Source organism: Coenobita brevimanus, chromosome 52 (genome assembly GCF_032717465.1).
Source record: "Coenobita brevimanus isolate Jiangsu-jjx chromosome 52, ASM3271746v2, whole genome shotgun sequence".
Classification (NCBI taxonomy): Eukaryota; Metazoa; Arthropoda; class Malacostraca; order Decapoda; family Coenobitidae; genus Coenobita; species Coenobita brevimanus.
In genome coordinates, this window is record NC_137005.1 from 9123560 (window position 1) to 9184123 (window position 60564).

Consider the following 60564-nt stretch of genomic DNA (forward strand, 5'->3'; position numbering starts at 1 on the left):
TATATATATACATATATATATATATATATATACAGTATATATATATATATATATATATATATAAAGAAAACATAATCCGTGAGGAACACTATATTACTTCTGATAGAAAGATCTTTCATTTCTACCGATATGATTGACCATTTCTTATTGCAAGAGATTCTAAATTAGCATATCCTATTGGAAAACTTAATTTCACGGACATTCATAACGTTGAATATAAACGATTAAGCAGGTTCAGTGTTAAAACAACCTTGTCTGATTAATTACCCAACTTTCTCAGATAGTGATTGCTGGGATACATGAATACTAAACTGAACTTTGAAAGGGAAAGGAATGAAACAAACTTATTCTGCAGTTTGCAGGCAGAGTTCAGTGAGAGGAGGCGGTGGTGCAAGCGTGAATGAAAGATAACTTCAATGCTTTAGTATTGCCACACCTCACCAGTAAGTCCACTAGAAATTGAAGTGACCTTTACAGCTCTGTAAAGTATTTCCTTGGTGGGTTTGGATAACAGAAAACCACTTATTAACCGTGGCATAGTCAACTGACTACGATGCTTGACATCCCTAGTAATGGGCTGTCAAGGTCAAAATTTAGTAAGGTTACTCTGGGTACTTTTCACGTTAATTCCCTTGTATGCCTTTATATACATTTTAAAGTAAAATGTATATACATTTTAAAGTAAACATAATCTATATAGTTAATCTCAAAAGAATACTTATGTGCCATAAACAAGAAAAAGATTGGAGGCCTCCGAAGTCCACGAGAACCGGCCCTTTAACCTTAGCATTATCCTCCCTGACACAGGGGAATAACAATCTAGTTCGGGAGGATGTGTAGCAGGTTTGGCTCGGTTGTGCAGGGATTGTATTTATTTTATTGTGCCTTTGACAGGCTTTTGCATTGTTAAGCATCAGAAACAACGTGTGTACTCCATATATTGGTAAGAGATGCTTAGTTTTGCAAACTTTTCCCACTTGTTAAAAACCAGACCAGCCGAAGTTTAAATGCCCGTGCTCACCTGTGGAGCTTCTAGATATGCTTCCCTAGCAAGGCTGGGAGTTAATGTCATAGTCAACATATGTTAAAATCAGTGGTAAAATGAGTAAAAGTTTCATAACGCAGTAAAATTTAATGAGCTGTACATTCCTGCTTCACAGATTTTTATTATCCAAAGGTGGTACGTGAGAAAAATGGTCGTGCACCGCTGTAGCTTATTCGTGCCATTCATTTTAATGCTTAATGTATCCTCAGGCGGCCTTGTGTGCAGTCTTGGTCAACTGTAAATGGCAGAAGGAAAGTGAGACTGTTAGGTCATCTTAATCAGTAGCCTAATGGTGAAGGTGTGCAGCATCCAGTTTCTAACAGTCACTTGTGGAATCTAAGATGAGATTAGAGCATCCATTCGTGGATGTACCTAATGAAGTGAGCGGCATGCTGTGAATCACTTGTATTGCTTTTCAGCAGTTTCTTAAACACCTTTTCCTGTCAGATATTGGGAGCATGCACATGGTTGCACAGTTTCCCTATTAATAATATGGTTACTTTGAACACAGGTGGGATGCATACATATACCCCAATGCTTGGAGAGGATTCTGTTTCTTACTGTACATTATATGGATTGTTCCATTCATGATGGTTTGATACTGGACAGTAGATACCAGACCGTGACAAAAAATGAAGCGTGCAAAAGTAATTCTGATTGTTTTTGTGACATCAGGCTCATCTGAAAGTGAACTTGTTGGATGGCAGGTTGAAGCTGCCCTTTGCCATCCTCCTTCCATGAGATAGAAAGTTGAGAGACATTTATATAACTGGGCAGCATTGCAGGTTTATTGGTGCCTCCAGCACCAGTAAATTAATCATACATTTAATTAAGATGTGTGAAGTGGGGTTGGTGGAGGATTAGTGCCCCTCCCTGTAAAACAATTAACTCTAAGCCCTTGGCCACCCCGTCTAGGATACATGGCGTCTGGCAATGAATGAAAAATTAAGATGTATTTTGACAGACTCTTTTACTATTCTTTCTATTAGATTCTTTGTTTTTTACATTACACTATTCATTTTAACTATTCAACCAGGCTGTGTTAAGTTACTGTACTCTGTGGGTAGGTCTGGCCCTTAATGATATGGTTGTGTTGACCCAAAACAAAATGTTAAGTACTGTAATTTTTCATTAAACAAGTATATTATAACATGGGTTCAGTGGGAATACATTGCTGTGGGTTTAAAGGTCGGTCCTGTGAGGGATACTTTTACCCATCGTGAAGCTGGGGTATTGCATCTACAGATATCATATATCGAGGTACACCTGTATTGTAAGAGTATCCTAGTAAAATATGATATAGATAAAATTTAATAAACAAGAGACATACCAGGCTAAGTGGCACTCACATTTTCTCGTAGGAACAACATTATTTTCACACGTACATTGCCTGCGAAAAGTATAGAGTGCTTGCCATAGAAATCAATGGGAAAAAGCGCTCGAAGTTTTTACGGTTTTTAGCTTAGTCTGAACTGGGTTCAGTTCCAGCTGGGGTGGACCTTTAAGAGGGCGCCATAGTATGGCCTTTAACTTATTTTCGCATTTTTGTCTCTGATCAGGCTACCACAGTGGCACATAGAAACTCATTAACACATACACCCCTCACCCTAAACACCAATAGCCTTCCTCACCCATACCCACCTGTGAAGCACTGGATGATGGTGGGTTGCTTCTCTAGTGACAGCGGAGTTCCTTGTCCCTATGACTTAGCTATGGTACCTTTTGGGACTTTATAAAACACAACTTCAGTGTGTATAATAGAGCTGTCCACTTATGTCAGGTGTGTGCAAGCCACCTGTTACAATATATACATACTGTTAGCCCATAAATATCAGTATCATCATAACCTTTAAACTCACCAAAGTAAATTGTACCCCAAATGAGGCTTACAGTATGTCCCATGCGGACCTTCATTGTGTCTCAATGAGGCCTCAAGCTCAGTGAGTGTTAAAGTAGACCAACATCATTTCATTCATCACCAAGACTTCAGAGTTCATGAATCCACATCACAGCTCTTGCTTTGGCCTCAACCCCACCCGTATATACAATGAACCAGCACAGGGGCACCACACTTTCAAGCAGTGATTCATCACTGATATTGAACCGCACACTCAGAAATGCAGCTATGTAATACTTGTGCTTCATTTCTGTCTTAGTAAGTTTGTGCTGCATGTAGTTTGATCATAATACAGTACTAGATGAAACTTTGTTCCCAGTGATTGCTCTTCAGATGATTACCAACCTGCCCCACCAGTATAATATGAACACCTATAAAAAAAAAAAATGTTGTACTATTCCACTAAAGGAAACAAAAAACAATTACAATTTTATAGTACAATCCCACTAAAGGAAGAAATACCCCTCAAATTTATGGGAAAGCCAACAGATCTAGCAACCCCAGGGTGGAGGAGAGGAGCACTTACACAGCTTACAAGAGTGGCCCAAGGATCACTACATGACATATGGTCCTGGGGTATGACACCAACACAAGGATCTTCTGATAATTTCAATTGGGACTCGTGCTGTCATCTAAATGGAGTTTTCTTTTTCTTACTTTTTGCTTTCAGAATTGAAGTTCCTAATACATGAAAAAAGACATGGCACAAAATGATGAGGATGACAAAACCTCCATGGCTGAGGTTGCAGCAGCTGCCACTACTGAGAACACTAACCCAGAAGGATGCTCAGATAATGCACCAGAAACATCCCCTCCACCCTCTTTGGAACCCACTGTGGGTCAGCAGCCAAAGAGTGTGGGCTTCAGCAACGATGGAGATAACAGGAGTCAAGAAAGTGATGAGAGTGTTGGAGATATTGATGAAGATATTGATGATGCTCTGGATGAGGGGTGAGTTATGAAATTGCTGTGTTTTGACTGTCCTTTCTATTGATAAGGATGCACTTCGGTAATCATTCAAGCTAACTCTGGACGATTTTGTTGTGTCAAGAGAAATCAAACAGGTCACAGGGTTAAGAACTTCATGTGTAATTTCCACTGCAATAAATTAACAGCTGATGATATCGTTCCTCTGGTATTAGTAGTAAGATTCCATTTATTTATATTTTATTGGTTATTATTTTAAAAATTCTTATAATAGAACCCAGAGAGCAGATGAACCCTTACAGCCAGAGGCCATAATTTATATTATTTTCTTGGGAAAGTGAGAGAAAAAAAAAAATGTATCCCAGAGCCATTTCTGCCATTTCCATCTTATGGTCAGGGATTCCTGGGAGGGAGCAAGACATCCAAGATGATGATGATGATGACCTGGAGACTATTCTTTCAGCATAAGAAGAATCATTTGTACTTAAGGGGCTAATTAAGGCTGCATCGAATGTTTATGGTTCAAAATGTCTCTCTGAAGCTAAATACAGTAGCTATAAGTATTTAAGGATAGCAGTAATAAAATGTAAGTTATGTCATAGGAGTGATGTGGAGAGGCAGTTGCTGAATCCAGGGGTGTCTGCAGGATTTTTTGTAAGGGGGGGCAAAATAAAAGAAATTATACATAGATGTGCATTTTATCAAAATACACACACTCCAAATAGGAATAGGCATATACTTACATGAGTTACATAACTTACGTAAAATTCATAGTGACAGAATGCATGAATCAACTCAAATCACTCAATCATCCTTGAACAAGAACTGAAGCACTTTGGAATTCCAAGGGGGGGCAACTGCCCCCCCTTGCCCCCACCTCTGGATGTCCATGGCTGAATCTGTAGAGAGTTGGCTTGCAGTCCTAATGGACCCAGGTTCGAATCCTGGCTGGGACAGGGAACAGTTTAAGGATTGAATTTCATTAGAGCAGACCTTTCTGATCTGCCAGAAGACCCTCTGACATGTCATAAAAGCACCCTCACTGATCCCAGTACACCAGTCCTGTATGACACAGCCCTAGCATGTATTCAAAATGGACTGTGGGTGTTAGTGCCAAAGTGGTGACATGTGGAGGTGTATGGTATGTAGGAGGACTACTGGGCCTTGCAAACAGAGTCGGACACTTAATAATACACGATGGGAGTGCGATTTGTGGAGACTGATATTTCATTACAGAGATGTATTCAGGTTAGTAACATTACTGTTTAGAAAGTGTATTGCATTGTGACTATACAGTAACTTGGAAATGTTTACTCTCTCTTTACAGTTACATGGGGATGGAGTGTACATTAGAAAGAGGCTTTTCACTAAATGAGTCTGCAATTGCCCGTGACATCCGCTTGGAGCAGTATGATGAGGTGGCAGTCAAGTACCAGAAAAGCTCATCAATCTCTCGTTATTACCCAACATTCCGACATTTCAAGCCTGTCAGAAAATCACCAAAGTATGTACAGACGGCCAAAAGCTTGCCATATACAGTATATCACCTTCTGTCATTTTCACTTTCCTCTGCTGGTTCATTTTCCTAGGCTGAGAAAGGCTTGGTATGCTTCTTTATCCATAGATGATTCTGTTGTTACCATGATATAAAAAGACTCCCCACATCTCATTTGAATGAAGTTCACTGAGTTTGGCAAAAGCATTTTTGATATGTCTTAATGACATATTATCTATTTTACAGAAACCAATATGAGATGCCAGTGGACAGATCAGGAATGTATAGCTTTGTCATGGTTTCCTGGATCACCAACCTTATGTGGAAGGCCTACAAGACTGGACTGAAAGATGAAGATGTACCACTGTGTTCCAAATATGATATGTGTGACTACAACACTGATAGGTAATGTTCTGCTTACATTCTGAGTTACAGCAGTAGATACCAGTTAGTTTAGTGGTAGCTAATATGGAGTATATAATTCCTTCCATTTGTGTGTGATACTGTGCAATAATTAATTTTAGGATACAATAAGAGTTTGGGCGATGATGGCAGACTTACCATTTGCTTCCATGGATTAAGATATGAAACTGGCATATGCTGTAAATGAGTGGAGAAGCAGTATAATAAGCGAATGTTTTAGGTATCTGAGTGTGATAAATCAAAGAAGAAAGTGTTCATGAATTGGAGTGGATTGTGTGACTGAATGAAGAAAAGTTTATTCTGTAGTTTGTTTTGTAAATATGTTAGAAAGATGTGTATGGCAAAAGTTAACTGATATTTATTTGTAAAGTACTGTATGGACCTGTAATGCTTCTAACATCCTTGTGTTGTTACTCAGGTTGGAGAATTTGTGGAATGAAGAGGTGAAGAAGAAGGGAAAGAATAAGGCCTCCATTCAGCACGTCGTGTTCAAGTTTTATAGAACTCGTTTCGTAGTTGGCATCTTCGTGTTTTCATTCGTAATGATTCTAGGGTTTCTTGGACCTGTAAGTTCTTATGGCTTTTACTGCATACAGTAACTGCCCATTACTGTATGTCCTGTAAGACTTTATGGTATTCATGTTATATATAGTAAGTGCCTACCATGCCCCTTTTTTGTGCCTTTTCTTTTTTTTCTGCTACCGGTGCTTTACGTAAATACCAACAGAAGAAAAACTGCCTATTTTAGTTCCAGTGTTACTTATAAAAGGTGGTTTGCTGATTTAACCCAGTTTGCAGTACCTGATGTCTGAAGAGCTAGGAGAGTTGGAACTGTAATATTATGTTATTCTGAGGTTTTCAAGACATTATTCCTGGAAACTTCCAGTCTGTTATGTTGTTGCATTCTCCAAATTCATAATATTTTTTCTGTGTCGTAGTGGGCATATTGGTTCTTAGATTGTCATTGAGCTGCTCACTTCACTAACAAAACTGAACTCATTCTGGGAAAGATTTATCATTTGTGAACCATTTGAGTTTGCCATATAAAATATTCAAATGTAGTTGAAATAGTAATGTTTGAAGCAGTTGTGTGAAATGCATTGTTATAGTAGATAAAATAATATAGTAAATTATCTTTAGTAAAATTCATTTGAAAAGATTTCCGGTGATTATGTACAGAAGTTCAAGCTAAACTGGAATAGGGGGCTGATGTTTTTCAGCAGTCTTCTTAAATAAGGTACAGTATGTATGGTAGTGATATAAAATAAGGTAGTACATTATCATGGGATCATGATCATCATCATTATCATCATCTGGACCTTCTTTCCCACCCTAGGGCAGGATAAGGAGTAGCAACGTCCAGACAGCCTAAGTTTGCCCAGTTTAATGGGCCACACTTCCATTCTCTCATCATTCAAGCCCATGGAGTCCTGGCTTCATCAGATAGCCCCCCAGATTTTCAAAACATTCTGTAGCTTCACATTTCTTCTCTGTACACCCCAAAACCAATCATGTTAACAGTCACTTTGCTCCCTCCATTCCCATTCATCAGTACATATTCACATAATAAAACCAGACTCTTCTCTTCAGATTGTATTCATGCGGCACCTCCTTATCTGGCTGTCATCAGATGAGCCCTTCACCGTTGGACTCTATTGGGCTGTTTCTTTAATTTTCTTTGAGTTTGTTCGGGTGACTCTCTTCTGTCTTGTGTGGAGCCTCAACTATCGGTGAGGAACTTTGATGTTGATTTTTTTGTGGTGACTGTAAGTATAGTGAGCCTTGTCTGACCAGATAATTGTGGGAGGTCTTTCCTTGGTTTCCTTGCTTTGATCCCCGATCAGCCACTCAGAAATACTCATACAATATTGTGCTATTTCTTTTAGATATCCCCCAATGTCAGTTGCCTTGAAAAAGAATTAGGCAGCATTAGATATGCATGTTGCCTTCAGTCTTTTTATGTACTGGTATTTCTGTTATTGCTTTCTTACTGGCAGTATACTACTATGCATTAACCAGTCATTCATAGGCTCACATGTCATTTTCTTGGCTTCATTCTCGTTCCTTGAGTGAAATATTGTCTTTATTATTAACCGTTGTAGTTAATGCATTTGGGTATTTTGTGCATTTGGGTATTTTGTTCACATAAACTTGTTTAGATTTTGTTTAACCAAGAGAAAGCCTACCTTAGAAAGGCTTCAAGCAGCTACCTTCTTAAGTAATTTCCCTGTTCATGGTACCCTTGGGAATTTTATTTAGGCTAACACCAGAGCGGATAATTGTTTTTATTTGTAAGAAATCCTGACAGTGGTGTAACTTTTTCTTTTTTCCCTATTGCTGTGTTACAGGACTGGCATTCGTCTACGAGCAGCCTGCCTGGGTCTCTTATACAGGAAGCTAATGCGAATGTCAAGCCTCGGTAATCGAAGTGTGGGTGAGGTTGGTATCTGTGGGTTTTAATAATGTGTTTGTTTGATCCCAGTGATGATCCCTAACCCAATTCAGCTCAGTTGATAGCCAAGTGTAGCCAGATTGGAGGGTTGATTTGACTAGGAATAAAGGTGACTGTTTCTCCTTTGTACAGATGCTGAGTAAATTTCATGTAACCACAATTTGGTTTTCAAGGTGTCAGATTGGCCTGGTTCCATCAAGTGAAAACAAACCAGCTGTAGTTGACCACAGTTTAGTGTTATGAGTTACACAGCTGTGCCAGTCACATTGAGACTAATAGCCACGTGAATGGAGGTACTGTAGAATGTCCGAAGGCAAAATATAACTTTTAAATGGGCCATGCTTTTGACTTTGACTGAAGATTTAAAAACACATAAAAAAGAAAGAAAAAATTAATTTCTGCATACAAGCAACTATATACTGGTAATAAATCACAAGCAACTTAATATGAAGGAACGATGTTAATTCATCAGCAATTTTTTATTGAAACAGCTGTTCATTTTAAGGTTCTAACATAAAACCATAAATGTATTGATGTTTCAGATAATCAACCTTTTTGCCAACGATGCCCAGCGTATCTTTGACTTCATTGTCATTGGTCCCATGATTATTGGAGGTCCTATCGTGGCAGTTGGTGGAGTCATATACATCTTATGGCTGCTGGGTCCGTGGGCATTGTTTGGCATGGTCACTTTCCTTCTCTTCTATCCCTTCCAGGTACTATATATGCTATACTTGTGTTTTGGTGATTTTTAGTGACTGTTACATTTTTACTATATTTAGCACAGCATGTAGTTATTTTGTATAGCACTGTATCATCTGTATTAATGGAGATGTAATACGGTTTTTATGATTTGTGTCAGTATTTATGTTGTTAATGATAGTCCAGTAGCAGTAATCAATATTTTTTCCTTAGATATCTTTTATTCTTTTCAGTACTGCTTATCACGGCTGATGGGATATGTACGGTGCCAGACGGTGCGTGTAACTGATGAGCGAGTGCGTATGATGAATGAACTTCTAGCCTGTGTCAAGTTAATCAAAATGTATGCATGGGAGAAGAGCTTTGCTGCAAGTATTTCAGGTAGGTGAATCTTATTAGTTCAGCTAAAGCTTTTCTGGAGTTGTAAGTCAAAACATTGTATAGTGGTAGTAGTATAATCATTCCCTAGGCAATCTGGCTGAACAACCCTGAGTCCCTAAGGAAGGCCATGACTGAGACTGGGCTTTTCCACAGAGCTCCCAAGGAGTGTATGTTATGTTGTTGGCGCAAGTGATTGTGTACAATGCAGTCTTCCATAATGTGCTTAATAGTATCGGGTGCTGTGTTGCATCGTGGACAGGGATCGGCGACTGAGTCATCCAGCCTCTTTTGATAACTCAGGAGGGCTGGATGATGCCCACATCTCAGTCTGGCCAGGTGGACACTGTCCTCATGAGGAAAGTAAGATTCAGAAAGGTGGATATCAGGAGGCCATGCATGCAGCTGTGTGTTGTCTTTGAGCGACTGACTGGAGCGGCGAGTGATTTGAGCATGGATATGTTCTGGAAACTGGTCTGAGGCAGGCGAGGGGGAAGAGATGACAGTATTTGTGTGATATCATGTGCTGGGTGTTGTTTTGATGTTCCTTAGTGTGTGTGGATGTGCTGCCATGTAGTGTAGTGGATGATGTGGGTTTGTGTAGGCTGCGGCAAGAATTTGGGTGCCTCTTGTGTCTAGATGATCCTTGACTTTGAGGACTTTGGTTTCTTGGTGTTGGTGGTCTGTAAGTGTAATAGCTGTACACTCTGTGATTATTTTTAGGGCTTTGTTCTGTAGTGTTGTATTGTGTTTTAGTGAGGTTAGAAGCCCAAGCAGGGCTTGCATATTTCATCACTGAATGTATATATTGTTTGTATACTGTGGTGGAGGTTTCTTTGTTGTGTCCGAATGTTGTATGGGCAAGTGACCTTAGGGCATTGAGTCCTGGTGTTAATGTATTTTTAATGTTTCTTATGTGTTGTTTAAATGACATTATTGTATGTTACACCAAGGACTTTGGGTGTGTATGTGTGGTAAGAGGATGTGGTTTATGGTGAGGTGTAGAATGTGACTGTATTCTGCTGTCCAGTTTGTGAGAAGGGTCACTTTAGATTTGGCTGGGGCACTATCGAGTCTGTTTGTGGTGAACCATTCGTGTAGTGTGTTGAGGTAAGGTTGAAGGATGTTTGCGGCTGTGTTTGCATTTTGGTGTGTACATGTGTTATGTCATCTGCATAGGAAGCTATGTGTATTTGTGGTGTATGGGATTGGGTATATTGTACATGTTTAGGTTAAAGAGTGTAGGGGACCTAGAGTGGTGGTGTTTTTGCTGTGGGTCCACCCCCCAGAGGCTGTTGAAGTGGAAGAGGAGGACAGCTTGGGGGCCAAACCACTGCAACCCCCCTTGGCCCTTCACAGGGCCCAAGAACATGGGAATGGCTTCGGTTGCCCAGGCAAGCACTACATTCTGTAGTACAGATAGTTGGTTGTTGGTTATCATTTCTGTTTGAGGGTACTGCCATGTGTGGCTGAACTTGGTACCTAGCCATGCCATCCTTTTATTTTAGGCAAAGTACTTGAGCACTGATAAACAAGAGTCCAAGTTAAGAGTTTACAAGTGTTAAATCAAGACCTGAGATATAATATTTCTCTACCTAACAAGGATTGACATCAGTTTTAGGTAAATGACTATAAAAACAAAACAAATACTTGGTGCCTGATAACAGCCCACTGCTGCTGGTGTCAGGGCCACCAAGTGATCCTTGGCAGTGACACGCCACTTGATGTGATTGGAGCCTGATTTGGGCCACAAGGGTACAGACAGTGATGTCTTTCTGTCTGCCCAATCCTTTTAAACTCTATCGGAAGTACTGCATATGTAACATCTTTCTGAGAATAATATATGTTAATCCAGTGATTTGTAATGCAACATTGTCTTTGAAAAGAAGCTTAAGAATTCTGTTATCAGTTTGTCAGTAGAAGAGTATCTCAGGTACAGTTGTTTCAATTTTGCAGATATTAGGAAGCGTGAGCGTATACTTCTGGAGAAGACAGCATACATCCAGGGCATTAGTTTGGCTATGGCACCCTCGGTCCCCATTGTGTCAGCCATCGTCACTTTCCTTGCCCACATTGGTTCTGGCTATAATCTCAGTGCAGCTCAGGTGCTGTTATGGTTTTTACTTCCAGTTGTTTAATAGCTGAGAAAGTCTGTCTTTGCCTTTAAAAGATATTAATATAAGTTACCTCAGTGGAGTACATAGTGAAATGGTATTTCTTAATTAATTGCTATACCTTTCATTTTCACTGTATTGACTAAGGAGTCTCAACTGATATATAAACATAATTCATCATCATTTATTTTAGATATTTCATGATGCAGTAGAGTCATGATTCAGAGCAAAAATTCAGATCATGTTAACAGATTCATAGTTACAAGGGTAACTTCTCTTTTTTGCTTTATTCATTGTCTGGCACATAAATTTGCATCTGGCTTTAAAGGTGCCCCAACACATCAAGGTTGTCAGTTAATATTTTTCAGCACAAACTTGAAGAAGCGATATAAACTCTTAGAATATGTTTAAAGCCCTTGTGCCCCATAACATCTCTCCATTTCCTATATACTGTATATACTTTATATATATATATATATATATATATATATATATATATATAAAGGAGTAATATCCAAAATAAATCACTTAGGAGAAGGTGTTGGGGAGCTTCCATTGAGGAAAAAAAAAAGAAAAAAAAAAGTAATATTTTTTGGCCTTTTTTTTTTTTTTTTTTTAATATGAAACTAAAAAAAATGGTAAACTGATTTTTCCCTCTATTTACCTATCTATCTATCTATCTATAGCCCGACGCCCTAATCCCGCAAAGGGTGGCCGCAGACAAAACGCCTCCAAGTCACTCTGTCACCCACCATTTGACTCCCCTCCCCCCAACTCACCCCCCCCTCCCTCATATACCTCTCAACTCCATCCCTCCACCTCATCCTCGGTCTACCCCTCCCTCTCCCTCCCTCCACCTCACCTGCATACACCCTCTTAGTCAGTCTTTCATTCTCCATTCTCTCCACATGTCCAAACCACCTCAGTGTATTTCTCCTAATCTTTTCAACCACATCCACATCTACCCCACAACGTTCCTTCACTTCTTCATTCGTAAACCTGTCCCTCCACGTCACTCCACATGCTCCTCTCAAGTAACTCATTTCCACTGCTGTCACTCTTGACTTGTTCCCCTCTTGCAAGGTCCACGCCTCGCTTCCATACGTCAGGGTAGGGATCACAATACCATCATGCAGTGACTTCTTAACTTCCATACTCACCTCCCTATTTCTCATCACTGCTTTCAGTGTACCAACAACCTTTCTTCCCTGCTGTACCCTTTCACATACTTCATCCCCCAAAGTTCCATCCTTACTCATCACACTACCCAAGTACTTGAATGCACTCACATTCTCCATATCCTCACCATCCAACCTCACTGCACACTCTGTGACTTCATTCCTCTCAAACACCATAACTTTACTTTTGTTTACATTAACTTTCAGCTTCCTCCTCGTACACACTGTCCCAAATTCATTCACCAAACCTTGCAACTCCCATTCATCTTCACTCAACAATGCTGTATCATCAGCAAACAGCAACACCGGAAGCTTCCAAAGCTCACCCTCATTCATTAGGGCCACCCCCACATCCACTGCCCTACCTTGCACCTCCTTTACAACCCCATCCATATATATATTAAACAGCCATGGATACATCACACACCCCTGTTTCAGTCCCACATTGAGATCGAAGAACTCACTCAGCTCACCATCCACTCGCACCGTAGCCCTAGCTCCCTCGTACATACTCTTCACAGCACTCAACAATTTCCCCTCCACTCCATATATTCTTAATACCTTCCACATACCTTGCCTATCTATTCTGTCATAAGCTTTCTCCAAGTCCATGAAGGCAGCGTACACTTTCCTTCCCTTCTCTAGATACTTCTCCACTAAACATCTTAGAACAAATATCTGATCTACACACCCTTTTCCCTTCCTAAATCCCCCTTGTTCTTCTCCAGCTAGCTCCTCTGTCATATGCCTAACCCTATCAATGAGTATTCTACCATATATTTTACCAGTCACACTAAGAAGGCAAATACCCCTATGGTTACCACATACTCCTCTCTCCCCTTTTCCTTTGTACAGAGGAACAATTATACCTGATTTCCAGTCCTCTGGAACCCTTCCCTCTTCCCAAGCCAATCTACACAACTTCCATATCCACTCCACAACAATCTCACCCCCATACCTAAGCATTTCACCACACACTCCATCAATTCTTGGGGCCTTTCCCAGCTTAATCTTCTTCATCGCTTCCACTACTTCCGACCTACTGATCTCTTCCTCCCTCCTCTCATCTCTTCTTCTCCCAGCCATTCCCCAACCACTTATACTCACACTGCTTTCACTCTCTACATTCAACAAATCCTCAAAGTGCTCCTTCCATCTCCTCAATTTCTCTCTCTTCTCCACCAACAATTTATTATTCCTATCTTTCACTCCCCTACTATTTCCCCTTTCACACTGCCTTACTTTCTTTACCTCCTTCCAAAACAATTTCTTACTCTCCCTCCATTTCACACTCAGATTCCTCCCAAACTCTTCATCCACTTTCTTCTTACTCTCCTTCACCAGTCTCTTAACCTCCCTTCTCCTGCTCAAATATACCTCTCTCTTCTCTCTCTCATCTTCTCCCCTATCTCTACTCGCCAACCATTCACCATATCTACTTGTCTATTTATCTACCTAATTGTCTATCAACATTTCTACCTACACTCTTGTCAATCTGACTTGGCCTAAAATTGCTCTCTCTCAGTTTAGAAGGCTAATTTGTAACGATAGATTAGCACTAGATTATGATGCTAGTCACGAAGAAGTGCTATGGAAAGATGTAACACGAAATTAGCACTGTGTGATGCTAGTCATGAAGATGTGCTATGGAAAGATGTAACACTAGCACTATAATTTGATGCAAGTCATGAAGAAGTGCTATGGAAAAATATAACACTAGCGCTGTAGTTATATATATACATATATATAAACTGTACTGCCTTTTCAAAGTACCACTGTTGTAAATAATCCTGACTCTGCTGTTCATAAAATATTGATTCAGTATTTACATATTCTTATGTACATTTACCAAGAGAACGTAATTCAAGACGTAACAGTTAGAAACCTTCGCTATCAGAAGTTTTCCTTAAGATTTCTTCATTCCTGCAACTTCAGAGCAAAGGATTGAAGATTGTGGTTATGTTTTTCAGATAACAGTAACTTTGACCAACCATTGCACAGACTTTCATATATTAACTTATTGTGATGGAAATATCAGAACTGTTTTACCATTAAGAATTAGTACTGGTCTGGTATGATAATAAGTCCTTTTTATTCCATCACTTGGGTGGCAAATAGATCATTGCTGAGTAAAACAGCAAGAATATTAGAATGTATGGCAGGCATCAATCATTTGGCACCAAGTCTTCCCTTGAGGTTGTGTTGTTTATTTGATTTACCATCCTAATACCTTTGCATCACATTAAACTTTCACATTTCATTTACTACACAGGAGCTACTGATTACTCTGCCTTTCTTTATTTTACCAGTTGCTTTCATCACACTGTTGCTCTCAGGCAAGAGGGGTGATCCCTGAACTGGTGCTGATGGATCTAAGCTATCATTTCATAGTTGAACTCTACATTCAACTTCCTATCATAGTGTTTTGTCCAAGCACTCCTGATATCCGCACTTTCAACTGTCATGTTACCGAAATATTTTACCTATATTGATTTCCATTTGTATCTCTCTTTCTGCCCAAAATTTGCCTAGCTGTATTGAACATCTCACTTCTGTGCTGTTAAGGTTGTCAACAGGATTTTTTTTTTTTTTTTTTTTTTTAAATATATTCCTGGTACTCTTTTCTAACTCTGTGATTAAAACCCAGGTACAGCTTACTGTCACTGTTTTTCCAGGCTTTGAATGGTCTTGTTTTGTAGTGATGTGTTTACTGTGTTATTCCACCTCTATCAATCATATACATTGCCTATAATTACTGTTGTGCCAGACTTACTGTCTGGTGCTGCTTGGAGGCCAGGTTGTTGTACTTCGCTGGTCCCTCACACCACCAGTACTGTTCCATGCAGTCTCAACTGTTCTGTACACTATATTCTTCCTTAACATTATTAGTTCTCACATTCCACATTCTTTTTGTCAGGACTTATTCCATTTCACTGTGCCATTATTCTTGAGACCAAAACAGTGATACTGCTGGTGTATTGAAAATCCTGGTATAAAGAGGACTTATTAATGTTTTTAATGTTTACATCATATGGCCATATTAGCTCACAGAAAGTCCTGATTTAAAGCCTTGAAAATGTGCAAAAATGCTGCCTACAGTAAAACATAGTTTGATTCATGGTTGAGAGAACTAAAGATAAGGAAAATGTATCTTTTTTTTTTTTTTTTTTACTCTAAACTAGATTTATAATAATGAACAGTTACAGTGAAAAATAGATGTTATTTCACAAGCTGTTTAGTAATGAAGTACAGGGTACATGTAATAAAACAACTTTAAAGAAGGACTATCTGTACCATTAATTATATCTTTATCTCAGTTGATTAACTTAATTTGCTTTTGAACAAGAAGCTAAGGTAGACTAAATATTTTTTTTCTGTTGTATTTGTTATATTTTTATTATTATTATTATTATTATTATTATTATTATTATTATTATTATTATTATTAGTGGTTGCAGGGGGCACTCACCATTTACTCACTCGATTTAGTGCTGCTCTTGGATGTCTACCCTTTTCTCTCTTCCTTCCTCTTCTGTCTTTCATTTCTTTATTCTTTCCTTTTCCTTCTGCCTGCGGGTGACTTTACATTCCCACTTCTGTCTTTCCTTCTTTCATTCTTTCCTCTTCCCTCTGCCTGTAGGTGCTTGTGCACTGAGTGACAAGCCAAATGGTTTCTTGTACACCAGGAAACCATTTACTATCCTGGGTGGTAACCATATAACCAAATTATGGTGCCTGGTGGTTTAGTAAGTAATTAAGGCACTCCAGTCAGATTGAACCGGTGCAGGTTTATATCCAAGGGTGGGTTGGGGTTTATTGCTCACATAATGCCAGTCAGGGATGAGTGAGGCTGGTCACTCATCTCAAATGTCAGGACCAACTTGCCTAGCCCCAGGCTCCTACGTTGTTCATGGGCAACATAGGATTGGATGATGAATGGATGGATGGAATATTATAGGTGGTAGGTGGGGGTGCTCACCATCCACTCACTTGATCTAGTGCTGCTGTCAGGTTTCTGTCCTTTCCTCTCCTCCATCTTTCTTTCCTTCCATCCTCTTCTGTCTTTCTATCCTTCATTCTTTCCTGATCCTTCTGCCTACGGGTGACTTGACACCCCCTTTTTTGTCTTCCCTTCATTCTTTCCTCTTCCTTCTGGCTGTGGGTGACTTTACACTGAGTGACAAGCCAAATGGTTTCCTGTACACCAGGAAACCATTTATTATGCTGGGTGGTAGCCATATAACCAAATTTTGGTGCCTGGTGGTTTAATGGGTAATTATTGCACTCCAGTTGGATTGAGCTGATGAAGGTTTATATCCAAGGGGTGGTTGGGGTTTATTGCTCACATAATGCCACTCAGGGATGAGTGAAGCTGGTCACTCTCATCTTAAATGTCAGGACCAACTTGCTTAGCCCCAGGCACCTACTCTCCTCATGAGGCAATGTAGGATTGGATGATGGGTGGATTATTATTATTATTATTATTATTATTATTATTACTGTTATTATTATTATTATTATTATTATTATTATTGTTATTATTATTTTTATTATTATTGTCACTATTATTTATTTTTTTATTTATATACAGTATTTTTTATTATTTTTTCACTGGTAAGTATGTATACCTCATACAAGGACAGAGATGGGGAAGATACTGATGCTGTTACTTTTACTTGTGTCTCAGGCTTGGTCATATCTCGGTCTAGCGGGCCATTTACACTTTAGTATGGACTGTATCGCTCACACCATACAGCCCATTCGAGAAGGACAGGTCTCCTTTAAAAGACTGAAGGTACAAGATGCAGTTACTTACAGATATTTTGTCATGCCCTTGATTGATATTTATTACAGATCCTCATTTAAGATTCCATGGAGACACCTAAACTTATGTTGGTTTAGTAGCCAGTGTTTCATCAGTTGTGAGTTGGGGTCTGGCTTTGAATTTGATTATTTATGGGTATGGTTATTCCTGTATGCTTATATGTGTTATAACAGTATTGCTGGATTGTACAGATCAGCAATATACAATATATGAAAGGATATGGTTTGATACTTGCTGATATTTAGTGTTCTTATGTTCATTACATGTATGTTAAAGAAGGATGATAAAACTTAGGATGCCACTGCAGGCATATGAAATGTGGAGATTAATGACTGTATGTAACATTTTTTTTGGTAATATTCTGAATAGATGTGCTTCACATACATGTTGCAGAGAAAGTCAATCTGTTGACTCTCAGGTTAAAAAAGGAGTACTAGATTATTGTCATATGCACCCCTAAACATGGCTTATTCATCCATCTCATTCTCATTCCCCTATCAGTTCCCTTGTCCCTCAACTTCTTTGCTCTCATGCAGTTTTTAAGCATGTCTATCCACCTTTTTGGCCTGCCATGCTTCCACTCACCTTTTTCATTCACATACAGTATACCTATTTTAACTCCTGTTTTCATCCTTTTGTCCAGATGAGACCATCTGTGCACACTCTCATCTAGTCTGTTATCAGCAGGCGTCCTTACTCATCATCTTTTGTGAATCACATTACAGCACAGCCACATTTATTTGGCATCCAACTTTTTAAAATTCTGCCTGATTTGGCCATGTTTAAACTGAAAATAATGTCATCATCATCATCATCATCATCATCATCATCATCATTCAGACCTCTTTTCCCACCCCAAGGTGGAGTGAGGTAGTGTTTGGAGAGCCAGAAAAAACACAGAATGAGATATTAACCAAAATTTGCTCAGTTGAACGGGCCACAGTCGCATTCACTCAACACTCAAACCCCTAGAATCCTGATTCCACCCGATACATCAAGATGCGTTCTGCACATATTTTCACACTTCCCTGTCTAACAGAGTCAGTCTAATGACTCAAGCAAAAAAGCAGTGCCAAACTCTGGTCATACATCTGCCGCTCAAAGTTATTGTTATTAGTCCCTTGCTGGTCAAACCAATCTGGAACTATAGGTTTGCACGGTTCCGTCAGTATGTCCGTCAGTACGTCCACAATTTCGTGTCCACTCTGTAACTTCCACATGCATGGACAGATTTTGATAAAACATCACACAGTTGTTCCCCATACCATGTTGATGTGTTGCACCCAACACCCAACCATCTGCTCCCAAGATCAAGGTCACACTTGGGGCTCAAACAAGGTCAGGCGCTGTCATAGTTAACAGCCATACCTACATTCGTGTCTGCTCTGCGCGTTGTCTGGGGAGATCACTGAATGGCTGTACATTCATATTGCTATCCCACCCACATTGTATACATAGTACTGTACATGTAGGGTTGTCATCGGGTTGGGGACTTTGTGTTGCATTGCAATACTTAACTTGTTGTTATTGTTATTATTTTTATTTTTTTTAATTTTTTTTTACTATATTAGTATAATTATTATTGTAGTTATTAATTTAATACATGTTACTTGCATAAGTGAGGTAGCACTAGAAAACAAGAGAAAGCAACTTCATTCTTATACACTCAGTCTTGTTGCCTGTGTGTGCATTATTAATTATGAAAATATTTCTCTTCTAGGGTATGTCTGTGATAGCCTATTTTATGGGACAAGTTCGCTCATCATTGAATTTACTGAGGTTTTCAGTTAGAGGATATGTTGAGGGTGAGGAGTCCTTTAAAAGGCTTAAGGTGAATTTTTATGTGTGTGCCACTGCATGTGGTAATTTCTGTAGCCTGACAGTTGCTTCCCTACTTTTCCAAATTCTTTTTCCGTAGTACTTTGTTGCACACTTAGTAGATGTATAGTAGATCTCGGTGCGTGATTTTAGACCGTATGCCTAACAAGCCTCATGGAACAGGTTCACTGATGGCTAACATTATTGCATACATTTGTCCCTCTGTATTCATGGCTTTGCTACGTGCAGCTTTGCTTTTTACTTTAGTTAAACCTGTTGAGTCTGCACTTACCTGCCATAGGGGCCTCCTGTGCACACATGTTTGAAATGCAGAGATGTTTGACAGCCAGAGCTGTGACTTCTACTCCTCATAAACACAGCTGAAGCTATAACTTATGCTCCTTGGATAAAGGTGTTTTTTAGGATGATTTAATAACCTATGCTGTTAAATTATCTAAAAATACACTTTTAAGCAGATACCGGTAGATTCTAATGTGTGATGATGTTTTGGGATACTGCAAAGGGTTTTTAGGCAGTCACATTGGTAAATTATGAGTGCAGGGGCTGTTTTGAGGGAGTTGCCAATTATTTGCCGACATCACCAATTGGAGGCAAGTTTGCAACACATCCCATCAATATAGAGGGACCACTGTATGCTACATTTCTTCATGCAAGTGGAGGTTCTGCTTACAATATATAATTTAAGACTCACTCACAGGTACTGTCTTGCAATTAATTACAGTGTATATATATATATATATATATATATATATATATATATATATATATATATATATATATATATAAAATCAGCCTGAGTGATATAATAACAAAATACAGTATATACAGTACAGTACCTCACATGAGCAGAGATGGTAGCAGTGTTTAAATGAAAACATTATCAGGAAAGCTACTGAAACTGATCATCAATATAAATTTAGTTGTGCCTTGTTGTACAGTAATGGAAACTTCTTTTAGTTGTTTCCTTCCTGTAGATCAATGTTGCAAATACTTTCATTGTTAATCATACTTAGAAATGGAAATTATAATATACAGGGTATCCATTAATCCTTAAATATCTGAAAATTAGAACATAGAAGTCCTCCATTAACTTGTAAAAAAGAGACAGCTAGAGCATAAATGCCCACCAGTAATCAGTAAAAATATGAAAATTAGAAAGTCAAAGTTCTCTAAAGTATTGTGATAGTCCCCTCTGCCAAATCTAACACTCTGGAGGCAGCCCAGTAGCATTCTAAAGTGTCCCACCCATCCTCTGGTTGTTATACCTTCACTGTAGAGCTCACCATAAAATTTGTATGGATATCAGTGTGTCTGTTGTTGATTTGGCTCCAAGTTCATCTGGACATGAATCTAATGCACTGCAAGCTAATGTTGTCCTTTCCCTTCGGTCCACCATCCTGCTTTTGGGATATAGGGAGGGAGGTGAGGGTATATTTGTATGACCGGTCTGTGGAGCCACCTAAGAGTATTGGTGCCATCATGTGTAGGTGTCCCTTTCCAATACACAGAATACATAGTTGGTGATACTGTGTGGCACCTCAGCTTTGCTTCTACAGCATCGTTGACAAACACTTGTGTGTGTATGTGTGTGTGTACAGTAGACCCTCATTTTACGATAAGCCTTTATGGAATTGTTCACTTATATGGTCATAACATTTTAGCACTCCCCCCCCCCTTCATTTTTTAATGATTGCTGTGATGCCCAGTGTTGTGTTCTATGATATTTCTCCTATTTCTGCTATTGCAACAGTGCTAAATTCATCATACAATTTGTTCTCAAAAACTGCATCCCAGTTGTAAATGAGGGTGTACTGTACCTGGTAACTTCCAATAATGTTGAGGACATTTCTTAAAGATTTGTTTTTTAATACAGTATGGTGCAGTTCCCCAGATCTGAATGGTTGGGATCTAGAAGGCATTGGATTTTTTTTTTTTTTTTTTTTTTTTTACTGAAACTGTTTCATTACTCTCAGTTACATATATAGACACCCACTTGCTTGGCATTCCCTTTATTATTTGCTATATCTGTGCTCAAATTTATTATCCCACAGTCATACTTTTGGTTCAGGTGTGATAAACCAGTTAACGTGGATGATTTTTGTTCATGGGGAGAGAATTGCAGACCAGAAAATTATGAAAGCAGTCTTGTGGTTCAGTCAAGTCCAGCTTAAAAACTAAATTTGGAGTGTTTTGATAGTAAAATATATACCGGTATATATAGAGAGAGAGAGAGCAAGTGCTCGCATGACGTGCGATCACAGAGCACGAATCTTGCATAATACAGGAGGTGCCATTTTGTGTCCCAAAACTGTCACAACGTGGAAAAGAAATAGATATAATGCTGTTAGAGGAAGCTGCTTCTTTTTTACAGCACCTGACTAAGTGGTGGCAATGGACAGAACATAGTGGGAGGCCCTCATTTTTGTGTTTCAAAGTCATACCATGCGGCCAGTGATAGAAGAATGCAGCATGAGGCATAAAATTACGGCTGGAATTCACACAACGCGACAAGTGATAGACAGGGCGTGGATTGCATGAGTCTGTGATGTATTGCTATCACGTGTCTGCCTGGGGTGTTGTCACAGTCCGCTGAGCGTTCCTACCCCAGTTGAGCCTACCCTCTTCCTGCGCTCTGGCTGCACACATGCTCTGTGTGATCTTTGCTCTTTTTCTTTGGCCACCCGACCCAGCCCAACCATGTCACCTCACCATGATCCTGCCAAACGTCGGAAGTCTCTGACGCAGGAGCAGAAAGTTGATGTCTTCAAGGGGACGGGGAGAGGGCAGCAGAACTATGACATCGCAAAATTTTACAAAGTTGACGAGTCCACCACCCTTATGATTCTCAGCAAGAAGGAAGCCTTTCTGAAGACATCTCGGGCATATGGAGGATCACCCATGGACAAGAAGATACAAGTGTCTCACCCTGCTTTCATAATGATAGAGAGGTTTCTGCTGATGTACTGCAACTGGAGGGAAAGGGAAGTCGTGCCAGTCGACTCGTTAAATATACAGATGAAGGACAGCCACCTTTATGCTGTCAACTGCCACAAACTCTCCAGATCCCAGGGAAGATATCAGGCGTCGAGTGGCTGCTTTGCAAAATTTAAGAAAAGGAAGGAACTGATGAGGGCGCAAGTTACCAAAGAACGAGCATCAGCAGACACCGAAGCAGCAGACATGTTCATATCTGCCCTGAGGGAAATCATCAACAGAGGGGGCTGTACCTGTTAACAGATTTATAACATCAGTGAGACTGGGCTGCACTACAAGAGGATGCCAAAGACGACGTACATCGCTAGAGGACAAAGGCAAGGAATGGGACGGAAGGTTGACAAGGTAAGCATGGTTATTCTTTTATCTTGCAGTGTAGCTGGCCACAAGATGCACCCCATAGTCGTGAGTAAGGTAAAGAAAACCAGATGTTTTAAACAGGTACAGGAAACGAACGAGTTGGGAGTGTACTGGGAAAATTGTAAGACTGGGTGGATGACATGCGTGATTATGAATGGTTAGTTTGAAAATAATTTTATTCCTCATGCAAAGAGGAGGTGTTTTGATCTTGCCACACCCTTTACGATTCTCTTGGTACTATATAATCCCCCAGGTCACCCAGCTTACTTGGAGGGGTTGCATCCTTGTATAAAAGTAGTAGTCTTGCCATCAAACACGACTTCTCTCCTGCAGCCCTTAGACCAGGAGGTAATCGCAAGTTTTAAGTATCACTATGAAGGAATGATGTTCGCATATCTAACAATGGACATCTGCAGGAAGAACATCTTCTGGAACACAAAGTCCTTGACAGTGATGATGGGGTGGTGGCTGCGTCATCAGACAAGGAGTTCCTGGACGATCCAGCTGAACCACTGCCTGGCCCGTCCTGTGTGTCACTGTCTCGCCCAGCTGAACCACTGCCTGGCCCGTCCCTAGTGTCTCTGCCTCACCCAGCTGAACCGCTGCCTGGCCCTTCTTATGTGACTCAGGCAGATCCAGCTGAACCACTGCCTCATTCGTCCCGTTTGTCTCAGCCTGACCCTACAGAACGCCTCCATGTAACTGTGACTACTTTCTGGAAACACTACAACATGTGGAATGTTGTCACCAACATTCTGAAGGCTTGGGAACACATCTCAGTTGCTACCATCAAGCTTGCCTGGTGAAGACTGACACCTGAGTTGTGTGTTGGGAGTGGTGGTGATGCGCAGTCAGTGGAGGCAGTACGGAAGGAAGCATTGAGAGCGTTCCGAGCTGTGCCTGGTTGTCAGGGGGTGCAAGAACAAGAATTGGTGAAGGTAGTTGAGGATAATGCCATACCAGAGGAAGCCTTGCAACAAATTGATGAGTTAGACTGGGAACATCGAGAGGCAGAGGACCAGGAAGATCACACAGAAGCACCAGCCACCACACCAGTTACATCAGTGGCTCGTATCAACAACATGTTGGTTGGTGCAAAAGTGCTCAAGGAAGCCATCCTGGTATATGAAAGTGATGAGGTATGCAAGACTGAAACCCTGGACACTGTTGCATGCAATGCGAGCCTATGAAGACCTCCGGCATGAGAAAATTCGCCGACACCACCAGACTCTCCTCACTCACTACACTCCTCTTCGAGAGATTCAAGAGCAACAACAACCAGAAGAAGATGCTATGTCTGATGTTTCTATTGACTTTGAGGAAGTTGTACAGGAAGCAGAAGACTGGTTACAGAGGCATCATGACTTACAGGACTCATCATCTCCCTCAGAAGAGGACTCAATGGAACCAGCACGACAGGGTGACCATGCTGGGGACCAGTCAAGTCCTGCCCTGCCTCAGAACCCCAGTCCACTTCCCCCCAGCAAGCCCACAACCTCTTCCATTCAATGTGAGGAATCCTCCAGTGTTTGTATGTAATGAAGTCTTTATTAGGTAAGTAAATGTCCTGGAAGAAAAAATAAAAAATGAAAATTTCTTGAAAGTTTGACCTTGGGGCTGGCTTAGATACTGTGAAACTCTTTAACATGTAAACATATGGCCCTGTAACACAGAATTCCCATAAAGCTGGAGCTTCAGGGTACAATATTCCCAAATTATGCGTGTGCTCGCTTATTCACATATATATATATATATATATATATAGATATATATATATATATATATATATATATATATATATGTATATATATATATGTATATATATATATATATATATATATATATATATATATATATATATGTATGTATGTATTTAGTACACTGACTCTTTCAAAATTCTATTGGAAAACTGGTACCTTATGCGGATTGCACTGTATAATTTGTCATCACAACAACAGTTAATGCGTTAGAAAGTACAGTTATCCCTTGGTTATTACATGCTTGGTTATAGTGGTTTTTGTTATCACTGCATGATGAAAATCTGCACTCTTGCCATTCTTATGCATATTTTTTGGCTCAGAAATATCATTATCATGCACCTGAGTTGGTTTCTACTGAAAATGTTGGTGCATTGTTTGTGGTTTCTAATGGTTTTGAGAAATTCAGAGCTAGGGTCCTGCTCAAGGAGTTAATCTCAGGTGATGGAGCCTACTAACTCTCCACCCCTAGCCTCAGAAACCCTTACCCCAAGCCCATCTCAGGTCTCTCAGTGGTATGTGTTTTTCATGTCCTTTTTATCACTTTCTATTATGCTAACCATGCCTATGTATGTTTCTGATACTGTACTGTACATGCCATAACAGTATGTATATATTAAATGTGTCATAAAGGGGAAAATTTGGGCATGAATCTGGGATGCCTGGTACCAGTTGAAATAAATCCCGTAGGTTCTGTCCTTTTTTATCATGCAATTCCATTATCACACACCATGTTTGGTACCAGTTATGCATGATAACCAAGGGATCACCCTACCAGTATATATAGTGTGTAATTACTGCATATGTTGCTTTATTGCAGAATTGTTGTGGCAGATACTAAGTTTATAATATATGTGATAGTTGCTCATGAATTATCACAGTGGTACTGTAAGTCTGGATTCAGCCACGTCTATTTCACACCACTACAGGTTTCCATGCAACAATGTCACAGTTGAGTGCTCACATGTTGAATGGGTTATCAAGTGTATTGCAACCACATTTTGGTATTCAGGTTGTGGGAGTGATCCAGTGCCATCAGGTGAAAACTAATCACTGTAGTTTACAGCTGTTGGTGATAAATTTTGTTTGTTATGAACAGTCATGAAGACTATGCTTAAACAGTTGTTAATGGAGCTGACTTTGCAGTTGGGTAGTTGGATACATCTGTTATTGTATTCAGCATAAATTACAGTTCTTTAGAGTATTATTTATAACCCTAAACTAAATATTGTAAATGTAAAAACCTGTGCTGTACATATATAGGTGTGTGTGTGTGTGTGTGTGTGTGTGTGTGTGTGTGTGTGTGTGTGTGTGTGTGTGTGTGTGTTTTGAATTCTGGTGTAAAAATTTAATCAGTATTAGCTTGTAGTAGCTCTTGTTCCTAGCACAGTAGTTGTTGTGTGGGATAGTTTGCATGAATCTTGGGCCATTCTAGTCCAGGCATACTGTAGTTTTGAAACAGAACAGCACTGTACACCTTACGGTAGTTTGTTAGTAGAATTTGCATGTCACTAAGGATTTGTTTTGGGAGGCATGAAGGTCTTTTCAGAAATAAAATACAGTATTGTGTAGTTTATTATATGACCTTTTTTTGTAGGCACTTCAGTATTTGGTATCAGAGACTTAATTTTTGTATGTGTTTTAATCCATGCAATGTAAAATGTGAGTTGCGTGATTTGTCATTATAAGTTGCCTTTTTAAATGTTCTTTATTGGTGTTCAGTCAATTGGAAATTTCAGATATTTGCTCATTAAAGTTACATTGCCATTTTAAAGTTGAGTTGCCAATTTCCCTTCAGTTTAATGTTTTGATGTTTAGGAACACAGCCATATCATATAATGAGGACCACAGTGCCTATACCACATACAAGAGCTGTTTAAAGAATGTTCAGATGATGTGTTTATTCTAATGTCACAGGCTTACTTGTTAGGGTGAATTGTGCTGAATATAGTTTCCCATGTTTCAAAAAGTTATTGTATGTGAGTGATATTCTTTGCATAGGGTTTTTGTTGTTATTGCTACTGTTGTTTTGGACCAGACCCATCTGTATGTGAACTTGGGGGGACTGCACATTGAGGTTGCCCTTCTACTGCAGTCTTCCAGCCAGGGAGGGCAATAACTATAGTACTGTATAAGGGATCACCAGTATTGCATAAATACTGTGCGTAAGTTTATGCTACATAGGTAAACCCATATGCTGCATATTATATTCCATGATTTTTACAATCTCAGATATTACTGAACAATACATATCAGTTTCTGCACACCTAGTTTTTGCCTCTTTGTCGCTGTTTATGTTTCCCTAATTCAGCCACACCCTAAGAGGTCAGTTTTTCAATAACAAGTATGTGATGGCTTTCAACTACTTCAGTCTGATAATGCATTTTTTTTTCATTGTTGCAAGTACAGTACCAGACAGATTTTTCAACCTAAGAAAGACTTCAAATTGTAAGAATCAGATATGACCTTTTGTTAATTTCTTACCTACTATAGGGATTTTTCATAAACTAAGTACATTTGTCTGGTGATGGCAAGAATAAACTGCAAATTACATCTTCGGACTGAATGGGCAAAAAAAAAATAATAATAATAATACGCTGTATATACTTAACAGTTGTGTCAGTGTGGATACTTTTTGAACAGGTCTTTGGTATATCATTGTTTACAGTATTTTTTTTTCCTTTTTTTTATAAAGCTATAATGTATACTTATATGCACCAATCTAATTGACTTGCATGTTTACAGATTTAAAGCAGTACTATACAGTTAATTGCTCATTGATCATTTTAATGGAATATTTATGATATTCATACCTTTGTTTAAGTTTTCATACCAGTAATTGCTTAATATATCTTTGAATTCAGTAGTCATGTGTGAAGTATATGTAAACTTGCCATAGTTCTTGAGATTTTAAACTTCTGATATCAGCTTCTATTCAAATTATACTGATAACATGTGTTTAATATACTGTATTATTATCAAGTAGCACCAGTTAAAATTAACAAGTCCAAGGTTTCTTTAATATATAATGACAGTTTGGTTAAAGTAAGTGATATGTGAGCACAGGTTAGCATTTGTATATATATTCTCATCAACGAAGGAGGACAAAATTACAACCCTTGGTGTGTGTGTGTGTTTTGCCAGAGTGTGCTGGTGATGGAGGAGGTGATGCCCTACCGAGGAACACCACAAGAACCTGGTGTGGCTGTTGCACTGAAGGATGCAGCTTTGGCTTGGAATGCTGTTACATTAAACAAGCCATCACAAAAGCAGCGGTAGGATTTTTGGAGTTGGAATGTTTCAATTCGGTGGCTGCTAAGCCTACTGTTCCACTGCATCTACTTCATATTTTGGGCATGTCTACCACTTTCCTCTCTGATTTGTCATATCAGAAGCATACCAAGCCTTTCTCAGCTTAGGAATTTAAGGTAGCAGAGGAAAGTGAGAAGCAGGAGAGGTAAAATATCAAGCAGACATTTGTCTGTGACTGTACCATTACTAACAGAGTTTATTGGTTAATGAAAGTAAAATTAGATGACTACCATCATTGAATTTTTGTTACATTCCCTCCATATAAAGGCTTCAGCATGCTTGCATGTGTCAGTATTGGTCACCTAATGGCAGCTCTCCACATTGCTTGATCTCTGACAGCCTCTCTTTTCTGTTCTTTATCTCTGAGGGACATCCCATGTCATTTTTAGTCTGCCACTTGCATCCCTTCCCTCAACAGTCACATCTCTTACCCACTGCACCCAATTGTCATCCATCATCATCTCCACATGCCCAAACCACCACAGTCTATCCCTTCTCATTACAACACTCATACATTCAAGTCCTATCCTTCCTTGTAACTCTTCATTTGCAGTTTTAACTCTTCCAGGCCTGTCATTCAAAGATTCTCAACACATCTATCTAGTCATTATCATCTCTTTTTGTTTGAGCCTACAAATATCTTCTTTATTGCCCAGGTCTCATTACTGTAAAACATTACACTCCTAACATACTCTGCATAGAAGAACCCCTTAGCATAGAGAGAGAGCCCTCCCAGTAATAGGAGAGGCAGCACCTTCCTGAACTTCTAACCACTCCTTACCTTTGCCACAAAGCTAACTCCAGCACCACCTCCACTACATGTCAGTTACAGTTTTTGTTTTGCATACTCAGCAAGTCCAAGAAGAATACTAAGAAGGATGGAGTGTCTCCAGCTGATCAGTTGCTGCTGTTAGCACCAGACCTGCAGCATGTCAATGTCCTTCATGATCTCAGCCTCACTGTTAAAACAGTAAGTAACAAATACTGTCCTGTCCTTTTTACTAAATACAGTACTGGATCTGTGCCAAGATAGTAGGTATCATGTAAGATATGGTCAGAAATGCTCAAGCATTCTCCTCTAACTAATGCCAGAATTTTTATTTAGATGAGAGTGAGTTCCGCACTCCAATTGACATTGGAGGCTTTGTAACACCTCCCCCTCAGCCAGAAAATGTTCTTGTGTTATACTGTATATGTACAGTAAAACCTTGATATAACGGACTTCAATAGACCGGAATTCGCTTTTATCGGACTCGCGGAGCTAGTGGACTAAATTCCTATATATCAGAAAAAGTCCGATAAAGCCAGAAGCAGTCCGGACTGCCTGACCACTTCGTCTATGTTCACTACAATAAGGTAAATAAAAGACATGTTTATCAGTGTACAGTACAATATGATTATATATATTATACCATTTGATTAATGTAGTGAAGTTATAACACAGTATAGTATTGCAGTGGTAGTCAGAACAGGTTAAAAACCATTCATGCGATCCGGACTAATGTCTGATATATCGGAAAAAGTCTGGGTTTAGCAGGGGGAAGTCTGGATGTCGCTTTTATCAGAATTTTGCATTGTTCGGAATGGTTTGGGCCCCAATTAGTCCATTATAGTGAGGTCTTACTGTAGTGTTGTAAATATTTACATAGTTACATATAGTTTTATAAATATTTAAATAGTTACATCAGTTGCATACTGAGGATATTGAAGTGCAATGTGTAATGTATATTGCTGAAGAAGATGCGATATGGTATGTCTAGAACCATGTAGAATACAATACAGTGCTGAGTATAGTAGCCTAAGTTTTAAATGTACCTTTCTTCTGCTCGGACCCAGGGTGAACTGATTGGAGTGTGTGGCAGTGTAGGGGCAGGGAAGTCATCATTTATAAGTGCCATCCTCGGCCACATGCGACTCCAGACAGGACAGGTGTTGGTGGCAGGTGACTGTGCGTATGTGGGCCAGCAGGCATGGGTCCTTAATGACTCACTCAGAGAAAATATAATCATGGATGAACCCTTTGATGCAAAGAGGTAAGTGTTATATTTTTTGAGAAACGTATATAGATTCTGTATCTCAGTCTCCATAGCCCTGGAAGAAACATTGGGTTGTAACAGCATGAAGGAGTAACAGCAGTTGTACAGAAATGACCCACTATTTATTCAAAATTTTGCCTGTGACAGGGAGTTGTCACATATAGAGTATCAAATAAATTCTGATCCATGTTCCCCATGAGGTGCTTCTTCTCCAGTCTCTGTCTTTATCTTGATCTCCACCTCTCAGAGTGTCTTTTTATATGATATATATTTTTATATATTCATTCACTTCAAAGTTTTTGGTTCAGTCCCACAGGTCTGTGTCTGCCACACTATTACAAACAGTTTTCTTTATCCCTGTCAGCAGTATAACATCATTTTTTGTCCTATCTTTCGTACTACTAGGCAGCTTTATTCAGTTTTGAAGAGACCTCGTATATTGAAGGGGTTAAGAAAATAGAATTTATTACATTTTAATATCTAGTATTTGCAGCAGCTATAATTGCTGTGTGGTTCAGTTCAGTATTTTCATGTGATTAGTTCTGTGATGTTGATCCTGTTACACATTATACTGATTAAGATATTAAGATATAAGATACTATACAATTATTGTTTTTCATATTGGCTGCTATACGAGAGCTAATGGTTGCACAGACCACTTTGACACTGTGTATGGTGTGAGTTACTTCATCCATCCATCCATCATCCAATCCTACATTGCCCCAGGAGGAGCGTAGGAGCCCGGGGGTAGGCAGTTGGTCCCGACATTTAAGATGAGAGTGAGGGTTATTTACACTCATATTATAGTTGGTACGGTACTGTTCTGGCTTGTTGCTGTTTTCTCTTATGTGCATCCTTGACATCCTACTGTGTGAGAGGCTAGTTTGTTCCTGTAGAAGTATGTTTTATGTTTATAGTTAATTCTTTTTTAAATGTCCTTTATCATGTTTTATGTGTCCTGTACTGTACTGTGAATATTTACTGAATGTATGTCAGCATTTTGTATGTCCATTATAGTTTATTATGTTGCACCAGCAGCTGCACATAATGCTTGTTTACAGATATTACAGAGTTATTAATGCATGCAGCCTTAGTCAAGACATTGAAGCCATGCCTGCAGGTGACTTGACGGAGATAGGTGAGCGAGGCATCAACTTGTCAGGTGGACAGAAGCAGCGGCTCTCCTTGGCTCGAGCTGTATATGCTAACAGGTAGACCTAACATCCCCTACTACTGTATACATGATGCACCAACCTTATACTAACCTCACAATAACCATCCATCTATCCTTTTTTGCCCCATCAAATGTGTAGGAGACTGTGACTAGGCTAATGATTCTTGATATTTAAGGTGAAGGTGACTGTTCTTACTCATCCTGAGCGGCATTATGTGAGCAGTAAATTCCAACCCATCCCTCAGATATGAACCATTACATTCTCACCGTGGTTAGAGTGCTTATCAGTGTAAATGCAGTAAAGCCCCAAGTTTAAAGGTATCTTCGTTTGAGGTTTCATGGTTAGTGGTGGCCTGCAAATATTCCCGAACATCAGGTTGCGCGCAAAAACCCCTCCATTTGCAGCGAGAAAACATAAACAAACCGCTTGCATGGAAAGCGATTGTCACTTGTTTGCCGCCATTGCTGCAGAAAAGATGCAGCACAGGATGGATATGTTGTGTGGAGAGGTGAAGGCAGGAGAGGCAGAGGAGAGTGGAGGTGCCAGAAGTGGCAGGGCACAGTAGCCTCACCACCTGCCTCAGAAATTACACTCCCATCCCTTCCATTAAGCACCTCACTCCAACCTTCCAAGTGAATTTCCTTGCCTATTATGTCTGTCTGCCTCTGTCTATTTCCAGGTGCCTCAATCCCGTAAGGGGTGGCCGCAAACACATCGCTTCCATGTCGTCCTGTCCAGTGCCATTTCACTGTCTTGCCCCCAGCTCACACCCCCCTCTCTCATATACCTCTCCACTCCATCCCTCCATCTCATCCTTGGTCTCCCTCTCCCTCTCCCCCCCTCCACCTCGCTCATGTGCACTCTCCTTGTTAGTCTCTCATCTCCATCCTCTTCACATGGCCAAACCACCTCAGTGTATTTCTCCTAATGCTTTCTATCACATCCACACTATACTGCTCCTTCACGTCCTCATTTGTTAGTCTGTCTCTCCATGTTACTCCACATGTTGCTCTCAAATAACTCATTTCCACTGCTCTTACTCTTGACTTGTTATCCTTCCAACAAGGCCCAAACTTCACTTCCATATGTTAGAGTTGGTATCACAATACTGTCATGCAGTGCCTTTTTTTACTTCCATGCTCACTTCCCTGTTCCTTATCACTGCTTTCAAAGAACCAACAACCCTTCTTCCCTGCTGTACCCTTTCAACACCCTCTAAACTTCCATCCTTACTCATCACACTACCCAAGCAGCCCTTAAATGCACTCACATTTTCTATTTCCTCCTCATCCAGCCTCACTGTACATTCAGTGACTTCCACCTCTCTCAAAGACCATAACTTTACTCTTCCCTACATTCACCTTTAGATTCCATTTCTTACAAACACTTCCAAACTCTATTTCACTGCAAAGCCTATTATGTACTTTGAATTAATGCTAGTTTCTTTTCAGGTGTGATCAATAAATCTTACATTGCAAAAATGGGTTTTGGGGGGAGTTGGCATGGGATTTGGAACCAGTTAGCCTATTTCCTATAGGATCAGTGCCCCAGCTTTAGCAGTTTCATGGTTTGCAGTACTTTTCATGCAACCAGTTTGAAGTGAAACTTGGGGCTTTACTGTATTTAGAGCTTAGTTGTGAGCTTACATTTTGATGTGAATATGTCAGTGCCATTGATCTGAAATAACTAAAGTGTTAACTTGAAGTAACTTTTTCAAATGTACTAGTAGTGAATGGCAACATAGGGGTCTGTTGACACTTTTGTTGCAGACATGTTTGGTAACGTAAACATTATCATCATCGTCTTCAACACCTGCGGCCACCCTTTGCGGGATTAGGGCGTCGGGCTATAGATAGATAGATAGATAGTCTTCAACATTGTCATTGTTCTTTTCCCCTCCTCAGAGTAAGTTGAGGTAGGATCCTGAAACAAGGAAAGAGAAAGCATGAAAGTGTAAGAACTTTTAGCAGTATCTTCAGTAAAAAATATTATGATTCGCTCATCATTCAAGTCCTAGGCATTATATGATGTTAAATAACATTTTGTACTGATAAACTAACTGGACAACTATTAACATATAACAGCCTTGTAACCTGAGCTTTAGTCCTGTGTAATGTATTGTACTGTTCTTATTCATCTTACTAACCTATTGTAACAATAGTTAATCTGCTGTACAGTATTGAATAAAAAGGAAAGTAATGTAGAGACAACTGCAGAATTTGAGTACCTGTACTCAGTGGTTACCCTTCACTGTGAACATCAGAACCACAGCTGTAATAGAACATTGGTCTCGGGAGGGCAAACCCAATGATATAAGGTGGAGTACGCATATTGACATAAAACATTATTGAAAAGTACATGAATCTGAAAGTGTAAATATGTTGTTATTTTTTAAAATGTAAGTGTTGTAAAATTATGACATTTTAGGAACCATCATCTTCTGCCAGTAACTCCAGTACAGTAATTCAATACCCTGAGTTCAGTTAAAGCAGGCAGATAGCCCCATTTTGCCATACATGTGTGAGTGAACAGGCAGAATGTTAAACGAATGAATACTGCAAATGAATAACAAGGAAAGTTTAATATTTTAATGCATGCTGATAAAACATCCAAAACTACACTGTTACTGTGGTTCATCCAACAGAGACCTGTATCTGCTAGATGACCCTTTGAGTGCAGTGGATGCTCATGTTGGTAATCACATCTTCCAGTGGGTAATAAAAGGGGCACTGCGGGACAAGACTGTCATATTTGTCACACACCAGCTCCAGGTAAATGGAATTTATTGGACAGTGCTTGGTATACAGTGTACCAGAAAGATTAAAGACTTTTATTTCTCTCTAGTCGGTCCAGTATCTAAAACCCAACATTTTGTAGTCTAGGTTAAGTTTTGGTAAAGTTGAGAGGGAGAAAGAATTTGGTAGAGATATAAGGTAGACATGTACCTGTACTGTACCTGGAATATTAACAAGTGCTGTAGTTTTCAAGTCATTTTATGTTCATTAAGCCAGATGGGAGAGATGTTTTTAACCTATTCAGTCCAGTCTGGTGACATACTATTAACTAGAGATTATTTTCTTTTACATAGGGAAGGCCTTTCATAATGGAGGGTTAATAAAGGCTGTATCTGACTTTTTTCCTTGAAAAAGCCTCCCTCAAAATGAATAAAATCACTTGGAGATTTAAAAAAAAAAAAGTATATACAGCAGGTCCTCATTAATTGATGAACTGATAAGTGATGAATCGCCTATAGAGTGACGAAAAAGTTAGGACCTTTTCTCAATATGCAATAGTATTTTTGTTTATATGATCATTATGATCCCATACGAAGCCTCTCTGGTTGATGTTCAGTAGCTATTTTTGCTTATATGATTGCTGACAGGCAAGCTTATAATCATTTATTTGTTTCAAGATGGCCTTTGAACTTTTCACTGTCGGGTGTATTTGTGTCAGTGATGGAACAAAAGTGTGGTGTTGGAGATTGTGCAACAAATGAAGTGCAGTGATGCGAAATAGCTACCAGCTTAGGTTAGTGGAGAACTTGTTTTGAGACTTATTTTTGGTGGTAAGCAGCAAGGGAAGTGGAGTGACATAACCAGTTTAGGTGAGGCTTGTTTTGTGGACATTGTTGGGTGGGTGACCCTTGGCCAAAAACATATTCCCATTCAACCCATATTATAATTGGCTCAGCATGATAAATTGTTATTTGATGGATTTTTTTTCAAATGCATTGTTACTGTAAAATAAGGCCATGTTGTACATTGAATGTACTGCATAGCTCACCCTTGTTTTATGACTAGGATGTGTTTTGAAAACTGATTGTATAACTAATTTAGCATTGTAGCAATTATGTAAGTTAGAAAATAAAAAGTGTATATAGTCGGCCTTGCGCCCGTAAGCGCCTGTGGTGTGGCTCGCACCTGTTTACAATGGTGCCACGTTTCCTCAACTTGCGATGTGAAACGGAAGCTATTTATGTACAAGGCATCACAAATTCGATAAATTCAGATGAATAAAACTTACACTTGTGTATTTTGATGGATGAATCAACAGTAATCTTATTATGCATAAAATATTTATACAGTAACACAGAAGCATGGCATACATATTGTACAGTGTTGCTAAAAGATATTGTAGTCACTTTTAATGGTTTTTAGCGTAGTTTTAGGGTGGGTAATAATATCACAGTTATGGATATAAGATAATGAGCCTGAAAAAAGAAGAAATAAGCCAATATCCAAAGTAAAAGAAATAATTCATGTAATTCTTGTGAGTGGCAATACTTACACACCCAGGAGAGAGAGAGAGAGAGAGAGAGAGAGAGAATCTGTCACTGCCTTCTTTGTATTCATTTGTTCCTTTGTACATACTGCACACACTGATATACATTGTTCCTATTGATGCACATATATCTATACACGTAATTTCTCTCTCTCTCTCTCTCTCTCTCTCTCTCTCTCTCTCTCTCTCTCTCTTCTAATACTGACCACGTGGTAGGTGAATCCAGCCCCCCCTTCCCCTTCCCTCCCGTCTTAATCCCACCTGGGTGTCTCATGTCAAATCCCCTTCACTTCTTCCCCTCCCCTGGACCACCACCCCAACAAACCCACATCCACACTCCCACCCACACCTACACACACACCCCACTACGTCGGGGTGTATGAATCAGTAACGTAACAAACCTCTCAGCAGACAGTAACTTTGACACTCCATCTACTACTAAATATAACAAAACCAAATTAACAAATGAAAGCACAATTATAAATAACTTATAAAAGAATCAAAAGTACTCAGGGTGGCTCATTTCCCTCCAGGAGAGAGAGAGAGAGAGAGAGAGAGAGAGAGAGAGAGAGATAACGGTATAGAAAACGTGGCAACACTGTACACAGGTGCTGGCCACACCTCACCCGCAAACGGCCGGGATTCCGACTATAGCAAGAAATTGGGCATCACAGTGATTGTATATGGGTAAAAAAAATGTTAAGAAAAAAAAAGTTAAAATGTGATGGTTGTTTTAAGTAAATGATTGTATAACAGTAAAACATAAATGGGGGTTGCCATATTATCTGGACATGAAGGTAATAGTATCCTGCCACCTCTTGCAGTACTTGCCCCAGTGTGACCGGGTGGTGTATCTTCATGAGGGAAGGATTCTTGGTGCTGCTTCCCATGCAATCCTCCTGGAACAGAGTCAGGAGTATGCAGCCCTGTACAACACTCACATGGACACAGTCAAGAATGAACAACCTCCTCAGCTGTAAGGTTTTTATGTCTAGTGCAGTGAAACATTCTATGCAGTTTTTAGGATAGGGAATGCCCTTTACGAAATTGGATATTGCGAGGGACAAACTACTGTACTGCATTAACTACTGGCAAACAATTGTGTTTTGGGGCAAGATCTGTGCAGGAGTTAACAGTAAAAGGTGGAAGGTTGTGGCAACAATGATCCAGTCACTTTTTGTAGTGCTGCCTACTTCTTCCTTCACCCTCATCATTCTGTTTCATTTTCTGCCCTACCCTTTTCATACTTCTCCCTTTCTCTCTTGTCACATTTTATTACTCTTCTTTCCACTTCAGGTGCCTCTGCACTAGATGACAAGCCTAATGGTTTCATGTAATCCAGGAAACCATTTACAGTGCTGGTAATAATCATGTAACCAAAGAATGGTTTGAAGTGGAGCCCTCTGTTAATAGGGAGAGATACAAATGTGGCATCCATCCAGGAATCAGACCATCACACTTTATCCTGTGCCTTGCTGTGATGGGTCACCATCAGCCAGAGAACATCACTTCACTGCATGGAACAGTCCTGCAGGGGTAGTTGTTAGCTTGTGGTTGATTGGTCTGCTTTGTCAGACAGACTGGGGTTGATCAGCAACAGCATCCTTAAGGCTCCATTTCCATCCAAATTTTTGTATTCATACCACACTAGCAACCATACTGTATACAGTATTAACAGGTTTATGGCAGATAATTGGTCCAGTGATGAATGTATGATACAGAGAGTGATTCATTTTTGTAAAGCAACAAGAGTGATTTCATCTTTGATAATAGAGGGTATATCAGCAGACATGATAATCTTACAGTGTGTGCACCTGATATCACAGGATCCTTGATATTATTGCTGTTAACCCTGATGCCTTTTGATGAACTTGTTGCCTGCCCAGAAAAAAAAAAAAAAAAAAAAAAAAAAAAAAAAGTCTTCCTCTCACTCTCTATCTTCCATTAAATCTTTGCCTTCATTCATAAAATGAGACAATTTTTGGTGTTCTTAGGGTTTTTAGCAGTATCAGGAAGCAGTAGGGGCTTTTGTGGGAATCCTAGTAGTAATCTAAGGACAAAAACTATCCAGATATTAACTCCCACCCGCTGGGAAGCGGCATATGCCTCATCAATTCGGATGGCTGGGGTCCGCCGGGTGGCGGGTGTAGCCGCATTTGTCATCCTGCCCCCATTTGAACCGGCCACCATTTCATCTTGGTACCCAGGGGTGGGGAGGGACCCTCGGCAGCTCACACACACGTGGTTCAGTCTGTCCCGTGACTTGCCCAGATGTGGAGTGATGTCTTCTGAAACATCCTTATCCAATTCCATCCCCCCCCCCTTCCACTCAGGCAGCCCTTTTGCATCATCCACCACTGCCAAAGTTTTGCTGGTGGCTACAAAGAAAGGACTAAGTGATAGTGCAATAGGGCATGTTCTAGATGATACTGTGCCCAGTTTATCTGACAGTGGTCAAACTTTTTCTGAAAAAGGGGGAAGTTATCACGTAGAGACTGATGTGTCACATGCTCCATCCCCTTCCTGCTCTGACACGTCTGAAAAGGCCCTCGCAGTGCTTCAGAAGGTGGGACTATCTCATGACAGGGACGCCTTCACCTCTGAGGAGGAGGTGGATGATCCTGGAGCATTGAAAATTGAAGGAGATGGTGGTGAGAGTGACGGGCATCAAGTCCATTCACGCCGCTACTGCATATCACCACCACATCCGTGACAAGTGTGGCGCAGTCTCTCCCTGCCATGACCCTCATCACCACAACCAAGCACTTCAAGGGCCATTACTCCACAACCTGGCCCTTCATATATGGGGAGAAAGCAACCTACGGTCGCACGTGGTCTACGTGGCCAGCGTGACCAGCCAGTATCTCGCCAGGGAGTCCCTGAATCAGGTGAGTCATCACCTTTGTCATCTCCCACCTCTGTTCCTCCCTCCTGCTTTTTTGGCAGCCACCATGAACAAGAGTTCTAAGCACAGGTGTATGGGAGATTGTAAATGGTGGATAAGTATGTGCAAGAGTTTTTTTTTATTTCATAAGTGATAATGAATTTGCAAAGATAATATGTAAAGTAAAGATTGTAAATATCTTGAGTCACCCTAGCAAAAATGGAAGAAAACCCAGTGCACACCTGTAGAAAATTACTTTCTTGGGTAGAACTTCTTTTTTTTCTTGCTGTTGAAATTAGTTTGGAAAATATGTGATATGTATCATAATTGTGATGTGAAGTGCAAATATGAAAAGTGCTGTAGAACATAAGTAGTAAGTTCAGTATTATCACCATGCCAGAAAAAAGTACAGAAAAGCATAAATAGAAGTACAAGTGTATACCTTATAGTCAGCCATAGTGTGTGCAACCTGCAGAAAAGTTATTATGGAAAATGCATCATCGCTGAAGTCTTCTCTCAAAGTGAATAGTAAGTGCAAAGTTTGAACTAGTGTCTTCTCTCAAAGTGAATACAAAGTGCAAAGTTTGTAGACAGTCATGGGAAAATAAGAAAATATTTATTTCTTCACTTTTTATTGCATCTTCGTCAGTTCTCCTACACACCTACGGAGCATAGTGTCACTCTGTTATGGCCAGAAAACCAGTGACGAGCCACATGTACAGGGCAAAGATTTATACCAATGGTGGTGAGTATGGAAAGTGGAGGATATGAGTGAGAAAAGTGAAAGTGTTCATAAGGAAGGATGGTCATTGTTACAATCACATCACTCTGACAGTCCGTTCGGTGCTGCCAATACTAGCCCGGTGTTAGGCTTCCACAGTCTAAGTCGGAGCCAAGTGCTGCTGCATGGACACAGCCCTCCTTCACCCCCTGAAGATGCCTCTCTTCTCAATCCTTACTTATTGACGGGACTACCTGCAGACCTGGGGATACTTTCATTCGCAAGACGAAGAGTTGGTGAGTGATATAGTTTTTAATTTGTATCCCTAATTGCTATACTTTTTCAGATATGAAGGTTTGAAAACAGGCTCTTTTTGGGAAAATGCCCGTAAGGAGAGCGCGCTGGCCTCAAAACAATGCCTGCACGTTTGTTTCGTTTTTGAAGGCTCCAGCATGGTTGCATGCATCAGCCTTGGTCAGCCAGTGGCCACCCCACCCCTAATAACGCTTCTCTCCACATGCCCAAACCACCTCTATCTACCTCTCCTCATCACAACACCAGTACACTCCAGTCCCGTCCCACCTCTCAACTCTTCCATCGTGAATCTAGCCCCCCAGGCCTTGCACTCAGGGATGCACTGCACATCCACCTAATCCTTGTCATTTCTGTATGGATGAGCCTGTGAATATCCTCCTCCTTTACTGTCCAGGTCCCACCAACATGCAGCATTACATTCCTAACACATCCTGCATACAAAGATCCTTTAGCGTAGGGGTTAAAAAATTTTGTTTTTTAAAGTGAAATGCTATGAGAAATCTTGTAGAGGGAGATTATACTCATTGCAGAAAGGTGCACATTGACATCCACCACACAGCACACAGTTTGAAATTTCTTTTTTTTGTCTTTCTTTCTTTCTTTTTTTTTTTTTAAAGGGAGGTGCATTGTTAAGAATATGACATTCATTAGGTAGGTAATCATAGAGTTTATGAATTTTTAAAAAGAAATATATGCCTTTACAGTATATTTTGTTGTTTTTGTCAGATATTCTTTTTTTAGGTATATGATGGAAGAAGGAATACAGAAACATGGGTGGGCAAATTTCCAAGTCCATATGTAGTATACTTTAACTGTAATGAGCAGCACATAAATAAAAACATGGGAAAATAAATTGTAACCACTGTCTGTTGAGGTACATTGCAGTCAGAGCAACGTCCTCAGTTGAAGTAAGTCGCAGCTTACTGGTGAACGAACAGAGTAGGGATTTCAGATTTTTTCATTGATGAAAATGATGTGTTTTGTGGATTTCTCAGTTTTTTAGGAAACTAAATACATTGAGTGCAGAGCCTGCCACAGTTAAGGTTGTTCCATAGCTAAAATATCTCAACAACCTGAGTGAGGGATAGTGATGACATTGACTGAGAGAAAATACACTTACATTTATTTCATAATACTTTACAGTACAGTACAGTGTTTATTTTCTGCATTTAAATAAATTAATGTTGATGCTTTACAGTGAAAAGGTAGCTCCACAAATCCAGCGTATCCGGCAAGACTCCATTATGTCCTCAGGCAGCGACAGAAGTAGTTTGCACCTCAATTCCTCAGACAGAAATCTGGCCAGTGATGAAGAAGACAAGTCTGATGGAGGTAAATGTAGCAGACCCATGAAATTTGAGGAAGTGAGGTCTCCCCTCCTCCAAAATGCAAATATTTAAAACTGTAAAGATAATCTTTACTGCAGACTGTCCTAAGCTAACCTTGTAGTTTGCTGATAAATATAAAGAAGCTATCTGCAGCCGTTATATTATCTAGAGCATATAACATTACGGCATAAACACTTCTTTCCCTTCTGTAAAACACCATCATCAGATGTTAGAATATATATAAAACTTTAGAGTACAGCAGGAAATTTATAGTGGGAAATAAAAAATTGGGTACTGTACACAAAAACTGTACAGGATGGTAGGTAGGATCTAACACAAAATAAATGGCGTATCCCCCAGATTCAAGAAGTTAATAATGAATAATTTGCTGCCTGTCCATCCATTATCTCCTCTACCCACTTATCCATCCATCCATTGAGGTCACTCAAATACCCACGCATTCATCTGCCCATCTGCCCACTCATCCATCCATTCATCCATCCCCCTGTCCCATGTACACACATCTGATCATATACAGTGATGTTGCTTTCACATTTACAGTGTGTGGGCAGCTAGTAACAGAGGAGAAGATGGAAAAAGGGGACATCCCATGGTCAGTGTACCAGTTTTATATACAGGCAGCTGGAGGGTACTTTGTGTGTGCCCTTGTTATCCTCACTTTCCTCCTCAATGTCGGATCCACTGCTTTCAGTTCATGGTGGCTTTCAGTCTGGCTGTCCGCTGGCAGTGGGGTGAGTTAATCATAGTTCAAATCAGATTAAATTCAGATAAGAATGACAGCATGCTTCTGCTTAAGGAATCCATATACTGGGTTGGCCATAGTAGCCTATAGTATAATTTTTGTGATATTTTGTGATCTTTCAACAGTTTTCTTCATTAAACGTACCATTTAGTACAATTTCTATACTGTGTTTTTGGAAACATACTTGGTCCGTGTTTGGTGAGAAATAGGGTAGTAATGATGTTGACACTTGCATTCATCTTTGATGGTAATGATATCAACAGCATCTTTTTCTTTTTGCAGAATGCAACAGTGATAGTTGGGAATGAAACAGTCACCAGTGATAATATTGCTGATAATCCAGATCTTCAGTACTATCAGACTGTGTATGGATGCTTCATTATTGTTATCCTCGCCACGTCACTTATCAGAGCATTTGCTTTTATGAAGGTAATTGATGTTCTCTTTCTGGTGGGTAGGTGAGGGGTGGCTGGGAATGGGAGTTGGGGTTGGAATGATGTTGGTGATGAGATATAAGTTGATGGTACTTTTTTTTTTTAATTCCAGCTAATTGGATTTATTACTTTACAGACAACTCTGATGGCATCCAGTAGAATGCATGATCAGGTGTTTTTGAAAGTGTTCCGGAGCCCCATGAGCTTCTTTGACACAACACCATCTGGCAGAATTATCAACATCTTCTCACGTGACATGGATGAAGGTACTCCACTGTATATATGGATTTGATAACAGGAATTTAACTTACTCCAGAACTACTGATCTTACCCAATACAAATACAGTACCTTTTGTCTTTATTTATGCAGTACACTAGTTTATTTTGGTATGTTCAGATAACAAATCATACTGTATATGAGGTGCTCAGAAATGGAGGCAGATAAACACCAATAATATACAAGGTCTGTTCAGAAAGTATCCAACCTTAGGCACTAAAAAAGATGAATAGCTAACCTGTTTAGCTAGAAATTTAATCCTCCTCAAAATAGGCCCCTTCAGACTTGACACACGTTGCCCAGCATTCCCTCCACTGCCGGAAACATTTTCCAAAGTCAGTTTTTGGTATCCCCTGCAGGTGCTTCATTGCATACGTCATGATCTCTTCTCTCGTCTTAAATCGGGAACCCTTCGGCGGAGCTTTAAGCTTGGGGAATAACCAAAATTGAACGGAGCCATGTCTGGTGAGTATGGAGCCTGCCGGACCTGTGGGATGTTGTGCTCCCAAATCAGTTAGGAAGAATGGGCAGGGATGTTGTCATGGTACAGGATCTAACTTGCTGCGTTTTCTAAAGGTCTGGTCTCTTCTGCTGAACTCCGTCACAAAGATGATGGATAATGTCGAGGTCGTAATGTTTGTTGATAATCTAATCTTCTGGTGCATATTTGTGATGCACAACACCACTGTTGTTGAAAAAACTGTCAATGTGCAAGTGCATTTCACCCTACTGTGGACCTGTCGGGCGTTTTTTAGCCAAGGCGACCCTGTGTGCTTCTACTGGGATAACTGTTCTTTGGATTCTGGGTTGGACCAGTATACCTCAGTCTCATCTCCATTGATAACAGTCTTCAGAAAGCCTGGATTGTGATTTGCACACTCCAGCCTGTCTTGAGCAATGTTCATCCGATAGATGAGATCATTACGAATGTGACGAACCACCTGCAGGAGATACCGAAAACCGACTTTGAAAAATGTTTCAGACAGTGGCAAGGACGCTGGGCTACATGTGTCAAGTCGGAAAGGGCCTACTCTTAGGGGGATTAGTGTCCTAGTTCAACAGGTTAACTGTTTATTTTTTTTTAGAGCCTGAGGTTGGATACTTTCTGAACAGACCTCGTATAGCAGGATACAAAGGTACATTTCCTATAGTTTTGCCCTAAAATATCATTTTATGACATATTGGTGCTTGTCTTTCTGAATTTCTTGAGTGCCTCATATGCTTCCTCTGTTTGATTTCAGTTGACGTACGTGTGCCATTCACCATGGAGACGTTTATTCAGAATGTGTTTATGATCCTTTCTGCACTTCTGTTTGTTTGTATGGTGTTCCCACACTTCCTACCCATCTTGGTGCTCCTTGTTGTTATTTTCTTCTTTGTACGCAATGTGTTCAGGTAAGTCATAGTTTCTGTATGATAAACATTATTGTAGCTTTTTTTTTTTTTCTTCTTTTTTTTTTTGATAAAGCCAGTTTAGGCGTACAGCACTGAATGGTTGGTAACAACTGTAAAACAGTACTCCTTCATTATTGACAGGATTTTAAGAACAAAGTCGACTACATTTTTCTTTTTCTTTTTCTTTGATTCCTGGAAATTATTGATTAATTATTTTCAAGGAAGGCAAAAAAATTTGTTCCACTCTTTTCACGTGGTGTCACTGGCAGCGACTTCCCGCCAACGCACTAGTCACCTGCTTTCAGTTCTACTCATTTAAGTCTGTGCATCTAAGTCCCACTTTCAAGAAATGACAAAATATTCTTTGTGCCCATTACTCTTTCTGTGGAAAATGATAAAATATTTATGTAAAAATGCATGCAGGTGGCACCAGCCTGTCTCCTTTGTGTTATGTACGTAATGAGTTGCCTGCTTTCAGCTTAGATTGATGGTCCTGTGGTGAAATGACATGTATAAAGGAAAAGCATTTTATGGCAAATGCTCAGAAGAAGTTGCATCCATTGTGCCACCCCTCCATGCCTTCCCTCATGCTACACGGGCATTTGGCAGTCCTCATGACCGGAATGTCACTCAGCCATATTGCAGAAATTCTGCTTATCAGAAGTCTTTCGTTCCCCAAACCGCATCTCTCTGGAACTCGCTTCCTCTGAGTTGTTTCCCTCCAAACTTCAACTTACAGCAGTTCAAGTCCAACTGTTACAGACATTTTGTGAATCAAGGACACCAGTAATGTGGTGTATGGATTATTTTTTGCACTCATTTGTTTTTCCTTCCTCTGTTTTGTTATTAAAAAAAATAAATAAAAAAAATAAAATCACTTTACCATAGCATACAAGTGGTTGCATAAGAATTATTGAATAAGTACAGAGTATTAGTGGTTGGTGAGGGTGCTTACCATCCACTCACTCAGTGTAGTGGTGCTCTTGGGTGCCTGCCCTTTCCTCTCTTACTTCCTTCTTTCCGTCCCTCCTTTTCTGTCTCTCATTCCTTTGTCCTTTCCTCTTCCTTCCGTCTACAGGTAACTTTACACTGAGTGACAAGCCAAATTGTTTCCTGTGCACCAGGAAACCATTTACTATGCTGGGTGGGAACCATATAACCAAATTATAATCCTGGTGGTTTAGTAGGCAAATAAGACACTCCAGTCCGATTGAGCCATGCAGGTTTTATATCGAAGGGGTGGTTGGGGTTTATTGCTCACATAATGCTACTCAGGGATGAGTGAGGCTGGTCACTGTCATCTTAACCCCATTACTGCTACGTTCCTTCTGATTGGACCTATCAACAGATTGCAACGTTCCTTTTAAAATCCACAATTCTATTTCAAAAGTTGCACCCTGTATTCTGCTCCAAGAACTTTGTATATTCATGCATTCATGCTTGTGGTTGCTAGTTCATCATTTTTGCTTCCTGCTATGTCTACATGAACACTAGCAGGCGTGAACAAGTACGAAGGAAAGTGACAACATGGTGCCCAGAGTGTCAGGTTGGCTTATGTCTGGGAGACAGCTACCATGACATTCACACACTCATCAACTTCTAGAAAAGTGACTCACAAAATGTAAATAAGTAAAAGAAACTAATTGTAAGTGTAAGTGAATAAAATATTTGGAAAATGAAAGTGTCTGGTGTAAGCAATATAAATACTGTATATTTCATTGGGTTTACGATAATTTACTATTACTGACTAGTTTTTCACAGTTCATTATAATACTGTTTTTTTTATAATGTCTGTAAAATAATGATACTGAAGTGTAGGCGACACGTAGACCATATTGCAAACCTAAGTGATGATTATATTGGTGCAAGGTGGTGAAGTGAAGGATGAGGGGTGTCTGTGGGGGTCATTGAGGACAACGGACAGCTACAGCAATGCACAAAAATGCCTAAGATGATGTCGCTTCCATTTATCTCTGTGACAACATAAGAGCATCTAGACATTCACTGAAGTGCTCAAAGATAAATAGAAGGTTTAGCTTTCTTGTGCATGTATATAGTTTTCATTTTTTGTATCGTGTATTAATGTAATAATTATTGAATAGAAAATGGGAACTTTTGGGGTGAATTGCCGCAACAGGGGCCTCACTTTTGCCACCTAGCCACAGTGAAGGGGTTAAATGTCAGGACCAACTTGCCTAGCCCTGGGCTCCTGCATTCCTCATGAGGCAATACTGGATTAGATGATGAATGAAATGAAACAGAGTATTCAGTAAAGGCAGCCATTAGAAAACTGGTAATGATTGTTTTTGTTTATTGACAGCCACCATAGGAATGTAACCCCTGTCGATAATGAGGGAGACCTATATTTTGGAACACAATGCTGTTATATAATGAGAGCTACCTGTACTGTATTGTTATATTGTTTATGATATTTTATTTTTTTTTCATCATCATCTTCCAATCCTACGTTGCCCCATAAGGAGCGTAGGAGCCCAGGGCTAGGCAAGTTACGCTGGAAAATTCAATTTTACATGTAACAAACAGTGCAATTTTTCTCTTACATATAGGATAGGTATTCGAGACTTCAAGAGGCTAGAGAATGTGTCCAGATCACCACTGTACAGCCACATCAGCACCACAGTTAATGGCTTGGCCACAATCAGTGCTTATGGAAAACAAAACCTCTTTACCAAAAAGTAAGTAATACTGATTGTTAATTATTTTATATGTCTTGATAGTCAATGCTGTACTAGTATGTTCAGGATGTTTTTTATTGAATTTAGTTAATTCATTGTACTGTAGTTCAAAGTTACTTTCAACATATTTTCTGTATTATAGGTTTACGGTGCTTTTTGATGAAAACAGCTGTGCCTTCTATTTGTTCAACTGTGCCATGCGATGGATGGCTGTAAGGCTGGATCTTCTTGCATGTAAGTCAACAGTAAAGCGACTGTAGCTTAAATCAGCAGTAATGTTTGGAGTAAGTAAGGATATTATTAACTGACTTTTTTTTTTTTTTTTTTTTTTTTTTTTTTTTTAATGATCAAGTACCTGTGTACTGCACTTTACTGGGCATTGTCCATACAGGTTTTCCATATTTAGTGATCTTTGGTATGAGTTTTTGATTTTTTTTTAGCATTTCTTTGTTTAACAATACTGTATTCAATTTTCTTTTTAGTGATGACTCAGAAAAGCAAAATTTGATAACTGATTTAAAAAAAATCTCTAGTATTTGTAGTAGTAGTAGTAGTAAAGCAACACCAGTCTGTCTGGTTGAGCAGACCCACTGGCTGCATGCAAGCAATTGCTCCTGCCAGTCTGGCCCATGCAGTGACCCAATGTTCCCTGTGGTGGACAGTACCTTACTTCAGCAAGGTGCAGGGAAGAGTATGGCTCTGTAAAGTAAAAGTAGGTACAGCATATACACAAAATAGTGGCATTGTGGTATTGCTAAGAATAAGTGGGAGTGCAGCTTGGCTATCTTCACCATCACATTACCTGTTTCGTTTTACTTGAAGTGTCTTTATTTATCACTGTTACATTTTACAGTTAATACTCATCTTCAGTGAATTAAAGTGCTAGTACAGTGTGTGACATTTTAGGTGGTTATGAACTTGTGGTTTTGGACTTGGGTAAAGTTAAAGTAACCTGCCAGCATTTCCCTCTTAAACTCATGTTATAGCAGGTTCACAACAATAATTTGCTCAATAATGCGACTTCAGGCAGTCAACCACGTCATTAAGTGAGATATGCCTTTAGTTCTCTTGTTTATAGATGCTTCCCATCACCTTTATAATTAAATGGTGTGTTTAGGTTGATAACAATAATGTTGGTGGAGGTGGAGGTAGTGTTGGTGGTGTTAGTGATCATAGTGATGCTGGTTGTGATGATGATGACAAAAGGATATTTTCAGTGTCAGTGTCATCCTGTACGGCACTGCTGGCATTGGTGCTGCGAGGGTCAGTGGAGGCCTCCTTTGCTGGGTTGGCCCTGGCATATGCAGCCCAGCTTAGCGGTATCTTTCAGTACACTGTGAGGCTCAGCGCTGAGACTGAGGCCAGGTTTACATCAGTTGAGAGAATCAGTAACTGTCTCAAGGTAGGAGCAAGTCTCATTCAAAGTTATTTTGCTTAAAGTTGTTTCATTAAAAAACTGATGATGTTTTGGCTTTTTCTTATTCACTTAAAGTTGCCTGTGAGGCCAGATTCACTTCAGGTTTTATTATGCAGATAGAAAATTAGAAGTAACACTATAATTATCTTGCAAAAACTGCATATTGATATTTATAACTTTGTATGCTGTGTTAGAAAAGAAATTATACAACTCCTTGTTACTGTATATACTAGGAATGTGTTGTAAAATACAGTCACTACTCGTTATATGATGGGGTTACATCGGGTCATACCTTAATGTATAACGAGTTTATCGTTAATCGGTAGATTGAAATACAGTACATTATAAAAGTGGGGTTACGTCAGCTCAACTTCCCAAAGTCACCTACCCAAGACTGAAACAAAAATGACAACCCACCTTAATCACTTCCTGTGTTGATCTAAGTTGTCTCAAGACCAAAACAAACACTATCACACCAACACAGGCAGCATTACTCACATACAGTAAATTGTTGCAACAACACAACAATCACACTTGCGTAATGTTGGCCTGGTGCTACACGATGTATAGGCCTACTGTAGTACGATGCTTGGCTGAGAGGTGACGATAGCAGGGGGACACACGTGAATGAGTGGAAAAGACATGGCTTTGAAGGGGTTGCGGGACCACAACTGACCCAAAACAATTCTCTGCACGCTGGGGCTGCCATCTTGCCTGAGACGAGCGACGGTCATCTTGCGTGCGCCTGGTGCTTTGTACGAAATTTTCCGATGGCACTATTGGTATAGCGGGAAATTCATTGTAAATTGGATTTTGGGGTGCAACTTTTTTGTTATCGTTGTAGTGAATTATCGTATAATGGATCAACTTGTAACGAGTTGTGACTATCACAGATTTTTCCAAACAGCTGGTGCTGTAAATTTGGAAAACCTGCAAATCATTATTATATGTGCTAGTGAAATATTAATAACGTCTATATATATAAATATATATATACATATATATGTATATACAGTGAGTCTTCGAAATACGAAAACCCGAAGTACGAATTTTCGATGGTACGAAAGCGATTAATATAGGACAAATTCCACAGTACGAAACTATCTGTCTCGATGATACAAAAATCGATACGAAAGAAAATACAGGTGCAGAGATAGCCCGATTATCCAGACTATATGGTGTGAAAAAGTCCCTGAATAGTCTGAAATCACGATTAATCTGGCAGAAACAAAACACAAGTACTGTTAGATTGATTGATTTACCGGTAGATGTACAATGAAAGACAACTATCTTCCCAGTTCAGTCTGTGGAAAATTTACACCAGGAGAAATACAATGAAAACCCTGTTTCTACTAGTGCATGTTTCAAATGGTTCAATTTTTCCATGCTATATTTGTCAGACTTTGGGAAGATACTTGTGTCTTTCATTGTACACTTGAAGCAGCAGGAAGACCTTACCAGTTCAATTCATAATCCTCCACCTTGTTTCTGTAATTTTCTGACAACTTTCAGTTTGGCAGATTACTTTTTCTTGCTGAAAAATTTCCTCCCTGTTATTATCGTCACTTTCCCCTATGATGATTTCCAGCGCAGTGAAAGAAGCTCTACGTGCTCAAAGGTGGATATCGTTTCCCAATTTCCCAACTGGAGGTTAGGTTAGGTCAAAATTATTAGGTACATATAAGCTTGGTTAGGCCAGGTTTAGTTAAACACTTAGGAAAGAACAGTCCTTTCCACCATTATGTTAATGAAATAAACAAGAGTTGTCACACCAGAACAGCTAAAAATGATTGGGAAACAGATTTAATAAGAAACATTTACTGTATTCACCAACCCAGAAATAATCTGAAAAATATAACAGACTATCAGGAAGAACTGATTTGGTAATGTGCTTTTACTGCTTAAAGCAAAATGTATGTTTAGTCCCCTCAGTGGCTGTGGGTTCAGATATTTGCGTGCTCCCGTGGTCGGCCTTGGGACCATTTTTTCAAAGTTATAAAATAAATTTCTATTTCTTACATATGTGAAAAGACTCGTCTGGCACACATGGGGAATGGCTGGGAGAAGAAGAGATGAGAGGAGGGAGGAAGAGATCAGTAGGTCGGAAGTAGTGGAAGCGATGAAGAAGATTAAGCTGGGAAAGGCCCCAGGAATTGATGGAGTGTGTGGTGAAATGCTTAGGTATGGGGGTGAGATTGTTGTGGAGTGGATATGGAAGTTGTGTAGATTGGCTTGGGAAGAGGGAAGGGTTCCAGAGGACTGGAAATCAGGTATAATTGTTCCTCTGTACAAAGGAAAAGGGGAGAGAGAAGTATGTGGTAACCATAGGGGTATTTGCCTTCTTAGTGTGACTGGTAAAATATATGGTAGAATACTCATTGATAGGGTTAGGCATATGACAGAGGAGCTAGTTGGAGAAAAACAAGGGGGATTTAGGAAGGGAAAAGGGTGTGTAGATCAGATATTTGTTCTAAGATGTTTAGTGGAGAAGTATCTAGAGAAGGGAAGGAAAGTGTACGCTGCCTTCATGGACTTGGAGAAAGCTTATGACAGAATAGATAGGCAAGGTATGTGGAAGGTATTAAGAATATATGGAGTGGAGGGGAAATTGTTGAGTGCTGTGAAGAGTATGTATGAGGGAGCTAGGGCTACGGTGTGAGTGAATGGTGAGCTGAGTGAGTTCTTTGATCTCAATGTGGGACTGAAACAGGGGTGTGTAATGTCTCCATGGCTGTTTAATATATATATGGATGGGGTCGTAAAGGAGGTACAAGGTAGGGCAGTGGATGTGGGGGTGGCCCTAATGAATGAGGGTGAGATTTGGAAGCTTCCGGTGTTGCTGTTTGCTGATGATACAGTATTGTTGAGTGAAGATGAATGGGAGTTGCAAGGTTTGGTGAATGAATTTGGGACAGTGTGTAGGAGGAGGAATCTGTAAGTTAATGTAAACAAAAGTAAAGTTATGGTGTTTGAGAGGAATGAAGTCACAGAGTGTGCAGTGAGGTTGGATGGTGAGGATATGGAGAATGTGAGTGCATTCAAGCACTTGGGTAGTGTGATGAGTAAGGATGGAACTTTGGGGGATGAAGTACGTGAAAGGGTACAGCAGGGAAGGAAGGTTGTTGGCACACTGAAAGCAGTGATGAGAAATAGGGAGGTGAGTATGGAAGTTAAGAAGTCACTGCATGATGGTATTGTGATCCCTACCCTGACGTATGGAAGCGAGGCGTGGACCTTGCAAGAGGGGAACAAGTCAAGAGTGAGAGCAGTGGAAATGAGTTACTTGAGAGGAGCATGTGGAGTGACATGGAGGGACAGGTTGACGAATGAAGAAGTGAAGGAACGTTGTGGGGTAGATGTGGATGTGGTTGAAAAGATTAGGAGAAATACACTGAGGTGGTTTGGACATGTGGAGAGGATGGAGAATGAAAGACTGACTAAGAGGGTGTATGTAGGTGAGGTGGAGGGAGGGAGAGGGAGGGGTAGACCGAGGATGAGGTGGAGGGATGGAGTTGAGAGGTATATGAGGGAGGGGGGGGTGAGTTGGGGGGAGGGGAGTCAAATGGTGGGTGACAGAGTGACTTGGAGGCGTTTTGTCTGCGGCCACCCTTTGCGGGATTAGGGCGTCGGGCTATAGATAGATAGATAGATAGATAGATTTTTCCCCTGAACCTATCCTGTGCTTTGCTGTGATTCGTGTAGGAACTAATAAAATTAGGATGCGTGTTACATCAGCATGTAAACATCGGCAAAAACATCTGGGACAATGTGAACACCAGACTGCTTGAGGTGGTAGAGTCATGTAAACACACCAGTGACCTTCGTTCCTTTCCATAATTGCTTGCAGTTTTTTATAGCTCGCACTAACTCAAAATGTCACTGACATCAGTACAGTAAGGCGTTGTTCAGGGCCAGCAGCTATGAAAGTGATTATAGAATACATTATTGTTTGTATCAGTCCTCTCTCTTTCACACATACACATAATAACAAACAAAAGAATGAGCAGTAAATCTTCACTGACTCTTAGGAGCAGAAATAACTGCTCAGTCGGTCCGAAATATATTGGGAAGAGTGGTACCAAACGAAGAATGTGGAACTGAATGCTAACCTATGAGAACATGTGGGATGAAAGAGGAATTTTTTTCTGATTTGCAAACATTTTTGTTCCATATCGTCTCTTAAAATTGTAAAACTCATAATCTTTCGTGTAAGCATACAGCCTAAAGACCATACCAATTCAGTTCATATTCCTCTAGTTTGTCTTCTATATTTTTCTGACTATTTTGAGCGTGGTAAATTATGTTCTCTTGCTGAAAGAAACTTACTCAAAATTAGGGCGCGTGTAACATAAGCATGTAAACATCAGCGAATACATCTGAAGTGATGAGAATGCCTGACTGATGGGATAGTAGAGTAGGGTCGTGTAAACACACCAGTGACCTTCGTTCCCTTCCTGTAATTGTTCACAGTTTTTTATAACGCCCTAACTCAACGTCACTGACACCGAAACAGTGAAGTGTTGTTCAAGGCCAGCAGCTATGAAGGGTTTAGTGGAATACTGTATGAAAAATTCAAAATGGGCACGGTGCATAGCGCCGCACTTGCTTGCTGAGAGAAAACAAACTAACCCCTCTCTGGTAAACAAATTTTTGCGCGCTTTTCAGTTGAGTCCACGTCCCTCCTTTCCTCAGAGCCTCGCTGTACGTGAGGATATTTTCGCAGCCCTTCACCTTTTTGTATTGTTTCGCCATGCCTCCCAAGTGCCCTGCATCATCTCCAGCATTGGGGGAGCCTGCTGCAAAGAAGCAGCAGCACCATACTCTAATTCTGGGAAGGAAATTGGAAATTATAAGACCCCATGAGGTGGGGCAGGGAGTCTCGGAGGTTGGGCGCGCGTTAGGCCTTGCTGTTTCCACCGTTGGGACTGTGACGAAGAAAAAGGAGATGTACAAGAATATGGCCACCTCCTTCTCTACAATTGTATACAGGTATTGCTTACTTCTTAATAGGGGGAGGGTAAAGTTTAGGTGGGGGTCCGAGGGGGTCCTGGGATGCATCCCCCCTTTTATATGTATATTTCGGTGGGGAAAATCGTTCCAATATACGAAATTTCGAATTACAAAAGTTTTTTTTTATCCCTATCCCTTTCGTATATCAAGGACTCAGTATATATATATATATATATATATATATATAATATTGGACTGGATGAAAAAAAAAATTATGACTTTCATTAGAGTAATGATACAAAAAATCTGTACATTGTTTTAACAGGTGCTAGTGTCTGAGGCGCCTGCAGTCATTGAATCCAAGCGTCCTGATCCAGCCTGGCCAAAATATGGACGCATCAGTTTCCGAAAAGTCCAAATGAAGTATCGGCCTGAGACTCCTCTCGTGTTAAAGGGCATCACCTTTGACATTGATTCCATGGAGAAAATTGGTAAATTTTGGCTTAATTTCTCAAGATAATACCAAATAGCGGTATTGCATGGACTTTAATACCGTGTGGTATTGGCAGTTTCAGCCACTGAGCTCATAGTTATCAGCACTTTGCTTTGGTTACTGGATTGTACATGTTACTGTTGTTTTTGAAATAATAGATTCATGGAATAGGCGAAACAAGACTTCAGTAACATCAAGCTTTTTTATGCTACTATGAAGGAGAGAAACAGCTTGCAAGTCCTTTGAAACAGAAAAATTCTCTCTTGACACACTCTGCTATTAGAGATCTGGTACAAACAATACTTTAGTGTTGCTACTGACACTTATTATTATTCTTTTTTTATTGTAAGATTATGTGTTGCACTTTAGTTTTTGTGGAACCAAGTTTTAATATTTACTGTATAACCTTGATGCTGCATGTTAATGGGTGGATCATTCTCAGCACATGCGGTGGAGTCCTGGTAAGGTTGTTGGAGTCAGAACTAGTGTTGTTTGGGGCAGCTGGCTGGATTTTGCTTGTGCAGAGTTGTAGAGAAAATAATTTCCAACATTTTCAGTATCATTTGGTATTATTTATTTAGTGTATATAGTTGTGAGAAGAAGTGCGTGATCAGGGATTTGGCACCCCTTTTTACCATGACATTTTTTGGATTGACTTTGTCGGATACTTTTATGTGAAGCTACAGACTGCTGTGAAAGTTTTTTGGCTATCTGATAGAGCCAGGATTCTAGGGACTTGAATGATGAGTGAATGGAAGCATGGCCTATTGTATTGGGCAAGCTTGGGCTGTCTGGACGTTGCCATTCCTCAACCTGCCATAGGGTGGGAAAGGAGGTCCAGATGATGATGATGATGATGATGATTATTGTTTAGTTTTTTTTCTTTTTTATAGAGTATACCAGCATGAGTATACTCTTCTCACTGTAAATTAGCCTAAAATTGTCATGTCTCCATCATGAATTCTGAGTTTAGCAATAGATTACAAGATGATGCTAGCCATAAAAAAGTACTGTGGAAAGGATGTAGGGTCATAGTATTGCAGGATATTATTGAGGCACTGACCAGGGGAAAATGGGCTGTAGAATGATGATAAAATCTTCCAAGGTACTGTGGACAAACTATAGTATGTTGTATTGTGTGGTGCAGGTGTGGTGGGTAGGACAGGATCAGGCAAGTCATCATTGGGAGTGGTGTTGTTCCGCTTGGTGGAGCTGTCATCCGGCAGCATCCGTATTGATGGCACAGATATATCAACCATAGGCCTTGATGACCTTCGCTCCCGCCTCTCCATCATTCCACAGGACCCTGTGCTCTTCATTGGCACTATCAGGTTTGTTGTTGGAAAAATTATGCCTAAATTTGGAAAGCTGTTTTCATTCAGATACATGAGTTTCTGCCTGACGTGGACCCTCTCCAGGTTTACAGACAACTTTATAAGTGTGGAGATATGACTTCCTTCTCGTCAAGAAGAGGTTTGCTTACAATACGCTGCCAGCAAAATGTTTGTGAGCTTTTTTTTTTTTTTGCTCCCCAAATATCAGAGAGTGTCCTTCCTTACACAGTACTGTCAGTTGTGTACTTTGTTTTGTTATCCTTCCCTTATGTAAGTTTTTCATACTCAACATAATCGCAGGTACAACTTGGATCCATTTGAGGTGCATTCTGATACTGAGATCTGGTCGGCACTAGAGCAGACATACATGAAGGAGCGTGTGTCTAACTTAAATGATGGACTGAGTTCCCTTGTAGTTGAGAATGGTGAGAACTTCTCTGTAGGCGAGCGCCAGTTGCTTTGTATGGCCAGAGCTCTTCTGAGGAACAGTAAGGTGGGTTTGATAAGCACTTGTCACAGTACATAACTCATATTTTGTTTTATTTCAACCCTCTTCATACATATAATAACTAAACTAGCGAAAATTAACCTCTACCATCTTGGAGGATATCATATGATGCTAAGAGGATTCCTGGGCAATGTTGCATGATGTGAAGGGTTTTCCCTGTCAGGAAGTGACAGCTGGTGGTTCATTCATGAATTACAACTCTCTCCAACACCACCCAGCACAAATTCAGTCTGTTCCAGCCAACATGAGGGCACAACACTCTTGTTTCTCATGTGGTGTGTCTGTGTTGTGCTGTAGCATCATGCTAAGTTGTTTTTTTTTCTTCTTTTTTCCCAAAAAATCACCATTTGTTTTCTCATTGCAATGGAGGTATCAGGGAAACAAAAAGTTATTTTTTTTCTCTCCTGTTTGCAAAACCTAAATAACTGCAGGTTCAGTATGAGCAATTTTTTGTAAAAATGCTTGGGTGAGAGGAAAGACTTTGTGTCCCACCCACAGAGTGGAGAGGTTAACGTGAGATAATGGTGATTCCATTTTCAGGTATAGCACTTTTGTCTTGTATGTTATAGAGTTTGTCTGTGTTATTTGCTTCAGATCCTGTTTCTTGATGAAGCAACAGCATCCATAGACACAGAGACTGACAGCAAGATTCAGAAGACACTGATGGAGGCATTTAAATACTGCACTATGATTACTATAGCACACAGGTAATGAACATACATGTAACACAGTGCGAGATTATTGTTGGTGCTACATTCCTATACTCAGATTATGTTCAGTAAATATGCTGCTGCATTTTGGAATATGAAGTAAGCAATGTATACAGTATTCCTTTGGTTTGATGTTCATTAACACTTTTAGTATGATGTACATTTTATTTTATTTTTGCTACCACCAGATTATTTTTTAAAACTTGGATATAGCCAATTTTTTAAAACTTAGATAGAGCCACTTGTAATTAAGGTCATATATAACCCCTCCAGTTCATTGTGTCTTTCCTAAGCTAAATATAATTATCTGTAGTAAGCAAGAATAAGAACTGTGTCATCAGAGTGAAGGAGATAAAGTTGCATGTTATTAACCATTAAACCTCATAGTTAACTGCATTGGATTTACCAGTTCCTGCAGATTGAACACAGTGATGGGGTTTTCATGTTGATGAAAGATGTGCATCATAAAAATTAAGTGGATGAAGTTGAAGTGATGAGTTTTCCGTGAATGTTGGTTTGCATCAGGGGTCAGTCTTGAGCCCTTTGTTGTTTATCGTGGTACTAGAAGCCCTCTCACATGACTTCAGAAATGGACTTCCATAGGAGATGTTGTATGCTGATGATTTGGTATTGATTGCAGAGAATGAAAGGGAGGTGGAGGAAAGATTTAGGAAGTGGAGAGATGGTATGGAACAAACGGGCTGAAGAGTAAATGGAGATAAAACTAAGTGATGGTATGTAGGGTTGGTGGCAATACTGTCAAAGAAGAGGGAGAGTGGCCATATGTGAGCCACAAGGGTGTGGGAAGTGATTTAATCTTGTACAGTGTTTGTGATAAGTGGATGCATAAGGGATGTAGTGGTATTGAAGGTAGACTGTGAGACAGTGCTGATTTCATGTATGTGGTATGTCCAGGGAGAGCATGTGGAGCTTGTTAGGTGTGAAAGGATTGATCTTGTTGGCGAGTCGCTTGAGTGTGTGGAAGAGCTTTGTTATTTGGAAGACGTTATGTGCTGGAGGTGGAGCTGAAGGTAGCTCTGTGCTGGAGTGAAAAGTGGTTAGAAGGAGTTCAGAGAGCTATAGCCGTTCCTAACATTGAGAGGGCTCCTGCTCTTTGCTAAAGGATCTTTGTAAGTGACATGTGTTAAGAGTGTAATGCTGTATGGTAGTGAGACCTGGGCAGTAGAGGAAGAGGATATTCGCAGGCTCAAACGTACAGAAATGGCAGTGATTAGGTGGATGTGCAGTGCGTCCTTGAGTGTGAGGCCTTGGGGGGGCCAGGTTTATGATGGAAGAGTTGAGAGGTAGGATGGGACTGGAGTGTATTGGTGTTGTGATAAGAAGAGGTAGATTGATAGAGTTTTGGTATGTGGAGAGGATGAGGGATGATAATTGGGTGCAGAAAGTGAGAAGTGTTAACGTTAGGGGTAGTGTTGCGAGAGGTAGACCAAAAATGACCTGGGATGGGGTCATTGAGTGTGACCTTAGGGTTAAGGGACTGAATAGGAAAGCTGTCAGAGATCAAAGAGCATGGAGAGCCACCATTAGGTGACCAAGGCTGAGTCATACAAGCATGTTGGAGCCTTTGAAATTGAAACAAAACAAAACGAAATTGCTCCTACTGACAATTTATATCCCTGTGTTAACCATTTCCTGCAGATTGAACACAGTGATGGGGTGTTCGCGAGTATTGGTGATGGATGATGGGAAGTTGATGGAGTTTGACACCCCCGCTGCTCTCGTAGCCAACCCTGCATCCCAGTTTTCCAAGATGGTTGCCAAGGCAGAATCATCCTTCATGCTCTAGTCACAGGCAATTCCACCACATGTTTTAATGATGTACTGTACACTCAAGGAAAGCTCCATGATGTACACTTGCTTAGTAGTTTGAACCTTAAAAGGAGAAAAGAGGTATTGAAGCAGTAGTCAGACATTGATCTGTCTGGCAGCTTTTTGTGAGAGGGGTGAGGTTATGGAAGGAGGAATGGTGAGGGAACTGATGACTTCTACCCCTCCTCCTTCCATCTCCGTCCTTTTCATGCACAGTTACCAGATAGGCAAGTGTCTAGTTACTGCTGTGTTTCCACTTCTCACATTTGCTGGTTTTAAGTGCTGGACAGATGTATAACATGGAACTTTACTCAAGTGTACATTCAAGAGCAGTTGTCAGTATACCCCCCAGAGAACAAAGTCATCATCCAGTGAACAGTCTATTCATTCTAAGGTGAAGTGAAATCCATGCAGAATGAGAGTGTGGGTGGGTTCACAAGGAAATGATAAGGAAAACAGTAGAAGGTGATAATCTTTCTTATGCTGAGGGTATACCAATTATTGCTTTTGTCTGTGTAGTAATGTTTCACCTAACACTGTAAAATTATTTTTGAAAGTTGCTGCTTCAGGGTAGGGTTTTATCCAGCATAAAAGCTTATCTTTTCAGATACGTATTCAGTAATAAGAGTGCAAAAAATATTGATTGATGTGTATCTGATTTGTGACCCAGTATATCAATTTGTACAATATATTGTATATCAAATGGGAGGATCCATAAGCAGTTTAGAGCACTTACAATGTCAGTGAGTTGTCTCGGCCTTGACCCTTCAGTTTCCTTCTTGAACACTTTTAAGAGGTGTGTGTGTTGCAGAAAAAATCTCTTATTCCTGTCATTCTAACTTTATTTGTCACCAGTATGTTGGGTGGGTAGGATCCAGGAATAGTTGCAAAAAACCCTAATGAAAAGTCTCATTTGAGCACCCCGCGAAGTGGGCCACATCCATTCACTCATTATTAAGGCCTTCAGATGTCTTGGTTCCACCTCACAACAAAGCTTCCTTTCCTTCACACTAGGAGTGGTCCTAAATGATAATTGTACTTAAATTTAAAAAAATGTGTTGGGTGAGAAAGTATGTTTGTATTTTAACATTGAAAGTACTGTACTGGTATGGTTATGGTAATTTGTTGATATTTCTGCTCACATGTCAGATACCAGATATTTTTTGAATGAAATAACTACCTAAACTTACTGGTGATGTGTTCGATTAACTTTACATAGAATCTGGGATTATTGGCAGGCGGGTCATTTCATCATGAGGAACGTCACATTTGGAGACAAGTTATTGAACTGCTCTCAGTTATGTCTGCAAAAGTATACATTCATTCATTCATTCATCATCCAATCCTACATTGCCCCATGAGGAGCGTAGGAGCCCGGGGCTAGGCAAGTTGGTCCTGACATTTAAGATGAGAGTGACCAACCTCACTCATCCCTGAGTGGCATTACGTGAGCAATAAGCCCCAACCACCCCTTGGATATAAACCTTCACCGGCTCAATCTGATTGGAGCTCCATAATTGCCCACTAAACCACCAGGCGCCAAAATTTGGTTATATGGTTACCACCCAGCATAGTAAATGGTTTCCTGGTGTACAGGAAACCATTTGGCTTGTCACTCAGTACAGAGTCGCCCACAGGCAGAAGAAAGAGGAAAGAATGAAGGAAAGAAAGACAGAAGAAGGCATGTAAAGTCACCCGTAGGTAGAAGAACGAGGAGAGAATGAAGGAAAGAAGAAGAGGATGGAAGGAAAGAAGGATGAAGGAGAAGAAAGGGCAGACACCCGAGAGCAGCACTACAACAAATGGTTTTTGCAAGCTGTGTAACCAACACTTCACCCTGCTTCATACCACAGTTGGATTGTTTATATGTTTTAATTTGGATGTTAAATAGGTTTTCAAAAGCTGCATGAGGAACATTAATGCGATGCTACCCCCTCTTGCTGTTGGCATAAGCAATTTCAATAAGTCTGTGAATTGACTCATTCAGTCAAGGAGTGCTTCATATCAGTAATATGTCAATAGATAAGAATCATAACCATACCTAGCAAATTTGATTATTGCTAATAACTGTTGTGCTGTTAAGGAAAATGTAACCATGAGACACGTTACTGAAAAAGTGAGGAACGTTACGTGTGCGATTTTTATTGAAATATGATTATACAATCAACTCGTATTACGGTTAAAGTAATTGTGTCACAGACGTAAACAAAATGTGTACTGGTGTGAGATTTACGTAATAAGCTAACCAGAAAGTGGTTGGTGGGGACTCACCATCCACTCTCTCGAGGTGGTGCTGCTCACTGGTGCCTGCCCTTTCCTCTCTTCCTTCCTTCTTTCCATCCTTCCTCTTCTGTCTTTCCTTCCCTCATTCTTTCCTCTTGCTTCTGTCAGTGGGTGACTTTACATTGAGTGGCAAGCCAAATGGCTTCCTGTACACCAGGAAACCATTTCCAACACTGAGTGGTAATCATATAACCAAATTATGGTGCCTGGTGGTTTAATGGGCAATTAAGGCACTCCAGTGGGATTGAGCTGGTGCAGGTTTATATCCAAGGGGTATTTGGGATATACTTATCATGTAATGCCACTCAGAGATGATTGAGGCTGGTCACTTATCTTAAATGTCAGTACTGTACCAACTTGCCTAACGCTGGGCTCCTGTACACCTCATGGGGCAACACTGGATTAGATGATCAATGAATTAATGAACTAACCAGAAGACATGTACTGTTTAAGTAACATCGACTTATTCAAGTGACATCAACAACATGGTATCAACATAGACTAGTTGGTCAAGGAGAGAAAAGTCTTCCCTTTGAATGTACATACGGTACCATTCTTGATACATCAGGGGTTGCCAGAGCTTGCACAACCATGTCCTCTGTTATCTCCTCTCTGTCTGGGCTGTCAAGGCAATGAAACTGAGTATGACCCACTCTATTGATGTCCCTGTTTCTAAGGTAATTAACTTTGATCATGCCCTCGTCGGTCACAGACTCAATGACTGCAGTTCATAATGTTTAGACAACTTCTTGACTGTGTAATGAACCAGTACAGTCATGAACACTAGTAAGGTGACAGGGTAGTCTGCCACCTGATGGCAGGTTAATCGCACACATCCTATCCCCAACTCCCCCTCCTTACCCCCACAAAACCACTGATTTGTTAGGCAGATGGATTGAAGATCTGAAGCTTTGCTGTCTGTCACATCTTGCTGCATGTAATATTAGTATAATTTATTCAGCTATTACGTGTATTATTATGTGTATACATCCACCTTCAGCTCAGTGAGAAATAATTATATTGAGGCTTTAGCAGC

At 40.1% G+C, this 60564-nt stretch overlaps 1 protein-coding gene across 1 annotated transcript; it reads left to right on the forward strand.

The window, feature by feature from the left end:
- The first annotated feature begins 3642 nt into the window (after positions 1–3642).
- On the forward strand, positions 3643–57246 carry LOC145400452 (ATP-binding cassette sub-family C member 5-like). The gene is made up of 30 exons (XM_080272966.1): positions 3643–3893; positions 5197–5373; positions 5611–5769; positions 6206–6353; positions 7378–7517; positions 8136–8226; positions 8782–8955; positions 9175–9322; positions 11276–11424; positions 17299–17406; positions 19157–19267; positions 27531–27661; positions 28551–28668; positions 29535–29731; positions 30796–30945; positions 33554–33680; positions 36015–36166; positions 40309–40442; positions 41000–41190; positions 41484–41630; positions 41772–41901; positions 43154–43307; positions 45875–46003; positions 46146–46237; positions 47221–47405; positions 52696–52861; positions 54011–54194; positions 54498–54690; positions 55300–55412; positions 57075–57246. Exons 1-30 carry the CDS (start codon positions 3643–3645, stop codon positions 57220–57222), a joined length of 4497 nt encoding a protein of 1498 aa, XP_080129092.1. The 3' UTR covers positions 57223–57246.
- Positions 57247–60564: the final 3318 nt, after the last annotated feature.

Coding starts and splice junctions, on each gene's coding strand:
- LOC145400452 (XM_080272966.1), top strand. CDS start 3,643: ATGGCACAAAATGATGAGGATGACAAAACCTCCATGGCTGAGGTTGCA. Junction 6,354..7,377: donor TTCTAGGGTTTCTTGGACCT/GTAAGTTCTTAT, acceptor TCTTCTCTTCAG/ATTGTATTCATGCGGCACCT. Junction 28,669..29,534: donor TCAGCCTCACTGTTAAAACA/GTAAGTAACAAA, acceptor GCTCGGACCCAG/GGTGAACTGATTGGAGTGTG.